General features: G+C 35.6%; 1 protein-coding gene across 1 annotated transcript; it reads right to left on the minus strand.

The window, feature by feature from the left end:
• Positions 1-2,024: 2,024 nt before the first annotated feature.
• Positions 2,025-38,483, minus strand: DSC1 (desmocollin 1). Its single transcript, XM_054461361.2, has 16 exons — positions 38,159-38,483; positions 35,083-35,167; positions 33,320-33,522; positions 31,994-32,113; positions 30,725-30,880; positions 23,511-23,655; positions 20,605-20,771; positions 18,663-18,797; positions 16,864-17,049; positions 14,934-15,193; positions 14,640-14,782; positions 9,283-9,495; positions 8,603-8,842; positions 7,280-7,401; positions 6,306-6,554; positions 2,025-5,422 (listed from the first exon to the last, which is right to left on the minus strand). Exons 1-16 carry the CDS (start codon positions 38,219-38,221, stop codon positions 5,225-5,227), a joined length of 2,685 nt encoding a protein of 894 aa, XP_054317336.1. The 5' UTR covers positions 38,222-38,483; the 3' UTR covers positions 2,025-5,224.
• Positions 38,484-72,089: the final 33,606 nt, after the last annotated feature.

Below are 72,089 nucleotides of genomic sequence, written 5' to 3' on the forward strand. Positions count from 1 at the left end.
GATAGTATCTTCAAATGACACATTATTGTACTTTTTTTTTTTTGAGACGTATTGTACCTTTTTTTTATTTCCATGAAGTGATACTCCCTTTTCTTCTGAGGCTTTTCAGAGAACACTGGAGTATCTTCAAGTCTCACCATATTTGAACTCTTTATTTATTTATTTATTTATTTATTTACTATTTTGAGACGGAGTCTCGCTCTGTTGCCAGGCTGCTAGAGTGAAGTGGTGAGATCTTGGCTCACTGCAACCTGCGCCTCCGGAGTTCAAACAATTCTCTTGCCTCAGCCTCCCAAGTAGCTGGGACTACAGGTGCACGTCACCACGTCCAGCTAATTTTTTTGTATTTTTAGTAGAGATGAGGTTTCACCATGTTGGCCAGGATGGTCTCGATCTCTTGACCTTGTGGTCTCCCTGCCTCAGCCTCCCAAAGTGCTGGGATTACAAGTGTGAGCCCCCACTCCTGGCCCATATTTGAACTCTTAACCAAAAGAAAGTGAGTTTTCAAAGTACAGAAGTTAACCTGCTACCTTCACTGATTGATGACTTGGGTAAAACAATTATTTACATCCAATCTTTTTTCTTTCCCCATATGAGATTACATTCAGCTACATATAACAGAAAACCTAAAGTTGTGTGGCTTAAACACAAAAAGGTTTATTCACACACATGATCAAGTTTAGAGGCAGGAAGTCTAAGGCAGATTGGAGGCTCTACAATTTATCAGGGATTCAACCTCTGTTAATATTTTTGCTCCACTATTCTGAAGCTCACAAAATGGCTGCCTGAGCACCAGGCATCACATCCATGTTCTAGATATTATCTAAATAATATCTAATTATCTAGACATTAACTAATATCATGGACCTGCTGCCTGAGGCTACCTGTATTGCTTACTCCACTAAACTAATCATGTTTTTCACCTATTCGTTTCTGCTGTCTTTCCCCTCACCTAATCACTTATGTAGTGCTTATCCAAGTTTTATGTGCTTACAGATCTCCTAGAGATCTCATCAAAATGCAGACTCTGATTCAAGAGGTCTGAGGTGGGGGCTGAGTATCTATTTGTCTAAGAAGCTCTCAGGAGATGCCAATGCTGCTGGTCCACAGACCACACTGAGTATCAGAGAGCTAGCGCTGAGGTGAGGAATAGAACGACAGACGTTCTCAACCTTGACAGTACCTCAGAAAGGCCTGGGGAGTCTGTTAACCTACTCTATAGCTGGGTCCCATTCTCAATGTTTCCTGTTCAGTAGATCTGGGCTAACGACCAAAGTATTTGCATTTCTAATAAGTTTCCAGGTGATGCTGAGCCTGCTAATCCAGGAATTACACTTCAAGAACCACTGACCTTGAATTTTAGTATGGATCTCAAAGAGGTGGGAAATATGGTGAGTGTAGGACAGTAGCACATCCCTCTTGCAGGATACCTACTACGGATGGAAGATCTTTAGAAACTTGGATTTTAAAAGAGATTTTGAACTATGTAAATTTCATCCACCACTCAGTACCAAATATTCTATATCTTTTAGGGGAGGCAAAGCCAAGTAAGGAAATCCTTTCATTTCCACTTTTGATTAGAGGCTTTCTTTTAGTTTTTCTTGAACTTTACCTGGTAGAAAATAACATTAATTTTAGGTAAATTACAACTTCAGATATCTCAAATGAAGCCTTGAGTTTTTTTAGTATTAATAATTCCACAGTATATCATTTAGAAGTCTCTAAACATAGACAAACAGAATTCCACAGTTACAGGTATCAAATTGTTGAACACTGACAACCAAGTTTTTAAAATGTTGAAATCCTATGTATTCTCAGGCAAATGCAGACCACAGGAAAACCACACTTGTCTTTCGTTGTTTTTTTTTTTTTTCTCTAAAGTTAGGGAATAAACAACTGCTAACTCTGTAGATTGATTTATGAAAGGATATTTTATTTCGGTCAATCAAAAAACTTACTTTAAGAAGTAAATATCTTAAAATAATAAAAGACAACTTCATAAAATATATATTATAAATGCACTTCACACATTTGTTTTTATAATCCTTCTAATGCACTTAAATTAGTCTATTTAAAATAACTATTTTCAAAAAGTTATTTTGGTTTTGGTAGTAAGGATTTGAGGTAATATATATGTGATTTTTATTTTTTATGTAAACATTATTTTTTTGAAGAGTTTTGAAAAATTATGCTAACTTAATTTTATTGGGCCCTGTAAAATATGCAAGAATCTATCCATTCTTAGTAATGTTTTCTCCTGCTATACTTCTTTATTTTCTTTTTTTCTACAAAAACAGAAAGACAAATGCAGTGTCTAGTCAAATGCAACACTCCTTCAGATTTATTAGAAAAGCAGATAAAAGAGAGTAGAAAAATGCAGCAATATACATTGTTTGTTTCATTACCCTAATTTTATTTAGGTTTTTCAACTAGTACAGAACTTTCATAACTAACATGCAATAAAAAGGAGTTAGCTTTTCTGTGATAATAAAAATCTTTGACTCTAAAACATCTATTTTGAGCTTTTTCTAAATAACACAGCACATGACATTTTCTGAAAGTAAATATATGCATAGATGTCAAGTTTTATGAAGTACTTTTAATAAACACAGGAGTAAGCAGAAGTTCAGTAAAATTAGGACATGTCTAATGAAGCTCACTTATAAAATTACATTGATTTTCATCTGCCTTGGTGTTCTCATGAAATTTTTTCACATGAAATATTTGAGATCTGAAATAACATAAGAAAATTTAACTGTATATCTTCCTCAATACTGATTTAATTCTAGAAAAACCAGTCATAACTATTAACTTATTAATTGACAATTGACAATTAAGTTATGTGAAATAAATCCATGAAATACAATCTTTTATTAAGAAATGAAATTTGTAAGCAGTCTGATAGAGTGTCACACATTTTATCAAACATAGAATTAACATTTAATTTTGGGAGTAAGCAGAGAATGATTTTGAATTGCCTAAGTAAACCAAAAGACAGTCAAAGTTTCTCTGAGATAAACTCTAATGGTATTTTGAAAATATTTTAAATAGCCAAAACTGTTTAATACAAATTTATTTCTCACACTTTCTAACAATTTTTCTACTGCTTTTAGAGTATCTTCTCTTGCTACTGAGCTATCTACCTCTGGACATTAATTATTACATTTTTTAATGTAGGTACAAATTGTTCTTGAAGTAATTAAAAATCGTTAGCTGAAATTTAACTTACATATGTTCGTTTGTCTTCATATTTCTTTTCATTTGCTTAATTATGGGAAAGAAAATGTATATCTGAACATAAAAGTACAATTAAAGTTAAGGTTCAGTTAATGATTTTTAATTGTTCCAAGAACATTTTGTACCTACATTCAAGAATGTAACTTTTTATGATAAATGTCCAAATTTATATTATATTTTAAAATTTTAGAACTGATATTATCAGAGCAACCTGTACATCAGAGAACAAAAATTGCATGATCGCAGAAATATTTTATAATGGTTATAAAAATTATATATTATGGATACCTTATAAAATCTGATTTATTAAAATCACTTTTTTCTTCTGATCCAATATCCAATTTCATATCAAGAAGCGCCTTTAATTTGGAACTGAGAATTAGAAGACTAGTCACAATATTTTTTTAAAAAGCCACTCATTTTTAAAAATAGTTAACTAGTTAGAAAATATCTAGTTAATAGATTTTTTTAAGTCTTTGTTTTTTCTGGATGAGAAATTTCCATACTGTTATTGTTTATAGATTTATAGAGTTTGCCACAAATGACTATGAAAATGCCATTTAAATATATAGTTTCTTTTTAGATTAATAAAATATACTATCCTATTAAAATGTTATACTTTCAAAATTATTTCTGAATGTGTGCGTTCATTTATTCATCATTCCACAAATGTTTGGTAAGTGTTGCTGTAATCGATTTCAATTTTTTTTTTTTTTTTTGGAGATGGAGTTTCGCTCTTGTTGCCCAGGCTGGAGTGCAATGGCAATCTCGGCTCACTGCAACCTCTGCCTCCTGGGTTCAAGCGATTCTCCTGCCTCAGTCTCCTGAGTAGCTGGGATTACAGTCATTCACCACCATGTCTGGCTAATTTCTTATATTTTTAGTAGAGACAGGGTTTCTCATATACATTCTAGTCCCTAATTCTGACTGCCCATTTTCTTAAAGTAACTCTCAATTTAGGCTGAGTCTTAAGTTTTAATACAGATGGTAATCCAATTTTTGGCATATTCAAGGTGCTAATCTCTGTATATCAGAGTTTCAGCCTAATGCCATCAGGGCTAGTTGTCCAAATACTTGGAGATGGCAGGTGGCAACCACAGATACGGCGGGCCTATGTCAAACTCAAGAGTGAATGTTTTTGCTAAAGTATTTATATTTTTAAAATGTTAGTAGTAAACCGTGTTGAGCAAACGAAACATATTTGTGAGCATAAGTCAACCCATGGACCTCAGGGTTGCAATTCTTTCATGGAAATCTTCTCCTGTAATCTTCGTAAAATCTCTGCCCCTCAAGTTTGCTATGAGCTTGTTCTGGTCCTTATCTTTCCAATAACCCTAGAAGTTGGAGTGACCTGATAACAAATCCACATGGGCAGAGGTCCAAGGACTGAGCTCTGAAGGATCCTGAAAGAAAACAATGCCGGGAGCACTGCTGTGAGGAGTACAAAAGTGTAAAAGAGAAATGAGCTTAATCACAAAACTGAAGACTGCACTGAAGAATACTTAAAAGTCCTTTTTAAAACCACTCAGGTGGAGAGAATGCAATTATCTGGCACCAAAGAAAATATTTCTAAGAACATAATTCTCCCCAGGATTTTGAAGAAAATATTTAATTCATACATCTACAACACAAATTCATCTTTCATTGGCCTCTATAATACCCAGCTTTCCTAAATGCTCTTCCATAGCAAAAAAGTAATATCAGTTTTCAAATAAAAGGTGCAAGAAAGTGTACAGTACAGTCATGAAAAGGGCAATATATACATGCATATAAAAGAGAATTAACAGAGAAAACCTTGATTTCTAGAGAACATGGAAGTTATACCAGACAAGGAGAATGTAGCGGAATCTCGTATTTATAGTACCCTTACCTATACATGACGAAGTTTACCTCCATAAACAAAAATATTAGCAGATGCTGCTAACATTCTGCATGTAATAAACTCCTACTTATGCATCTGTGGATATTACACTATTAAAAGGCGCATTTATTTTTTGACGCATGTCTTTGCTAATGTCCTAAATTTGGGTTCCAGGTGATCTAGAAACTCCAGTCCCTCTTCTTCCTGCCGATCGCTGCAGCAGCCTACTGAGCCGGCCAGAGAACCTTTGCCTTCATAGTTATACGAACGAACATAGTCTTCACAACGTTTATGCTCCTCATCTTGTCCACACAAATACACCTTCTGTATCAAAAAAGAACACATTTTATTATTTTTTTAAAAACACCTAAACATATTAGCAGAAAAATGATGTCTTTGATTTACCTTTTACTGTTTAATTTTTAATCAGAGTGTGTCCTCTAATGGATTCCTATATATAAAAAATGCACAGGATTGGTCTGTATTATAGTCACTCTTAAAATATAGCAAATAAATAAATGCTTCTAGTGAGCACATTTATAAAAATTAAGACTACACATATATCACACAACACATTTATAATTTCCCATTTGAACATAAAACATGTATATTTGAAATTTACCTTTGTAGCTTCTTCACATATTTGATGAAAACCAATATAGGCTATGATTCCTATGTTTATATACTACTATATAACTGTGATAGTGTAATATATTAAACTGGCTAATATCAAACCTATACTGATTAATCTGAACATAAAACAAAACAAGGAACTGAAACTCAAAATAAAAGCTCAACAATTTATCTGGTTGATTTTGATAGCCAGGACTTCATAACCACACAAAGAACTCCAGCACACTGAGAAATGTTTATAATTTATGATCCATTCATTCCTGTATAATAAATATTTCACTTCAGGTGGTTTTCCTGTTAATTTTTAGGGAAGAGGCTATCAACCTTTTATCCTTTGTAAACACATCTACATATGGCACTCCTAGATAAAGTTTTGTAAACTGTATTTTCAAAGGTGAATTTTCAAAGATCATTTTTCTCTTTGGGTTTAAACCAGACATCCACATCTATGATAATCCAACATTTAAAAGATGTTGAATTCCAGGTATATGAGGAGTAAAACTTTTGGGAAATTCTGATTTGTAACTAGCATTTAACTTCCATGTAATATGACCTCAAAGACAGTGGAACTTACTTCGCCAAGCCGAGGTTGGGTGAAACTCTGCCAGTCCGTGTACGCGTATCTGCCAGTATCTCCATGCCCCACTCCCTGGACGGACTCCAAGGTCTGATGTCCACCTCCTTTGTTGGAATCCAAAGTGTAGCCTCCTTTGACCATCTCAAAACTTTGCTGTGTTTTGATTCCCTGGCCACCAACAGTACCAACAGACATGCTTGTGTCACAAATGTTGGATGTCTGCATGGGGAGTCTAATATTTGCTTCCTAAAAGTAAAGTGAGAGTGATAAAGTGAATTTGAAAAATGGAAACTAACAATTAATTTTCATTTTTTTTTCACCATAGGCAAATCACTTGCCTGCTGTGCCTCTCTGTTCCTCATACATAAAATCAGAATAATAGTATCATAGGTGTGATGGGTTGAATTGGGTCCCCTAAAAATTCATATGTCCTAACTCTCACTAACTCAGAATGTGAACTTATTTGGAAATAGGGTCATTGTAGATGTAATTAGCTAAGATAAGGTTATATGGGATTAGAGTGGGTCCCTAAGCTAATATAATCAGTATCCTTATAAAAAGGGGAAATTTGGACACAGACATGCACACACGGAGAACGCCATATGAAGATTTGATTTACACTGCCGTAAGCCAGGGAATTGGCAGAAGCTAGAAGAGAGTCCTGGAACAGATCCCTCCACAGTTCCTTCAGAGGGAGCATGGACCTGCCAACACCTTGATCTCTGATTTCTAGTCTCCAGATCTGTGAAACAACACTTGTCTATTGTTTAAGTCACTCAGTTTGTTGTGACAGCCCTAGCCCTGCAGAACTGGGAGGTTTAAATGATTTAAAACATTGAGGGCACTTGAAACTATGCTTAGCATAGTAAGTGCTCAATAAACATTAGTGATATTATCATTGACATTGTTGTGTAATAATCTGTCATCATTTGTTCACCATACAATTCAAAGGGATGTGAAATCTGATTTACCGTTACTTCTTCTCCAGGTCCTTCAGTATTTGATACAATTAAATTTTGCTGGGCTATGTCTTCTGGAAAACATTTCTTGACTGTTCTCCTAGCAGTGACACAGAAACATGTAAACAGAATACCTAAAAAGCAAAAAAGATCAAAGTAAAACACAGACATTAAATCATTTGATTACATGATTTTTTAAAGTCTTCTTGCATATGTCTCAAAAAATTCATTCCACAAATTGAGCTCTTTAGGTCACAAGATTTAAAAACAGAATATTTTAAAAATGTATTTATACTATTTGTAGCTTAGAGAGATTAATAATAGCTCTCATCCCAGGTCCAGAATTAACTTATATGTGTCTTTTATTTCTTCTACATTGAAATGGTAACTTTATCTAACTGATATTTAAGATAGCATCATTAGTAGTTAAAATCATACAGAACACACTTAAAGGGCTTAGGATAACAAGACTAAGAACATTAGGCATAAATACAAACAAGAAAGGCAATTACATAAAATTGGTGACCGGTTTCAAAAGTGTACATCAACTAATAAAGTGCTAAGAGGAATATCCAATTTAATCTGAAACTCAATGAATTAGGACACAGTAAAGATTACAGGAAAAGTTTGTAAATGCAAATGGGTTCTTTGGGGTCAGAGGGAGAGAGAAAGAAAAAGAAAAGGAAAGGAAGAGAGAAACAGAAAGAAAGAGAGAGAAAAAAGCAGGCTTAATTAAGCGTGGGCAATATTTCTATTACTTTTGTACCTCCAAATAACAGTTTGCAGAATGCAAAATCTTAGCATCCTTTGCCTGTATTGCTTTTCCTCAGTGGCTCATATGACCATTTTTCACTCATGGAAGTCTTACGATGATGCTAAATCACTTCATTAATAAGGTGGAACATAAATATCTGAGTAAATTTTGGAATAGCTCTGTTTTCACAAATTCTTTTTGTATATATGTATTCCCTACATAAACATGGCTGGTTGAAAGACTATACTATTTTATATGGAGAGAATCTTAACAGTTTTACCCAGCCTCTTCATTTTACACATGGAAAAATGAGTTCAAAAAGGAGGAAATAATTTACCCCATGTCTCACAGATAATTATTGAAGAACTAAGGCTACCACCTCTGAAACTTACTTTAAATTTAATCTGCTGTTACTGATACATTTCTTTTATCACTCAGAGCCCCAAGACATAAAATAGATAGAATATTTTTAAAAGAACACACTTCCCAAAGGCTATTAATATAAAAAACTTCCATGTTTTAAAAATATTGGATAAAATTTTAGCTAACACATTCTAGATAATGATACTTAATATACTTACATAATAACATTACAGAACCCAACACCATAGCAAGAATAGCCCATCTTCCAAGTATTACATTTGGTCTAACGTCTCTTGTACTTTTATCCTTCATTCTACACTCAGATGGAGTTGAACAGTCACATACTCTCACTGTTAACACGTGTGTTGCAACTAAACCATGCCTGTCTTTTATTTGAATAGGCACAGAATAATAGTTATAATCAAGATTTTGTCGTTGACGAAGAATGGCAGTTTTACCTAGGGAAAAAAAAAGACAGAATATATACAGATTGGCTGTTTAGATAGCAATATTATTCCTACTTGATATTCTCAGTGGATGGGAATCAATTTAGAATAAAAACTCGAATTTTTCTTTTTTTTTGAATTTTTGATTTCCCAGAAGAGCCAGAAAAGTAATTGATGTTGCTTTATGCTGATAGTAAACTAATCTATACTTAGCATGTTGCTCAAATGTTAATTAAAAAGGGACTTATATGTTTTCTTAAAAGATATTCAGAACAAGAGTCTAAGCTCACCATAATGGCATTAATTTTTTTAAAAAATAAGGTATTGTTGTTTTTAGGGTTAATAAAATAATTTCCTAAAATAAATGTGTATTTATTATGATAAACTAAGGTGAAAGAACCATCACCAATCTGAAGTCCCTATTGACTATAAAATTTAGCATAATTACATACCATCCTTTTCTTCTAGATTCCAGTTTTTACTGGCAGAATTTTCCAGAAAGAATTGAAAAGGTGGTCCATTTTCAGGTCCATCTGGATCTACAGGTTTCAGAACAGCAAAATCCTCATTATTCTGACAAATGGTCACTTCTTTGTCAATTTGAGGTGCGTGATCATTGTAATCATCCAAATGAACTACTAATGTTCCAGTGCAAGATCGGCCAACTAAGATTAATTAAAAATAGGTTATTTCTTCACATGAAAATGCACTTATTTTCAGCAATTTATAAAATACACAGTTGACATCTGCTTTCTACTAGCTGCCTGAGCTTGAGTTCGCATACATGCTTCCCGGATTTCAGACACCAAGACTACAAAATAGGGACATGTCACTTTTCTTTGAAGACTAGGGCTGGATCAGATAATTTCTTCAGATGCTTTTCAAAACGAAAAGGTATGAGATTATGAGGAAGGTCACTACAGAATGACCTGTCGAAAATAAAACGGATGTCTTACATCCTTCTTTATGAAGCACATATATTCATCCTTAGAATACAAACACTTTACATTTGGTTATCAATCACTTTCTCAGCTTCTCCATTGCATCATATACTTTTTGCCCAAACCTTGAAAACTTCTCTAGAAACACACTAGGTGTTCCCCTTCCTGTCTGCTTTGTAGCATTCGGTTGCCACTCCTAGGAATACTTTTCTCCTCTTTGCCAGGTAGCACACTATTATCTTCAAGAATTTACTCAAATGTCACCTCCTCATGAAACTTGTGACTTCCACAGACAATGGTAGCCATATTCCAGTGCTTTCTCAAAACTCTTTGTTAATACGTTGGCTCACACACTGAACTGCAAAAGTAGCATAGTAAGTTGTATTCACCTTGAGAGCCTAGTGATTTGCCCAGTATTTTCCAGCTAACTATAACTTTATACTAACACATTGAACATAATGCAGTTCCTATTTTTATACTTGAAAACATTTACTTGAATAAGCCAGAAAAATAAGTTTTCATCTCTACCCTAATGCAATTCATATGTTCTTGACAACAGGAACTGTCGCGTACTCATCTGTTGATTGCCACTATTATTGGCCTAAGACTTCACACATAGTATTTTTAGTTAAAATAGTGCCCATTATTTGTGTTTAAGAGATAATGAAGTTCAGAAACATGTCAAATCCCACCATTTGTAAAAGTATAATAAACTACAATAAATGATAAGATATCAAAATTGAAATAAACAGAAAGGTAATTGATGCAGTTTTTCATGTTTTTGCTTTAAATACTGGTCCACGTTTTGAAACATGTATGTTGAATTTATCATAAAGACTACTATAACTCCCATGCAAATATAATTTCTTTTTCTTTTTAATTTGAAACAACCCTAAGTCATATCATTTAGTATATTTCAAAAAAAATTTTTCTGTTGAATAACTACAAAATTAATTTATTCAGTGACTTTTAAACTAATTGTTTATATAAATTAACTACTATTTATGCCTATTTTAAAACTATCTGAACAAGTTTAAAAATATCCAGAAATAAAAGAGAGATATAGCTATTTGGAGAAGAAATGTGCAATAGCATATAAATACTTTGAGACTGCCAGAAAATAGCAAATAAAGTTGAATATAAGTAACAACTTTAAAATCAGCAAACTAACAAAGAAATGAATAATGTGAAAAAGAGGCCTTTATAAAGTAAAAAATTTAGTTGCATACACTACACGAGTTGATATATATACCATAATTTCACCTTTTAAAATTTAAGCAGAAAGGCTTTCTCTTTATAGAAAAACGGTGAGAAAACACACTTTAAAAATCCAAAAAAATGTGGTAATTGTAGGAATGCAAATCAAGATTTATTTAATCACATATTCAACCAACATTTATCCCATAACTTACTATTTTCTATTACAGTCTCTGCTTTAAGCATGTTGATAAAAACAGATGAAAGATGCTTGAAATTATTTACATGGAAGGCAATCAAAGACAAAGCTGAGAAGGTGTTAGAACAGGGGTATCAAATCTTTTGGCTTCCTTGGGCCACACTGAAAACAGAAGAATTGTCTTGGGCCACACATAAAATACACTAACACCAATGATAGCTGATGAGCTAAAAAATATATGTTGCAAACGAATCTTATAATGTTTCAAGAAAGTTTATGAATTTTTGTTGGGCCACATTCAAAGCCGTGCTGGGCTGCATGCTGCCTGCAGGCCACAGGTTGGACAAGCTTGTCTTAGAAGATATCAAAAATTACAAGAGGTTGATGGTAAGTTTTTATTTTATCCCTGGGAAGAGGTAAACAGCCAAAAATAAGTAATTACTGACAATAGCTGAGCATGGCGAAAGGTCATTGGGTGTGTTTATTTACTTCTAAAACTTATTTTAAATTAAACACATAAGCAAATGTCAAGTATAAATGAGTAAGAAACACCACAATCACAGAGCTAGAAAGTACATCTTGGGTTAACTAAAAATCTTCATAACACTTCAACAGTAGTTCTGGAAAGCAGTAGTTTTTTATTGCTACTCAAATGTTTCAGTAACTAGATTCACTGCATTATAAATCAGCCTACTCTATAAATTTTAAAATTAATTGTTAAAAGATTTAAATTTTTACTTATTAAGCTACAATATGCCTCCTAATGATTTCCTGTAATTTGTTCATGTTCTTTTTGGACTATACATGCAAAATGTTTGCCACTTGTACATGACCCTTAAATATTTGTTCTCTTAAGAAAATCCTTTTTACAGAAGGGAAAAATAAAGAAGCACTTAATAAATGTTTAATCTCAATTTTCTACATTAAAATCAGTTTTTCCAAGTGCTAATTATGTCCCTAGAATTGTAAAGCTTTTTGTAGTGAAATTTATAACCTGGAGATTCATAGGACTCTCAAACAACAAAGGAATGACAAATATCAGCACCTGCACTGTGCATATGTATACCGCATTTTCTGCCAGATACTTGGAAAGGGACATTTTACAAAGAAAAAGGGTCTTTATACAAAATTGAACTCATAATTAATCTTGTTAGGGGAACAGAATATACATGAGAAACAATGAAAGCAGCCTTTTCTACAGAAGCCACACCATATATGATAATTGTTATTCCCAGTTCAAAAGGTATTTTGAAAAGAACTGAATCCAGACTAATGGAAACAATCACAAACCTTGTCATTGCCATTTATTTGAAGAAGTTAAGGGGCCTGAATTTCAGACAGGAGGAGCAATGCTACTCTAGGTGGAAGGTATGTAAAACAGAGCTTTCTCGACTGACAGCAGGGACATCAGCCTGACTGACAGAGGATTGACACAAGAAAGAAAGCTGGATTCTAAGAAAGGCAATCTTATTTTTTTTAATTAAAGATCAGTAATAGGAAGTTATCTACAAAATCCCCAAATATTTGAAAATTAAACACAAATTTCCACATAATCCATGGGACAAAGAGGCTGTCAGAGGGAAATTAGAAAATGTTATAAACTGAATGAAAGTAAATAAAAATATAATAATCAAAACATCAAAAAAAAAAAAAAAAGAAAGGTAGAAGAATACCTAGATCATCATCCAGGAATATTCATGAGCATCAGAGCAAAATGTGTGTGTGTGTGTGTGTGTGTGGATTAAAGTTCAAAGAAACAAAATCCATTATATCACTATATGGTTTTTCACTAAAATTTGTAACATCCTTATCTTTACTTTTTTATTAAACACACTCAAGTTATCTACAGCCCTGGGATATAGATTTGTTAAAGTTTGCTTTTTATTTTCTTACACTATGATCACTGTGCTTACAGACATTGTCTTTTAGCACCAAAAAACAAAGTTAATTTTTAAATACTTTGTTCTCCATAATTTTCTCCTCTCCAGATAGTATTTTATTTTTAAAAAATTAGGCCTTTGCATTTCTGTAATCTCTTCTCTTTCATCCTTAATCTGAGCAGCTCTTAACTGATCTCCACTTCCGATAATATCCATACATTCTTTTTGAGGAAAGTTCTCACATCATAGAATCTCTTGTGAAACTATAATAATTCTATAGTTGATACTGTGTAAGAATTTGGCCTTATCTCAACAGTCTTAATTTCCATGTCAGCTTGTCTAATACTTAGAACTTAATAGACAAACCAACAGTTGGGGAATAAATGAGTAAACATTAAGTCTTCTTTGCCATCATAGAAAAAAGTAGGGGTATAATATCTGAGGACACATTGTTTGCATTTTGTTATTTAAAAAAGTCAAAAGGACAAATAAATAAGCATGAACATTTTCACTACTACCAACTTGTGTTAATTACCATGGAATTTGATATGTATTTATTAATACATTCAACCATTCCTTCTAAAGAAATGCAATAGACACAGGAAAAAAAACCTATAGTATTGTACCAGCTAGTTTGTTTTGAACATCCAGCATATGCATATAAAAAGAGTGGAAATCTTCTTGGATTAGGCAGGTAGTCAAAAGAATAGGCTATGTTGTAAAAGCCCAAGTTCATTTATCTTTATTATTTATGGCAATTTGCCAAAATTTATGGTAAATTTGTCATCAATATGATAAAATGAAGAGTGTAGCTTCTACTTATAGTTTTATCATCCTCTTTTAATATCTTTTGTGTATTTTTATGATGTCTACATTAGTATAATAGTACATGTATATAAAAATACATATGATAGCAAATATTTTAAAACATATTTATATATATATATTTAAACATACTAACAAGTGGTTTACTGATAGAAATTTGTATGTTCAAAAGAATTTCCAGATCACTACTTTACTATATTTGGAGGACATTCTTTACAGAATTGATTCTAAAATTGACCTTCGTAAAAGACTGCAAATCACCACAAAAGACTTAAGTCATTGTTTGACCATTGCTTTATAAAATAGGATAAATGATTTGTTCTCCATTAAGAGAAGCTCAGAACAAACTTACTTTGAACCCAACTGTTTTAGGTGTGTTGAACCCTTTCAGCAAGCTCAAATCATAATGTATCTAAACCTGTACTTCTGAAAAAAAACGGTGATCCTTGAGTATGCCACCATTTCCTCAGCAGAAATTAATAATATAGATCATCTTTGAAACCTTAGAACTTAATTTTAATTGTGATGTAATTACATTTAAATTTATTGTGATATAATTAAGCCTTAAGCTTTGGCCATTCACTACCTTATAGCTTTGCATTATAGATGCACTGAAGCCTAAATTGGGTGATCTCCAATAACATGAACAATAAAAATGCAAACATTGTTTGAATTACGTTTTGTCTAGAAATAAACGGATTTCACCCCAAGGTTTCCTTAAAAACGTATCGTATATTTATATTTTATTTGTAGAAAATGGCACTCACCTGCATCCACTGCAACAACTGAAATATTGTATTGGTTGTTTTTTACAAATTTGGATTCTCTATCTAGTACTTTTAGAGTTCTCAAGTCGCCAGTGTGTTGATTAATTTCAAACCAGTTATCTTCATCCCCTAACTTCTGATACCTAATTTTTAGAAATCAAATATAAATGGTCAAATCAAAGAAGGGACATGATCTTAAAATCTGTCATTTTGAAAAATACATAAAACATTCCTAACTTTAAAATCAATTTACATCACAATTAAAATTAAGGAGGTTTTTGAAAAGTACGTCACCTTAAGCCTTCACCACTGGATGTTTCCGGGTCCAGTGCTTTGTATCCAAGGAGTTCTTGGCCAGCTGGGAAGCCATCTTGACTCTGAATAACTTTCACTGGAGGGTGGCATTCAGGGCCCTCATCACTGTCTATAATTTTAACGGTGACAGTTGTAGTGCACATTGTAGGAGTTTGTGAGTTCGCTGCTTTAGAGAATTGTGCCTCGTTAACTACACCAACTTGCAAAATAACTTGGCGATTGACTTCATAGTTCAATGGCTGTTAAATAAGCATACTTTAATAAGTCAATATATAACATTATATATAAGACTTCTAATTTCAAATTTTCCTACAAAGGAATATCACTTTTACGTTTAAAATGTAACCTAAAGTTAGGGCTAATACAGTTAAAGACCAATAATTAGCTTCCTAAAGTGAGAAACATTGCCAAATGCAGAATTGTTGATTCTCAGATTCAACCCATTTTTCTTCTCATTTTTCTTTTGGAAGATCTTGCCTTCAGCCTTTTTCATTATAAGTTTAAATATTAATAGAAATGCAAGATAAGTGTATGAAAAAAATTCAAATTATTTTATTGCTTATTATATGGGATAACAGTGACAACTAAATTGCCTCCAAACTAAGTATATACAATAATTAGATAGAAATTTGGCTATAATACAGCAGTTACTCTATGCCTGAGTCAAAAGATAGAATGATATTTAACAGCACCTTTTCAAAGCACATTATATTTCAGGCTGTTTAGTTCCTGATGAAAGCGCTTGGTCCTTGATATGGTTGGCTATGTCCCCACCCATATCTCAACCTGATTTGTATCTCCCAGAATTCCCACCTGTTGTGGGAGGGACCCAGGGCAAGGTAATTGAATAATGAGGGCCAGTCTTTCCTGTGCTATTCTCGTGATAGTGAATAAGTCTCGCAGGAGCTGATGGGTTTATCAGGGGTTTCTGCTTTGCTTCTGCCTCATTTTTCTCTTGCTGCCGCCATGTGAGAAGTGCCTTTTGCCTCCCGCCATGATTCTGAGGCCTCCCCAGCCATGTGAAACTGTAAGTCCAATTAAACCTCTTTTTGTTCCCAGTTTCGGGTATGTCTTTATCAGCCATGTGAAAACAAACTAATACAATCCTAAACTGAATAGTTAGAGAGAATCCTAAAACAACATTTAAATGGTGAAAAAAAAATCAAGGGGAAAAAAACCTAGGAACCAGAAAAGAAAAAGAAAGAAAGAAAAAGTAGACAGTACAATAATTAAAGAATATTTTATGTCTGCCTGAACCTTCTGAGGACTTAAATTGTCTCTAAGAAATTAATGAAGGAAGCTATGCAAGAAGTTAATGAGAGCTATGGATAGATGGACTGAAAAATAATTAGGTCCAGTTAAAGTAATCATCCTAGAAACCAGTAATTACAATTAAATTTTAAAAATCCAAAGTAATGGCTACCTGGAATACAGGGGGATTAATGGAAAAAGTTGCTGAATATTTAATTCAATAGTCTCTCTTACAGAATACATCATAGAGAGGTAAAAATAAAATATAATATGAACATGAAAGGAGACGAAAATTTGAGGCTTGATTTCAAATAGTGATTCTTCCATTTTCTTCTTTTGTGTGTTCTTATAAAAAAGAAATTTGGACAAGTAAGTGTCTAAGACCCCTTCTAAAGCAAATATCTGGTTCAGTATTCAATATTTCTCTGTCTTGGTTTTCTTCATATAGAGAACAATGAGTTTTGTACCTGACATGACTTTCTTCTAAGAGAGAAAATTAGGGTAAGAGAATAAGAAAAAAAAAGTTTATATAAACCAATATAAATCATTTGGCCTTGCATTGCAGTAGTCTAGTCATATACATATAAGAATTATCTCTTAAAATCAGTGCATGAGTTAGGATATTTTAAAGCATAGCCTGATTATTTTATTTGTTTACCTTGACAACACACAACACTCCTTCATTTGTATTTGGATCTGTGCTAATTTTGAAGTTTCCATTTTCATTTCCTTGTAGGATTTTGTATACAGCCTTTGAGTGAGGAGTGTTTGGCAAATCCTGATCGTGTACCTTCATTCGTAAAATCTCCACATCAATTCTGTTTTCTTCTACTTCTGTAACATACTGAAAGAATTGCCGCTTATTATTATCAATTTACAACTTTGACAATGTGGCTTTATATTCTAAAACATGTATTTAAAGAAAAAATAAATAAAGTGATGTGAAAAGCTGCCCTTAATATATTGGGAAACATTTTACAAATCTAATGCGTAGCTTAGTTCTTTCCTCCTGAATTGCCTTTTCATATCTTTTCCATTCTTCAAAGGCTACCCCAAGTCTTACCTTCTGAACTTCTCTGAGATAATTTTCCTAATCATTCTAGACCTCAGATTTGTCTCTTCTCTGAACCTCTACAATATTTACAGTCTATCATCTCCCATTTTTACACAGTAAACACTTAATAAATGTCTTACATTAATATATTAAACACTCAGTACTTGTAGGTAATTATAAACACATGTTGGCTTCTTATTTCTGGAGAATTGTTTTCACACCAATCTTTCCAAATGTACTTTTGATTCACTTGCAAACCTTTAGCAGAAAAGTTTTCCCTTTTTCTGAGACATTAAACAATAGCCCTCCACAAAAATATTATTACAAAAGCGTAAGATATTAAAGACTAAAAGAAGTATTAAATTGAATCTGTTAGAGATAGAAGGTGAATTCATATAGGAGGATGATAGACACTGGAGCGTAATAGACCTAGATTTGAATCCTGGTTATTCCTTGTATATGGTTTATTAGTATGAGATCTTGACTTAACAGACTTTCTATTTCCTCATATGAAATATGGGGTAAAATATATCCTCATATATTGTAGGGATTCATGTAAGAAATTACATGAACATGTCTATCACTGTACTTGCAGGTTTTTCCTTCTTTGACTTGTGCTCTGGAATAAGTTAATGAAAAAATGAAAGGTTATTTATCAAAAGTTCAGAAAAAGAGAACCATTTCCTGAAACTGTTGTCATAAAAATATAAATACATATATATGTACACACGCACACACACCACACATATATATATTTATATATGTATATACATACATATGCATACATATTTATATATGTATATACATACATATACATACATATTTATATATGTATATACATACATATACATATATAAATATATATATAAATGTATATATTTATATATATAAATATTTATATATATATATATCTTATTGTTTACCGCCTGAGGAAAAGTTTACTCATGGTACATGAAGAGCTTGTTTGGAATTGTGAGCCAGCCTGTACTACTGTCTCCATAGGCTAGTTCCTTATTCATCTTAAGAAGTTGAAATGTAAAGGACACCAGAGAGAGAGCCTCTCCTCCTTCACCCTACATAAAGATTTAATGCCAAGGAATCTGGTAGCAGAGCTTAACACCAAAAAAATAAATAAATAAATAAAAAAGTTTAACACATGAGCTACATCTAGGGCTAAGAAGCTCTTCGGTAGCCAAGAGCATAGTTATTTCCCTAGCATCCAGAAATAACTAGTACTTCAATTATTTGTACAGAAATCATATTTTTCTCCCTATGTTATTTGTAAGTAGTAGTTATTTAAATCAAAGTGTCAAACTGTGTGATCTCACAGAGCTACCAAATTCTAGACATGTTTTTTGAAAAAGTAGATAAATCTAGATGAATGAATAGAGAGGTATACTCACAGAAGTTTCTGTGAAAGATGGTGGATTGTCATTTTCATCCTCAAGTGAAATAGTAATTGTTCCTGTATTAAATAAACCAAAAGGCTGACCACCCATGTCTCGCACTTCCATTATTAACTGGTAAGTATCACATTTCTGAAAAAAAGGAAAAAACTACATTAATGAACACTTTTATTTCCTATAACTTGCAATTCTCACAACCACTTGTTTAGGCAAGATTATTGTACAAATATTCTTTTTTATTTTTTCTTTTATATATTTATTTATTTGAGATGGAGTCTCACTGTCACCCAGGCTGGAGTGCAGTGGCATGATCTTGGCTCACTGCAACCTCTGCCTCCCAGGTTCAAGCAATTCTCCTGCCTCAGCCTCCAGAGTAGCTGGGAGTGCAGGCGCCTGCCACCACACCCAGCTAATCCTTGTATTTTTAGTAGAGACAGGGTTTTACTGTGTTGCCCAGGCTGGTCACGAACTCCTGAGCTTAGGCAATCTGCCTGCCTCGGCCTCCCAAAGTGCTGGGATTACAGGCGTGAGCCATTGTGCCTGGCCCAAATATTCTTTTTTACATATAATTTTGTTAAAAATATAAATAAAAGTACAGAACAAGATATTGGCTGATTGGTACAATGGAAAGGTGATGTGTCTAATATAACATTTTAAAATTTAAAGCTGCTTTATTTATAATTGCCAAAACTTGAAAGCAACCAAGATGTCCTTCAGTAGGTAAATGAGTAAATAAACTGATACATCCAGACAATGAAATATTATTCAGTGCTAAAAAGAAAAGAGCTATCAAGACTTAAAAAGACACGAGAGAAATTTAAAAGCATTTTACTAAATGAAAGAAGCCAATCTTAAAAGGCTACATACTATATGATTTCAACTATATGACATTCTAAAAAAGGGCAAAATATAGAGACAGTAAAAATATCAGTGGTTGCCAGGAATTAAGAGGGAAGAAGACATCAATAGGAGAAGCACTACAGAAGCACAATAATCCTCAATAGGAGGATTTTTAGGGCAGTGAAACCACTCTGAATGATACTATAATGATGGATGCATGTCTTTACACATTTGTTCAAACTCATAGAATATATAGCACCAAGAGTGAACCACAATGTGAGAACTATGGACTTTAGGTAATAATGATGTGTCAACGTAAGTGTATCAGTTGTATCAAATATAACACTGTGGGGCAGGATGTTGATAGCAGGGAAAGCTATGTGTGTTGTGGGGGATGGGGAGTATATGGGAACCGTCTGTATTTTCTTTTTTTTTTTTTTTTTTGAGATGGAGTCTCGCTCTGTCGCCCAGGCTGGAGTGCAGTGGCGCCATCTCGGCTCACTGCAAGCTCCGCCTCCCGGGTTCACGCCATTCTTCTGCCTCAGCCTCCCGAGTAGCTGGGACTACAGGCGCCTGCCACCACGCCCGGCTAATTTCTTTGGATTTTTTTAGTAGAGACGGCGTTTCATGGTGTTAGCCAGGATGGTCTCCATCTCCTGACCTCGTGATCCGCCCGCCTCAGCCTCCCAAAGTGCTGGGATTACAGGCATGAGCCACCGCGCCCGGCCCCTGTCTGTACTTTCTACTAAATTATGCTGTGAACCCAAAGCTGCTACAACAAAGTTTATGAATTTAAAAAGTTAAGCATTTTGGAGGCAGATGAAAGTATTTTTAAAAACAAAAATAAAATAAATGTAAAGCAATTTTATCATCAACAAATCAAATCAGGTTAGTGATTTCAAGTGAGGCCCTGTCTAATATATGGTACTTTCCCAACATCTCTGTAAGGACAGAGGACGTCCCCAGAGAAGCCCTAACCGCAGCCTACAGAAGCATGCTGAGAAAGGAGGCCAGACTGGCCATATTGCAATTTCTCTCTGGAGTTCATTCTCAGTTTAAATGTAGTTTAATGACTAGATAGTTAATTAATCATCATTACTTCTCTATCCAGAAAAGGTGTAGTTGTGGTGATGACACCGGTATCTGGGTGTATGGAGAAATGCTTTGGATGATCTGGGATTTGTTGTAAGATTTTATATTTCAGACGAGTATGGAGAGTGTCAGGTTCGTCGCGGTCTGTGGCGGTCACTTTTCCCACTGAAGTTCCTGTTTAGATAAATCCAAAAGTGTCAAAAATTTCTACTCATATAATTGAATTATAAACAAAATAAAATCAAAGCATTGCTGTAGCAAATTCTCCCCCAAACCACAAGTAGATTAGTTTTACTGTTAAGTTGAGGAATGTGAAACTGTTCTAAATGTCTCCAAGCCTCCCTTACTCGGGAACTTCAGTTAGGTGGCTCCTACGAATAACATGATTCGTATTCTACATATATGAGAACAGTTCCCACACTACCCTTAGAAACAGTAGTTCTGAAATTCTTTCTCTCTAAGTTCATGGGCTATTTTAAAATTTAACTTAATTTAATTTTAGATTTGGGGGTACACATGCAGGTTTGTTTCAGGGGTATATTGTGTGATACTGAGGTTTGGGCTTCTAATGATCCCATCACCCCCGTAGTGAATGTGGTACCAAATACATAGTTTTTCAGCCCCTTCCCTCCTCCTTCCCTCCAACCTTTTGGAATCCTCATTGTTTATTGTTCCCATTTTTGTGTCTATGTGTACCCAATGTTCAGCTCTCACTTATAAGTGATAACGTGGTATTTAGCTTTCTGTTTCTGTGTTAATTTGCTTAGGATAATGACCTCCAGCTGCATCTATGTTGCTGCAAAAGACACGATTTTATTCTTTTTTATGGCTGCATAGTATTCCATGGCATTTGTGTACTACATTTTCTTTATCCAATCTACCATTGAAGGGCACGTGGATTCATTTCATGTCTTTGCTATTGTGAACGGTGCGGCAATAAACATACAAGTGCAAGTGTCTTTTGGTAGAATGATTTGTTTTCCTTTGGGTATATACCTAGTAATGGCATTGCTGGCTCAAATAGTAGCTCTGTTTTTAGTTCTTTGAGTAATCTCCAAACTGCTTTCCACAGGGGCTGAACTAATTACATTCTCACCAATGGCATATAAGTGTTCATGGACCATTTTTGAATGGGACCTTCTCTGCCTACCTTGTCTCTTTTATAACCCAACTTGATAATGTGAATTGGAGGAATACCACATCTTTTCATGTAATAACAAATATTTTATCCTTTTGTACTTTAATAAATGTGATAAATTATTAATGTATACAAATAACTATTAATATATGCAAGACAAAATCATAGGGAGCAGTCTGTGTATCATTTAGACAAGCTTCATAGTCCAGACATGAGAGTATTAGACACATTGCCTTAGTATTGTGAAACAGCAATATTATTCACACATATGTACATGGAAACAGAATGCAGGAGGCCACAGGAAATAACAACTGTTCTTGCAACATTTTAAAACAAACTAGTCAGTCTTGTTATACCCCTTAGTAGTCTTGGGTCACAGTCTTGGCTGCACATAGCATCAAATCAGTTTAATTTTTTTTTTCATTTTGTTTGGAAGATATGCAAAAAAAGGCAATGTATATGTTTTATATATCAGATCGATATTTCCATGCCATTATATATTTCTGCTTCCTTGAAAATGTATTGAAACTTTATAAAGATTCAAATTATGTACTGTTTCATAAACACACCTGTGACACATATGTACAAGGTAAAAATATAAAATATCTTTATATTTAATATGAATGGCATTTGTCTGTTGCACATTCAGATCTGTTGTGTACTAATCTAACCAGTTAGTAACTTTATGTGTCAGTTAGCAACTTTATGTGTCAGTTAGCTGCCTTCTATATGTGGGTAGCAAGATGAGCACAGAAAGGTTTTCCTTTGAGAAGTATATGATCTCATAAAACTAGAACGTTTTACGTAGTATATCCTTGAAAGTCAAGCATTTCAAAATGTTCTACATAATTGTGTTTAAAATATTAATAAGGAATTCAATGGAAGCAAAAATCTAGTGTTTTCCTAAAATTGCCATCATCCTAAACACTGGTTACAAAGCTAGGCTAAAATGAAAGCTAATACCCAACAGTCATTTAATAAAGAGAATTCAGGAAAACAACACTGATATTATAAGATTTTAATATAAACTGGTACTACACATACATAGCCTACAAAGGTCAAATCCTTTGAATTTCAAATGTCTGTTAAAAAAAATATTGCTTGGCACCATAAAATAGACATTCCTGTATGTTTGGTTACATCACTTTTTTTGCAGTATTTTTCTTGCTTTGAAGGAAAAGTTGAATTTTTCCTACATTTAGGCGTCTATATATCCTTAAATGACACTCTTAAAAAAACCACTGAATGAATGAATGAATGAATGAAAAAATAACATCTTACTTTGTTGGAAGAAAAAATGATCCCTGGCCCACGTGTAAATCCCCTGTAATATTCTCTATGGATTTCTGGGTATAGTCCCTTTTATACCGAACAACGACTTTTCCTAATGGCAAAATTGAGCAACATTTCCTTCACTCCAGACTTTCTAAGCATGCATTGGTAAATCAAACACCAACTTCAGCAACAACCCCACCCTGGAGAGAATTTAGTCAAATAAATGCTGCCAGAATTATAAAATCATGATATAAAAGGGAAAATGTATACTATTTTATCATATGAATATGCTTAAATTTAAGAAAGTTTGCTCAGAGTCATTTACAACCCTTAATAGCAATGTCATTTAACATCAATTCCTAATGGGAAAAAAAGTAGATGTAATCAGAAATACCAGAAAAAGCATAAAATGCAATGATAAAACGTAAACATCTTTAATTATAATACTTATAAAATGTCAAATAGTCTTCTTGTCATGCTACAATAAAATGTGAACTTACCGGATCGGCAATTTTCAGGCACAGTAAAGATAGTCACTGTGTGTTCAAAATATGGGGCGTTATCATTATCATCTTCAATTTTGATGATCAAGGGGAGTGGATATTCTGGTGCATAGCCATCTGCGGTTGTTGCATAGCCATATAACTGAAAGAAGGGAAAATATCATCAATGTATTCTCAAATGACAAGTTATGCACAAAAGTAAGCCTAGCAGTGGGGGAAAATGTAACATTAAAAAAAAAAATCATTCCCAAAGACCCGTAACTAAGAAATGATGCAATAGAGAGATAACCCACAGATGCAGTCTCTGCCGGCCATGTGGTTTCAATCCCCTCTCAGCATTATTGCTCATTATTCTCCCACTCTTAAGCTCCATGCACTCCAGTTGTTCTCTGAATTAACTGTACGCTGTTTGACATGTTAGAATGCATGTAGATTTTCCCCAATTATGTTATTAACACGTGTTTTTAAAGTTTATAAAAATACAATTCTATTTATGTACAGATGTATATATACATACAAATAAATGGACATCACAACTATTTCAGGATAACTCAATTATATGTTTTTTACCTATATTTTCTCATTTTTCTATGGTAAGCATGTATTTCTTTGCAATAAAAATGTTAATAAAAGCATATACATATCAGAAATTCCATTTCAAAATGAATGCCTTGTCCCCAACAGCCAGTATGTGTTTAATGTCCTTTCCCTTTAAACTCCAAATTATTCCTACACCCTCCTTATGTGGTTTGTGCATAGTAAGTGTTCAGCAGATAGTTGTTGAATGGATTTTCATCACTCATGGGAAAAACTAAACCTACCCAAAGTGAATTCTGCGTTAACTCAGCTTTTTACCACAACTAGCTCTTCTAATTTTCCCTACTGTAATCATTTCTAAGTGAACTAGGATTAAAATTCCAGGCATTAAAGTCCTCCCTCTCTCTCATAAGCCTTAGTAGTCAGTTGCCAAGTTCTAGAGATTATGGCGTTTTTGTGTCTCTCAGGCATGTTCTCTTTTCTATTCCCATCATTTTCATATGACTCCAAATACATTCTACATGTTGACACACTAACTTTGTTGCAGTTGTTCTGACATTCCCTGCTCCAATCGATGTAGCATCAGAAGTCAGATTTTATTTTGCTTTACAATTTTAACCATGATACTCACTAATCAGACTCGTCGGTGATTTACCCACTAATTGCTAAAGTAACCACAAAATCCTCATTATTGCGTTAAAAGGCAACATTTTATGTTCACCATTCATGCTGACCTGGAAAGGAAAGAATTTACACTCCAAACTCTGGAATGGAATGTATTAAAATAACCGTTCATGTTCTCTCTGCCTTCCTACTCACTTTTCTCCAAGTAACTTCCAGGTGGTATTTTTCAGTAATAAAACTTATATTATGGCTTCCATCAGTCTGATCTCCATATCTTATTTATCAATAAATTCTAAATTCAGGAGCGGAATACAGTAGTATATCATTACCACTTCACCATACCACCACCACCATCATCATCACCACTTACCATCATCATCACCACCACCACCACCACTACCACCATCATCACCACCACCATCAGCAGCAGCACCAACATCATCATGACACTACCATCACCACCATCTCCACCATTATCACCATTATCATCACAATCACCACCACCACCACCACCACCATCACCACCACCACTATTATCATCACCACCACCACCACTACAATCATCACCACCACCACTATTACCATCACTATCATCATCACCACCACCACTATTACCATCACCACCACCACCACTACCATCATCATCACTACCACCATCAGCAGCAGCTCCATCATCATCACCACACTACCATCACTACCATCTCCACCATTATCACCATTATCATCACAATCACCACCACCACCACCACCATCATCACTACCACCATTATCATCACCACCACCACCACCATCATCACCACTACCACTATTACCATCACCACCACCACCACTACCACCATCATCACCACCACCACCACCATCATCACCACTACCACTATTATCATCATCACCACCACCACCATCATCACCACCACCACCACCATCATCATCACCACTTACCATCATCATCACCACCATCACCACCACTACCACCATCATCACCACCACCACCACTATCACCACCACCATCATCACCACCACCACCACCATCATCATCACCACTTACCATCATCATCACCACCACCACCACCACTACCACCATCATCACCACCACCATCAGCAGCAGCACCAACATCATCATGACACTACCATCACCACCATCTCCACCATTATCACCATTATCATCACAATCACCACCACCACCACCACCATCACCACTACCACTATTATCATCACCACCACCACCACCATCATCACCACTACCACTATTACCATCACCACCACCACCACTACCACCACCACCATCATCACCACCACCATCATCACCACCACTACCATCATCACCACCACTACCACCACCACCATCATCACCACCACCATCATCACCACCACTACCATCATCACCACCACTACCACCACCACCATCATCACCACCACCATCATCACCACCACTACCATCATCACCACCACTACCACCACCACCATCACCATCACCACCATCACCACCATCATCATCACCATCACCGCCATCACCACCATCATCACCACTACCACTATTACCATCACCACTACTACCACCACTACCACCATCATCACCACCACCATCATCAGCAGCACCATCATCATCAATGCACTATCATCACCACCTTCACCACCGTTATCATCACCATCACCACCACCACATCATCACTGCTACCACTATTACCATCACCACTACTATCACCACCACCACCACCACCACCATCATCATCACCAGCATCATCATCAGCACCATCATCACCACACTACCATCATCACCATTATCATTCTCATCACCACTACCACTACCACCACCAACACCACCACCACCGTCATCATCATCGCCACCGTCACCACCACCACTATCATCAGCACCACTACCACTGTCACATCGTCATTATCATCATCATTACCAGCACATCCAGGTGTCAACATTAGTCACCCTTCCTAACAATCCTTCCCTTTCTCTTCGTATAGATGATGTGGATTTTTATTCCTTAAAATGCTGTCATTTTGATATGTTAGCTGGATAAAACTATAAAATGGTTTTATATCTCTATTAGATTACAGTTGCTCTTAGGCTTGAAGACTGAAACTTACTGATATGTGTATCCTAGAAGTACCTGACACAGTAACACAGTGCCTTACCTTGGGTAAGTCTTCAATAAATAGCTTTATGCCTTCAATTCTACTCATCTTTCCTTTTAGGAAGACAAACTACCCCTCAAGTTATCCTTCTGTAAAAACTGTCATAAAGATTCTATTGCATCTCTTGTAATGAATTTTTCTACCTCATTAAAATGGTATTAACAAGTCTCCTTATCCAACCTACTAAGTCCACACTGCTATAATTTAGACTAATTTGTCTTAGTTTTTCTCTTCAGTGGAAATGAAGATCATCTGCTTCCCACCATATGCTCATTTGTAATTTGAAATAATATTTTTGTTATTTGACTACAAGTAAATATTATTTCACATTCCACTGATTCAGAGTTGGTGATTTTGTTTCAGGTAGTATCCTGGTTTTGTTTTATTGTGCTAATAATGAACCAAGTATCTCCAAAATAAATCAAAATTGGAATCATCATTAAAACAGAGGCTAACTCTCTAGGAGAATTGACTTATGTTTATATGATAGAGTAACTCATTATAAATATGTTATTTAGTCAACAAAGCAACAATTTCAAAAAACTCAATTGAGGTAATGGTTTTATTTCTATTTCCATCATTCTGTATTAAAAGCAATAATAATATACTTAAGTGTTGTTATAATAAAAAATAATTTAGAATATTATTAGTTGTATTTTTAGCTAGGTTATAAGTGTGTTATTTAGTGTCATGTGCATGTTATTGTGATATAGTTTCCTCTGAATTATTCTGTAGCTTGAAGAATCTCATCTCTTTTAGCCCTTTCACACTACATATTGCTGAAATTGCTGTCATCTTTGGAAAAACGCAAACAGCTGCTGACAGAAATAGGGACTTGAGTTTGGCCTTACAGTGGCAGGCATTCAGTAGATGGGGCAGAGAAAGGAGACAGCAGTAACACCAAAGCTGAGTGGGTACAGAATGTGAATTAACAGCACATATATGAAGAGAATGAATCCACTTGTGTGCCCAGAAGAGAAAATAAACATTACACCTGTAATTCCAGCACTTTGGGAGGCCGAGGTGAGTGAATCACCTGAGGCCAGGAGTTTGAGACCAGCCTGGCGAACATTGTGGAACCCTGTCTCTACTAAAAATACAAAGATTAGCTGGGCATGGTGGTGGGCGCCTGTAATCCCAGCTACTCGGGAGGTTGAGGCAGGAGAATTGCTTGAACTTGGAAGGCAGAGGTTGCAGTGAACCGAGATCGGATTACTGCACTCCAGCCTGGGAGACAGAGTGACACCCTATATCAAAAAAAGAAAACAAACAAACAAAAAAAAACAAGATAGTAAAAGATAGTAAGGTTCTGGTTGAATAGGAATAGATAAGAAAGGAGCAGATTGAAACTAACTTTTCCAAAGGTACAGATTATCCCCAACACTCAGAGAGAAAGGAAGTTTGCAGCTGCTTTCACAGTATCACTTGGAATTGTTGAAGAAAGTTCCCTTCTTATATAACTATTCTTTGAATATGTATTGAATTAGACCTATGGCTACTACTCCCAAATCTATGAAATCAAATTATTTCAAATAAAAATAATCTATTATTAATACTTAACATGAATATGGCTTATATAAAACCAAAGAATTAGGAAATTCCATGAAAATTCCCAGGTTTAAGGACAAAATTCTAGAGCATGTGTATTGTTGAATCTACCATTAGAATATCTTCAACAACTTTTACGGTTTACATAGTGGTATCACTGATACTATGGCATTTAATGATCAGAATACTACTGAGGTTGGGAACACAGCTACTAGCAGCCCATAAACAAAGAAGAAAGCGAACTCTAGGAGGTTGTGATTTATTTGAGGCTACGAGGAAAGGAACAGATACTTAGGATCTACTAATTCCCAGAAACATACATTATTCAATATTTTAAAAATTAAGTGAAACTAGATTTGATAGAAAACTATTATTAAAGTATATTACATTAAAAACATATTATCTTAATTTTAACCTCTGCATTGACAGGGAAGCCTTCTATCCTGCTTCAAGTGATTTTATAATCGCATCAGGTTTACATCTTGTTGCTATACCTCACTTAATTAATTTTACTAATTTGCAAGTGGTGTTTCTTAAGGCCAATTCAAACTTAACTGTGTTAATGGGACCTACAGAAACATGAGTAATTCTGAGGGAAAATTATTTAAAAGTTTAACTTTGAGGATAAATTTCAACCTATTTTATTCATTTACATTTTTTTAAATGTTAAAAATAGCAAAGTAACTTATTTTTAATTATAAACTATTCTCTCCTTTTCCCTCTGGCAATGATCACAGTAAGAAGCAAAGATAGAAAGCAGGTGGGCAAACAGAACCCTATCAAACAATTCCTCAGCAAAATTGAAAATGAAGTGGATATTGCAACATACAGAGCAGGCAGCTTTTTATATCTCCTCAAGAGTGACTTCTAGTGTTAGATATTTTGTCTAGTAAAGAAACTGTAAAAGCAGCAGAGAACTTACTTTCTATCAGTTATTTATTTGTTTATGAGTAGAAAGATTAAAGTGATTACAATGGTGCTTAGCTTACTTCTCCTGTAAGAACTTGCATACACTATTTTTTAAAGTAAAAGAGTGTTATATTACTAGAAGTAAGATATGTTTATTCTAGAGAATTTGGAAAGGAACATAAAATTATAAAGAAAATATGCCACTACAATCCCACCATGAATTTTGTATTTAATTATGAAACATCTAAAGTGGAAAATTTATACAGTTTCAAATTTTTCACTACCTTATAGACTGCTTTGGAGGATATCCTTAGGATAGAATCTAATCTCCTTAGGATGAATTATAAGGTCTTTACCTCTCTATTTTTTACTTACTAGCTTCATATTTCACACTCTTCCTTAGCTCCAAACTACTTCAGCCAGGGTTTTTTGTTGTTTTTGATTTCTTTTTAACAGGTAAATATTTCCATTTCTGATGCATCTTCCTGGAACACTTGTCTACCACTTCCCTTCCCCACAACTGTTAACTTCTTTCATTACTGCCTTGAGGTGGCCACCAACTACTACTCATTCTCCAGATGTCTGCTAAGATATTGCTCTCTGAACTGCCCAAGTATGAGATGTTTCATTTTTATATGCTCCTTTAGCAAAGAACTTTATTATACTCTTTTATCATTCAAGATAATAAATGCTTAATCAGTTTTATTCACCACCATTCCAAAAACCTACTATGAATATCTCATTTCATCAGATGAGACATCAGTCCACCAAAGATTATATAAAATTAACAGAAACAAAAGGATTTAATCATCAGAAGAGTTAGAATTGTCTTGTCTTTGGGTAAGATAAGATAGAATCAAATGAATTGATAAACTTGTTCTGGGTTACTAAGGAAGTAAGATGTTACTAAGGGATCTCATTGCTGAAGAATAGTGAGAGAAAGGAATGAAAAAAAAAAAAAGCTATGTAAGGGGCTAAGGCAGTGGATCCAACATTAACACATTTAGAATCACGTTGGATGACTGGATCTCATCCCAGAACAATTAAATCAGAATACCTGGGCATGGGTCCAAGCATCAGTATTTTTTTTCAAGTTCTCACATGACTTATAATGTACAGCCATGGTTGAGAATAATTGAGTCATTTTATTATAGATAACTTTAAATTCAGTAAAACTCTTTGTTATTTCTCCAGGATTACAAACCAAAAAATATCCTTTAAAATTCTATCGTTATATTTTCTTTACCTCCCCCCCCCCACTTCTCTTATTATATCCACTGTTTTTCCTCATCAATGGTAAATAGAAATTTAAAGCTTATATTGCATATTAATATCTTGAATATTAAATCAAATAATTGATTCTTATAATATGTAAACAAGCATAGTTGAAAATATTAGTAAGCCAGTAATAAAGATATAATTATGAATAAATATTTCAATAATCCTACCGCAAACTGTTCATATTTCTCACGGTCAATGCTCCTCGTACAAAAGATATCCCCAGTGTCTTTCTCTATGTAAAACAAATTGAAGGGTTCTTTGTCCACGCCTGGTCCACTTATGGAATAAAAGATGGTGTAATTCTGTGCAGCATCAGATTGGATCTGCAGTAATAATTTAGGAATAGAACAAATATGTCATGATGAATATTTTCAACCTAACCTCTTGTGATGGTTTATTTTTTTACCATTACCCCTCTTTCCTACTCTCCTATTCTTTCTTTCTTCTGCTTAGGTGCCCATTATCTGCCATGTTTTCCGAATTTTTATTTCCATTTTGCATTGTGCAAAGCCACAAATTCTGTCACTTATTTGATCTCAACTTTTTTGTCATTTGTATATCTATAAAATTTGCAGAGTAATACACTTTTCAAGTCTTATCTACTTATTCTTATCTTCATATAAATAATAGTAACAGTTTCCGTGATTTTGAATTCTTTGGAATTGAAAATTATGTGATAATATAACTAGAAGTAATGCAACTTTTCTTCCACAATTAATTCCTCAAGAATTAGAAAATTTTGGCCAGGTGCAGTGGCTCACACCTGTAATCCCAGCACTTTGGGAGGCCTAGGCAGGTGAATCACCTGAGATCAGGAGTTCGAGACCAAACTGGCCAACATGGCAAAACCTTGTCTCTACTAAAAATACAAAAATTTGCTGGGCGTGGTGGTGGGTGTCTGTAATCCCAGCAACTCGGGAGGTTGAGGCAGGAGAATCGCTTGAACCCAGGAGGCAGAGGTTGCAGTGAGCTGAGTTGATGCCACTATACTCCAAAATTTCAAAACTGTTCTATGTTTGCAATCCAGCTATGTGGCAGTGAGGCAATCTTACTTGGTAAGCAGAAATACAGGTCATTTTTATAAAAGATGAGTGTTAGTTTAAGCAAGAGTTGAACTATGCAAAACATGTAGGTGTGCCTTCTGTACATTAGTGTTAACAAGTCTAGCATAGTATTTGGGTGAATTTAGACATAGACCTAAGAGCACCAGAAATTCCAAATATAAAACTTGTTTCTAAATTTCTAAATATGATATCTGTAAGAAAGTAATAAGATATACTGGTTCACTTCTATGGGACCCTAGTTTTGGTGAATAGATGATCATTATTTGTACCATTAGTTTAAAGCTCTGATTCAATATGCTGTGCAATTCAAATGAAAAGTTTAAGAACAAAAAAAAATTTGGACACGTATAAAATCAAATAAGTGAAATGCACCTGCTGAACGTGTTGTGGAAATGGACCCAATGAGTTCTCCATCAGTGAAGCTGGAATAGGAGCCCATCGTCTCTTGCTGCGCTTGAGGGCTGTGTCTTTGATATGTCTCTTCTTAGTAGCCTACATTTGACAAGAAACAAAGAAATGTAGCATTGCTTATCATTTTTTGGAACTGTGATTTTTTTACACATATATCAACAAGCAGATGTAAGGGTTATACATTACAGTATCATGGCTAGTCAGCAAAGCATTTCTATTGATAAGACACACACACACCTCAGACTACATTATGTTCCCCCGTTCTACCTATTTCTCTATTTACTCGGTTAACCACCAGGAAATGTATAGGGCATTTGGAAAGATGTCACTTTGAGAAAGTATAACCCCCCCCAAAATAGATAATTCATTAATAAATATTTAAGGATCAACTTTATTCCACTAGGAGTGATACAACCAAAATCTGTTAAAACCCTCGCTCCACAATACAATCATTTATACATCTATATGGACACAGGTCAGCATTTGCTCAAGTATACTTGATTTTATATAATGTGGGGATTTTTACAATATGGATATAAAATAACATCTTTAAAGTCTTAAGCATGTTAAGAGGAGTTCATATAATCAAAAAGAATTTAGTTGGGAAATCCTCTCATAAATAGAATCATTTATTAAGAAATGGTTTTATAAGACAAAATTCATTGTGGTGAATTTGCTGAAAATGAGATGCGAATTCCAGCAACTTTTTCCTCCCTGCTTTCTGATCTAATCTCTACCACTCAGTGCAAGAAAATGAGCCTAGAGTCAAACATTCAAACCAATCCTGTGGATTGGCAACACCTCCACTCTCTGAAGAGAGGGGCTCCCCTATAGAATTTTCTAGTAAGATGGGAGTAAGCTTTAGACAGTCTCTTCTCCTCTTTAAAGAGAGACTCAAACCCGCAATCAGTGGGAAGAGAGCCGCACAGGGTGGAGCCCACATCTCCAGCCTGAATCACATTTCGCTGAGTTTTAGACCCGCCCCTGTCTTGTCCTTGCTCCTCAGGTTGGTTTGTTCTTATTACCAAACTTGAAATCACTATTAGAAAACTTTGATATTCTTACTTTGCTCCTGGTCTACAGAGTCATTCATCTTTATAAAAGTTTGTAAATAGCTCTGCCACTCCTTAAAAGTCTAGTCTTTATTTACACTAATTGTAAGTGGAAAAGACAAATTTGTCATTCAATAGCATGGATTTTAACGTGAAACACGTTAAAACACATGAAACACGAAGGACTCCCGTAAGCAGATTACTGTGCTAGGCTGCTTAAGCCCTTGCCTTATACCTTGTTTTCTCTTGCTGACAGTACAACTTTTATCTCTTGTTGTTCCTGTCTGTGACCATCTGAAAGGAAAATGGAAAAACTTTTCCTTTCAGAAGACAAAATGAGGTCATGTGTTGTGTAAATTGAGCCATCTTCTAGAATTCTGAAGGCAGGGTCACTGGACCGGATTAGGCTGGCCGACTTGAGACACTCCTCCAGATTCACTGCAGGGAAGAAATATCACAGCAGTTTGTCAGATGAAACAGGAGTGGAACAAGTTTTACAGGAATGACAGCTGTGAGTTAATGCATGAGAAGCAGAAAAAGGGAGATTACATTTGTAATGTGCTCAGCACCTGCTATTCTAAAATGTGGGGGCCATGAAAATTAAATAATTATATCAATGGAGTCACATTTTCCACTACCTTCATCATACATTAATTTAAGAGATAAAATATTTTCCTAGTGTCACTGATTTTATTCTCTTTCCTTTGAACTCTTAATTATTGTGTGTGTGTATAAATTTATATATGTGTATACAAACTTGATTTTTTATGTCATAAGTGGTATAACTGTATGATGTCAGTAGATTTTGAACTTTTTGCAATAGTTTGATAGTTAAAACTATCTTGCCAAAAATAAGAAAACTAGGTGGCTCACACCTGTAATCCCAGCACTTTAGGAGGCCGAGGTGGGAGGATCATGAGGTCGGGAGTTCTAGATCAGCCTGGCCAATATGGTGAAACTCCGTCTCTACTAAAACTACAAAAATTAGCCAAGCATGGTGGCATGCACCTGTAATTCCAGCTACTCAGGAGGCTTAGTCAGGAGAATTGCTTGAACCTGGGAGGTGAAGGTTGCAGTGAGCAGAGATAGTGCCACTGCACTTCAGCCTGGGCAACAGAGCAAGACTTTGTCTCTAAATAAATAAATAAGAAGAAAACTAGTCTATTCTTAAGCAGTATTTCCTAGTAATATTGCAAATAATCTTTCTGTAATACCTTTGAAGGTTTAGTAAACCCAATGGATTGTGGTTATTATCAAATTACCTCCTTTACAGACTCATATTTAACACATTTAGTATATTTACTATGTGTCTTTAGAGTGTGGACTGTTTATTAATTTCAAACCTTAAAGCACTGGGAAAAACAACATCTGGCTTGGAAAGGATACCATTTCTGTATTCAGTTTGTAATTTTTTACATGTGAACTCAAAGCCAGTGAAAAACCTTGATGAAAAAAATCTTACGTTTGGACTCAGAACAACCAACTTATACCTCAGAGATGGCTATGGTACTAAGACCCACCAAAACTTTATTTGATTTTCACAAGCTATTCTGTGAAATATGTCACATTTATTCTTGGTGGATACTTGTTCATTGTAATCAACCTCAAGTACAAATTTTATTGGGGGCATTTAGATTTTGAGACATCCATTTCATGTCTAATCAATTAAAGAATCTTGGCTTTGAAATTTTGGCAGCAGATTAGTTTATACAAATTAGAATATGCTCCTGGTTTTGGTGCCTTGCTTTGTTTGATGTAATCCAAGATAATTCAGCCTTCTGATGTTTGCTAATTTTTTTGGCAAGAGAAGTATACAACTAACTTTGGTATTTTAATTATTTCTAACCACTACCAAAAAACAAGTAGCCTGTCTTTTATTGTACATCCGATTTTAACTTCAAGCAGCTACTATGTGGCTTTTATCCCAAACTTTACAAGAGCAGCCTGAAGCTAAATGTGGCAAGTTACAACTATGAAACTGTTAATAGTGTTTCTCACCTTTGCCTACAAGTGTTTCAGCCTTAAGATGAGAAGGAACACGAAGATAAATTTTCTGACAAGCATCGCTAAGTAATATTAAAACCTCAAAAAAAAAAAAAGAAAAAATATCAGGAATTAAATTTGACCACAAATTTTCACACTGTAGCTTTTTCTTATCGATAAAAATATTGCCAATTTTGGAAACAAATTAATCATTTAATTCTTTACATTTTTAATACTCACTTTAAAAGGAACCAGCAAAGAGAATAGCTTTAGGAATAACACTGTCATTTGTTTATCAATGAAAAAAATTAAGTGAATAGTAGTTCTTAGAACCTAAATCATATTTAATATTTCACAAACCATTGACTTTATATAGAATTTATACATCTCTAAGACCATTCATAAATGCCATTCTGATTTTTAGCATGAAGAAAATACTTAACTTTGAAATGTATAATTACATATATGTCCTAATTCTCTAATCATCATTTTTACTATTTGAAGTTATAGTTGATGAAGTCTAGAAAATAGTTAAGGGTTTTTTAACCTCACAAAAAAATAATGCCCCCAAAAAATCATTGTTCTCAAATCAATTTTCAGACTGACTTGGCCAAAACTTCAAAATCTAAATGATCTCAAATCACATGACTAATCCAAAAAGAAATATATGTCAAAATATAGAGAGTATCCCTCAAATGGGTAAAGATTTTTAGTTAAATTCAAGGCCCAGCTATTGTTTTTAAAACCTAGGTAGTTCAAAGACATAGACACTATCTGAAAAAAAAAAAAAAAAAGAAACGCTATCATTTCAAAAATGTCTATAGGTTCAAAATGTATTTTACTTCTTTTTCTTGGCATTTTCTGTTTGTCCCTCTTTATGAAAATAACTGCTTTTTTATTATTTAAATATAAGATAGAGTAGAGCTAGGTTTTCCAGAAACATGTAGGTCAATTTTATGATCAGCTTTCAGCTTTTCTCTGAATTCTAGAGTTAAGGGACCCATTATTTGCGAGGAGGAAAGAGAATGGATTAACATCCATATTAAGGATGTGCACTTCTTTTCCAGCTCAACTCAAGTCTATCAGATATACTGTAGCAGTCTAATTAAATAGTTTGTAATTTTACAAATCTATGTTAGGCAGAAATCTGGAATTAAAAGACCACATTTTTATTTAGTTCTAATTTAAAAACCACTTTTTAAAACATGAGACATTCGTATTTACTTAACTTTTTAAATATGTTCATCCCTAATGCCAAGGAACATACTAAATTGGACTTAAAGAACTTTCTAAGCATAGATCATACTGTTAATAGTTGTCTAAGTATATAATGTGGAAAGAGCATTTTGTAATTAGGATATACATACACACATATGTACATATATATATGCATATACCTGTACATATACCTATACCTATATATGTATGTGTGTGTATGTGTGTGTATATACACACAGTCATATATTGCTTACATTCTAAGAAATGCAACATTAGGTGATTTCATCATTGTGCAGTCATCATAGAGTGTACTTACATACACTTAGAGGATATAGTCTACTACACACCTGGGTTATATCTACATGGTATACACCATGGTATATATATGTATACCCCATGGTATGCACCATGGCACAGCCTAGGTGTATAGTATATAGTATAGCTTATTGTTCCTAAGCTACAAACCTGTACAGCATGTTCCTCTACTGAATACTGTAGGCAATTGTAAGTATTTGTGTAACTAAACATTTTTAGATATAGAAAAAGTACATTAAAATACAATATAAAAGATAAAAAATGGTTCACCTATACAGACCAGCTCCATTATAATCTATGGGACCACTCATATGTGTAGTCCATCATTGACAGAGGCATTGTTATGCAGAGCATGACTGTATATGTGTGTGTGTGTATATATATATATAAATGTACATATATATATATAAATATATGAGACATTCTTATAGGTTATATCCACACTTCCACTCCCACCCCCATCTTCTTTCCTTCTTGTCCTAGGATTCCATGTTGATGGTCCTCCCTCTGCAGGCAGAGCCACTGAAGGTTTCCATTCATTAAATACTATACCCGTCTTCAGGTTAAATCACTGATTAAGTGGCTTAGTGACACCCTTTTAGTCAGTTTCAGAGTCAGAAATAAATGAACAAGAGATGAATTGTCCAAGAGATATTAGACAGTACAGGGATCAGAAGCAAAGGAAATGTGGGTAGGATCCTTTGGAACATTTTTACCACATTTTACCAAACTTGTACTAACTCAAGATGGTATCTGAGTTATCGTCTCCCTAAGCAGTTACAGGATGAGAAGGTAACCATCAACCCAGCATTGTATATTATTTACATGGAGAAAATGTTTGTCCCCATACCTGCCACTTCTAAAAATATATTTTGAAACTAAAATATTTTGCTAAAATGAAAAAAAAAGGAAATTCACACCTCAGAAATGATGGATGGATGTGTGAAATAACCCCCCTCTCTTCCCTCACCACCAAAGAAAAAATAGCACCTTACACGGTTACAAAGCTATTAAAAACCCAAGTGGAAGCCAAGTTAAGGATATTTTCAATGACAGTCACATTTTTGTTGTTTTTCTTAAACTATTCTTTGTTTAAACTGCTTCATGGGTAAAATTCAAAAAGTCCTGGATAATTTGCATGTTCACCCAGAATCCTTTCTCTTTTTTTGCAGTTTAGTAGAACTCAGTATGTTAAATAACATGAGTTTATGTAATCACTGGTAGCAGAAGTAAACCTCAGAAACTTCTGGGCCAAATGCCTAAGGAATGAATTCATTTCTCTACTCTTAGAAAAACACCACAGCAGGATGGAAGAGGGATTCCCCTGAAAAATTTTAACACTCTGGCAGTGGGTGCTTGAGAAGTAAGCTGAACACTTTCCATCCTGAATCCCAAGCCTCTCAATTCTTCCCTGAATCTTCCTCAGATCTGTTTTTGTTTTCCCCAATCTCTCTTCTCTGCCTCCCATCCTCACTCCTAGTCTCTTTCAAGCCCAAACTGCAGAGAGGAAGCAGGTAGTAACATGCTTGAATTCCCTAATCCTTTGGTTGTTACTCACCAGGAGAGAGAAAAGGAGCTGCTTACAGAAGATGCTCCCTGGGGCAGCGGAGGCCACAGCCATCAGAAGCGGTCCCAATGGCCAGGGACGGTGGCCAGATAACAAGGCAGCCTGGGATGCACAGAGCGGCTAAGAAGACGCTGGCACTTGCACAGGATATTCTGCTGCCACCTTGATGCAGCTGAGCTTGGTTTGGAAGACAGTCAGGAGGCAAGTGATAAACAGTAGGAGGAGCAAGGGGAGAGTTTCTTTCCCCCTATTCCCTGGCCAGTCTCCTTCCTTCCAGTTCAACTACGTCTAAATGCAAAGAGGCTTTCCTACAAGTGAGGAGGGTGGGGTACAAAACACCCCAAAACCCAGTCAGTAGCTCCTCCTCACAGCAGCTTTCAAAATTTATCTTGCCATTTAACACATAGGGAGAAGGAGAAGGGAACACCCTTCATCCTCAGCCCTCCTCCCTTTCCCCCAGGTTGATGCTGTGAAGTCCTCCCCAGTTATTAACCACTCCCACAGCCTCCCCTCCTTCTTGGCCTTATTAACCTGTCTTGCCCCCAGGTACAAACATAAATTGTGCACAAACGCCATGCAAGGAAGTGATGCCTCCTCAACTGCCACTGGCAAATCAGAGAACCTAAGCGTGTGTAATCACACTCATCAGAAGTTATCTCCCATCTAAGCATTTAGGTGTCGTCGGTCCTGTAGAACACTGTAGTTCTGCTAGAGAGCTGGCAGTTTAAAGCAGCAACTTCATAAAGGCATTGTATCTTCTTCCTGTTATTGACTATTCACTGTGTTTGGTTCTCTAGATGTCACAAAGAACTTATCAGAGTGTAAAGACTTCGTAAAAGAAAGAGAATAAAGAAATAGCTAGCATATAATCTTTCTTGTGGCTTTCCTTTTGTTATACATGATGCCATTGTTTTTACCCTTATATTTTTTCAAGGACAACTACAATCTTTGAGACCAAGTCTCTCTAAAATCACTCCATTCACCCTAATTACTTGTACATTACACATAGGATATCCTAGCTTAATGGTACAATAAGGCCATCAAGTGTAGATTTTTTTAGACCCTAATGATTCTTCTAATAAGAGCTTTAGCATCATTATTCCTGTCCCAAATTAGTGAGCTCAGTGATATCAATTGCACTCAATGGCAGTGATGGAAGTTAGGAGAGGAGGATAAATATTTTCAAATGTTAAGGTGGAGCCCAACACCCATGCTGCTGAGAAGGGAGGAATGAAAGATTTTCTTCAGCTTATTTGACAATGGGAACAATTTCTCCTTGTATGTAGAGACAGAAATAAATGTAACTGCTTCATTAGAATTAGAAGCTAGGAAGATTTGGAAAAGGAATGACCCAGAAGAAAAAAAACTAAAAGATATCTTGTAGTATTTTATTGCTAGTGGTATACTCACTAATAAGCATATTTTGTTACTGCATCGGAATTTGATTTCTCAATCAGAAAATACAGTCACTTTAATGGAATATTTTTATATCTGGCATTTTGGGAGAAAAGAATGGGAATACAGAAATAGAAAAATTACTCAGATGTATATGTGTAGAGCCAAGTGTAATTCTGTGCATATTTAAGCATCATCTAAGTATATATTTAGATAGATAGATAGACAGATAAATAGATAGTCATATAGCTTAAATAATTCAAAGACAAATTCTCCAACCCTAGAAAACAGAAACACATTTTTTTCAGCTAATGAAGTTATCATTACCTCTTTCTATGACGATATTCTCCACTGAACTAGGAAGATACAGAAGAGCAAAATTGAATTGGTGTTACCGAAAAAATGGCATATATTGGTTGGATGAAGAGATTCCAGGCACTGCTCAATTCAGATGAATCCAGAATACTCTCCACAGTTCTGGGAAATTGATATTCTCATCCTACTTCTTTTGGCCTACTTTCTGCTTGCTCTCTTTTCCCGTTATCTATCTTTCTCAAACGTAATAGAAAAACTTGTGTAAAAGCTAACCCCAAATTATTGGTTTGCAAATCTGTTACATTACTATTTCTCCCATATTTTGTATTTGCACACAAAGGTTTCCCAAAAATAAAATATAGGCACTTTATAGGAAAAAATAATTTATTATTACAAATTATTGACTCTTCCTTAAACGTGAATCTACCTTAAAATTAAATGAAAACAAGACTTATTTCTTCCAATTTTCTGCCATTAGATTATTCAGTAAGAGCTCTGTCTTAGTCTGTTTTCTGTTGCTATAAAGAAATACCATAGACTGGGTAAGTTATTAAAAAACAAAACAAAACAAAAACAGAAGTTTGTTTGTTTCATGGTTCAGGAGCCTGGAAAGTCCAAGAGCATGGCATGGGCATCTGATGAGGGTCATCCCATGATGGAAGGCAGAAGACAGAAGCCAGTGCACAAGACAGACAGGGAAGTGGCCTAACTTATCCAGTTATCAGAAGTCCACTCTCATGATAACCAACCCACTCCCGAGGGTGGAGACTTCATGGCATAATAAACTTTTAAAGGTCCCACCTCCTAACACCATTACAATGGCAACAAAATTTCAACATGACTTTTGGCAGGGACATTCAAACCACTGCAAGCTCTATTTTATTTTTATTTCTATCTGTATGTTTGTTTGTTTTAATCTATGTCTAAATTAATAAGCTTAAGCAAAAGATTGATAGTGGTTAACAACTTGGACTTAGAAGCTAGACTGCCTGGGTGCAAATCCTCTCTTTACTACTTATTCGCAATATAACCCCTAGGCAAGTTAGTTAACTCTTCTGTGCCTCGGTCTCTTTATACCATGGGGACAATAATAGTGGCTAATTCATAGGTTGTTATGAAGATTAAATGTGATATTATAAAGAAAATACTTCCAACAGTGTCTGGCTCAGAGCAAGCACTAATATTTTATACCATATAATTGCCTGGGCATGCAACAAAAAGTTGAAGAGACCGAACTTCAAATGAAACAAACACAAAGTTATTGCAAATCCAAGGTCTGTTATGTAGAGGCTACCTAAAGATACATGAATAGGTTTATTCATTGAACAAATAGTTAAGGGGTTACATACTGGGCTCTGGCCTTTGCTAGGAGAAAAGCGTCATATAGGGAGGAAAAAAGAAGACAGAAATCTTATGACATTAAAATAAAGGCACACTTTATGGTGAAGAACATGTGCTTATCTTTCCAGTTCAAAAGATAAGATAAAAAGAGGCACTGTAGCAAATATTAAATATATTAGCCATTTAAAGAGAAATTAAGAACAATGACTAAATGTTGAGAAACCCCTATAGAAGAAAATATTTTATTTTAAATACATAAGTATTTCATAATCTGTTTTCTACCACACATTTATGGTCATACAGAGAAAGATTAAAATGTAAAGATCCACATGACTCTTGTATTTCTTTAGTTTTTTTTTTTTTTTAACCTTAAGGCACATCAAGGAAAAACACCTTTTTATAAATTTAAATAATATATTTTATGGAAATACAGTGACAAATTTCATTAGAGATTTTTTTTATAACCAACTTACAGAAAGGGTTCATTATGAATGAATTCAGGGCCTCAAAAAAGCCATTTACAGATAGAACCATTATCTCTGTAAGACGACCTAATTTATTCTAAAAGACTCCTAGACTGGTAGGAATGCTGTACACATTGATGAAGCCATTACAAGGCACTTTGGGTTAAATATGAATGACTAAATATACCAGAAACCACAGGTGTAAAAAAAGGGTTTGTGAGTTTAGTATGGGTGAAGTGTATGAACAAAGAAAAAGAACTGTTAGCTATTTAAAAAAAAAAAAAAAAAAAAAAAAAAGCTTGGCTCCCATGAGTTCAACGTACTGCAGTGGAAACTCAATCTCACTAGACTCACAGTCTTTTCCCTGGGTAAAGGGCTATTAAAAATTAGAAGTAACTCATGTGCACTAATAATTACTAACAATGATTTCCTAAGGCTGTTTGCATAGAATAGTGATTAATTTTATATGAAATAATCACTCCCCATTATTATCAAAACTGTTGACAAACCTATGAAAAGAAATGTTAGCACACATCTCTGGGTAGTTCAGAACTCTTTCTATTCAGCCCACATACCTAACTCAAACTGGCTTAAGAGAAAACAAACAAAATTGTTGAGGACAAAAGGATTTGCTAGGTCATGTAACTGGAAGGCTGGGGATAGCCTAACTAAGATTTAAGCATAAATTCTCTCCATCTCTTAGCTCCTCCTTTTTTGTATTGGTTTCATTATTTCAGTTTTGCCCAGTGTGGAGGCAAAGATGACCACCAGAACCTCCAGGATTTCAACAATGAATGGTTTAGCAAGTCATTGTTGAAAGAATATGTCTTGTTCCCAATGGTTTGAGCAAAACATAATCCTTCTGGCCTGAATCTTTTACGTAAACCTAAAGTCAAGTGGTGGGCCTGACCACATGGGCAAAAAATGGTGAACAAGTAATTGCCCAAAGATAACACTAGGCTAGACAGAAAAAAAGGATAAAAAGTAACTAGACAAGCAGATCAACAGATGTCCACTAAACTTACTGTTTCAAATTGTTATTTCAATAATACTAGTTAGTTATTCATCACTTATGTATTAGCACCTCCTGTATGCTGAGTATTACCAGTGGTGCTGATTATACAGAGTTGAAGAAGACATGATATCTCCCTTCATGGAGCTTACACTTTACTATATGTTTTGAAAATTAGTTAAAGTAGTTTCTATGATGTTCAGGATTAAAATCCTGGTGAAATGAATATAACAAATACTTTAGATTTTTATTTATTTATTGCTATTTTCTCCAATTATTATTTCCTTTGGTGGTCTTCAAAGTTTCACGTTTGAAAAGTATTTTTGAATGTGGATGGAATCTTACTATCAATTACTTATACATTAAGAATCACATTATTAAATGTTGATTTTAAGCATGGTAATATATACTTACTAAAGATAATCTTTTTATGTACATGTTTCCAGTCCAGTTTCTGTGTATAGAATTTTTAACATTATTATACTTGCACTATGAATGTAATTTTGTAGCATGCTTTCTCCTAGTTATAAAATCTGTCCTATGTCATGACAACTCTATATAGCTACCATGTTAATGACTGTAATCAATTCCTTCAAATAACTATATCACGACTGATTTAACCAGTTCCTAATATTGAACATTTAAGTGGTTTTCAATTTTTCATTATTATAAAGACCACCCTAATACATAAATCTTTTTTCTGAACTCAGGATTATTTCTTGAGATGTAGACCCACAAACAGAAGTTCTAGGTCAAAATATAAGAAACGTAACGGTTTTTGGTATATAAAGTTTACTTGCATCTCCAAAGCAGAGTACCAATATACCTTCTTACTGTCAATGATTATAACAGTAAATATCCTAGTAAGAATTGAATATAGTCATTTCATTTTTTAAAATCTTGCTGTGTTGATGAGAAAGAAATTATAGACATGATTTGAATTTGAATTATTTGCCTATTCATGATGTTGAGTACTTTTTCATGACTTCCAAGCAGTCACATTTTCTCTTACGATGCATATGCACTTTTTTTTTTTTTTTTTTTGAGAGAGAGTTTCACTCTTTGGCCCAGGCTGGAGCGAAGTGGCAGGATCTTGGCTCACTGCAACCTCTGACCCCACCCCCACCCGAGTTCAAGCGATTCTCCTGCCTCAGCCTCCCCAGTAGCTGGGATTATAGGCGTCCACCACCACGCCCAGCTAATTTTTGTATTTTTAGTAGAGATGGAGTTTCACCATGTTGGCCAGGCTGGTCTCAAGCTCTTGACCTCAGGTAATCCAGGCTTCGGCCTCCCAAAGTGCTGGGATTACAGGTGTGAGCCACAGCACCTGGCCTTTATTCACTTTTAATATCTCAGCAGGTATTTGGAACAATGAGAAAATTATAACAAGTAAAATAAACCAAAGAAGTTAGCAAGTAAATCTCTCTCTTAAATGGGGCTTCCTTTGAGATCAGAAAGTTGTTACTCCTTTAATACCTAGCCTTTTATTATACGTTTGTGATTGAATCCGATGACAGTGAAATCGAATTTTTTTTTATAAGTTGGTTGAAAACCTAATCTTCCCTGAGAAACTACTGGCATTTTTGGAACTAACAACCACAAAACTCACGCAGAGCATTATAAATTGATTTGTTGGCTAGGTTGAAATGCAGGTGTTGTTACTTCTATAGCAAATGTGATGCATACTCAAAGACACCATTTCTATTTCTTTGCTATTGAACTAAATATAAAACCAAATCCTCAAGGTTTCTGCACCTTGTTTTGGACGTAACAAAAATGAATCTCTGTTGATTGGTTTCTGAATAGTGTTTCATAAAATGCCCTTAAGAATTTATCTTACCTAAGGTTAATGGAACAAACAAACCATAAACTCAATGGCTCAGATGCTGCTTTGTGGGTCTAAGGGCAAAGGTGAAGGATTAAATTGCTGATCTTTCCAGTGGTCACTATAAACTGCTGCTATTTCTATGTACTGAAAAATTAGAAAGATGAAAATGGAAGACTGAAACTATTTTACATGATCAAATAAAGCACTTTCTCCTGTAGGGATGTGGTTAGAGAAGATGACAGATTGTGCTGTCTTTTGGTAAAAGTTTCCTTTTCCCCAGAGAAATTTAAACTAGAATATTTCTGAGAATTATTTCCTGTACCTTGGAGATGTTTGTGAGTGCCTGCAAGCTTGTCTTTCACCTAAGACAAATCAAAGGTCTCAGGTACAACGAAAAACTGAGCTTTATCTCAGTTTACCTTAAGCTACTATGTTGAATCTCTTGCTATTTTGCTCTGGTGGTGTTATCTTAGATGAAATAATTTAATTTTTAAAGAATGTATTGCTTTACCACTATATCCTACAGATTTTTCTAGTGGAAGGGAAGGAGGGTGGAGATTAGGTTGTCCTCATTACTTGTAATTAGGATATAAAGTTTTCCTAATGAGGCAGAAGCATGTACAGATTCACACCATGAACAACTTAAGACAGGATATTGGCCAAAGCTAGAAAGTAGGCTGGGCGTGGTAGCTCACACCTGTAATCCCAACACTTTAGGAGGCCAGGGTGGGCAGATCACTAGAGCTCAGGAGTTTGACACTAGTCTGGACAACGTAGGGAAACCCTGTGTCACCAAAAAAATATAAATGTTAGCCAGGCATGGTGGTGCACGCCTGTAATCCCGGCTACCCAGGAGGCTGAGATAAGAGGATCGACTGGGAGCTGCGGTGGCTCTGGCCGGTTGCCCTGGCGCGCAAGAAGGAGAGGCTATGCGTTCGAGGCCAACCTGGGCAAAATTGAATAAATAAATAAATAAATAAATAAATAAATAAATAAATAATTGCCAGGCTCAGTGGTTCACGCCTGTAATCCCAGCACTTTGGGAGGCAGAGGCGGGCAGATCATGAGTTCAGGAGATCGAGACCATCCTGGCTAATACGGTGGAACCCCATCTCTACTAAAAACACAAAAAATTAGCTGGGCATGGTGAAGGGCGCCTATAGTCCCAGCTACTCGGGAGGCTGAGGCAGGAGAATGGCGTGAACCGGGAAGGCGGAGGTTGCAGTTAGTGGAGATGGCGCCACTGCACTCCAGCCTGGGCGACAGAGCAAGACTCCGTCTCAAAAAAAAAAAAGAAAAGGATCAATTGAACCCAGGAGGTCAAGGCTGCAGTGAGCAGTGATTATGCCCTCCACTCCAGCCTGGGCAAAAGAACGAGACCCTGTGTTAAAAGAAAAAAGAAAGTAGAAAGGATCTATAAGGTGTTTCTTATGACATTTTATTTTCTTTTATTTTATTGTGCTTGGACTTGAGAGTAATTTTCCTGTAAATTTCAGTATTTGTTTTGTTTTTATTTTTCCCTATGTTGCAAAAAAAAGTATTTTTGTGTGTGTGTACACAGAGAGAAAGAGAGACAGAGAGAGAGAGAGAGAGAGAGAGAGGAAGGAGACCGCCAACCCAAGGCTAGTGAGAGAATTACAGGGGGAAGGAACCAAGTCACAGAAATGAGGCGTCTACAACTTACGTTGGTTCTTGAGTAGGCTAGAAAATACTCTGTTTACTAGGGTGTACTAGAAAATGGAGATATCTGATATAGTTTGAAGGAATAGTTGGCTTGTACCACTAAAAACAAATAAAATGTAAAGCATTTTATAATTCTATTTTTTAAGATAAATAGTTGTACCCATGTCACTGAACAAATAGAACAGTTAAAATCACAACACTGAAGATTTTTTAATGTTGTGACACAAAATTAGAGAATGTAGTGGTAATAAACTAGTTAATGGAAAACACCCGAGGTTATACATTTTAAATAATATGCTTGATTAAAATATAACAAACGAATAAAAGAGAAGAAAAGACTGGGGTAAGAAAAAGAGAGAGAAGGCATGAAAAAAATGGAGAAGATGAAGGAGGATGGAAGAACGAATTAATTCAACTGGTTTTATTGAGTGGCTATTATGTGTTATACACTGCATCAGGATATGCTCAAATAAAGGTGAAAAGTGACATTATCACAGTAAGTTCAGGGTATGATGGCAGCAAATTGGAGTGACAATTAGACAACTCAGAGGAGATAGGGCAGGGAGATCTTTTCAGAAATTTGACATATGAAGTGATGTGCAGGAATTTGTCAAGTAAGAAGGAGAAAAAGGCATCCCATGTTGACAGAGCAACAAACACTGCACAAAGAAGGCAGAGAGCAAGATTTACATGATTAAAGCAGTTCTGTGTGGCTAGAAAAAGGAACACACAATGAAAATGATGTTAGTTTTAGAGCTGATTAAGAAAAACACCATAAATCAACTTCAAGTCATCTGTCTGAGCCATGAAACTTAACAGGTGTCTTGACCTACATGAGAAAGCCTAAACAAACACAACATTTCCTTTAATTAGAAGTACCACAAACTGTGTTAAATTGATTTTCTAGGTTCCTGAAGCAAAAGACCCTAAAGAGTGGTGTTTCTAAGGTTATTAGTTATTCCAGTTTTACTCCTTTTTTTTCAAGTTTTAAAATTTGAAATAAATTTGATCTTAAAAATAATAAAATAATGTACTATAGTTTCATATGTATATCTCATTTAATCCTCCATTTTCCAAATGAGAAAACTCAGAAACAAAAAGGATTTGCCCCAGGTCACACCATTAATCTTGCATAGAGCCTGGATTTAGGTCTTTGATGGCAATTCTGTGGATCTGGGTTACTGGTTTGAGTAGATAATTGGAGAAAAATAAGAAGTCAAAGCTATAAGATAAGAGTTAGAATTGGATGCTGGGGCATCTGTGAATTTTAGTTAAAAGAAATGGCAAACACTGGGAAAAATCTTTAATATTGTCAGTTATGCCATACAACAAATAGACAAAACACACATTAAGAAGAAATATTTTCTCAGGTATCTATATTTCTATTTCATTAATAAAGTATATAAGAACTTTTAATTTTCAGTTATAGTGTATAATAGACACAATGGATATAGGATGGAAAAAGAAAGAGAAGATAGTAGCCCATGCATGAATATTTTTAGATTAAACTACATTAAACTACTTAATCCACTTTACATTTGTGTTAACTGTGGTTCTGTTTATGTAAATGGATTAGGAGCAATTAACATTAAACAAAAGAAACTACACCCTTTAAAGCATACTCCCTTTATGAAATGGCCTCAATTAGCCACTGGGCTCAAATTATCATTGCGTTATAGTGCTTCTGCAATCAACTGGTAACAGACAATACCCCTACAGTGGGATAATTCAAAGAAAATGAGTCTAGAAAATGCTGAGTTTAGGAAATTCCTAATTTCACCCTTAGAGTCTGGATTCAGATTGAGATGGGCCCAATATTTTGCCAGACCTCCAGATAGTGCTAGTCCAGAATAAGTTCACTATTTATTAATAAATACCTTTTATGTGTCTAGTACACTGCTGGCAGTATTAGAAAAATAAAATGAATAGGGGAGAACAATTGTGCCCTAAAAATGCATCACATCACATCAAGGGTACATGCTCTCAAGGGTACATTACACTTGTTTTGAAACATGTTAAAAAGAAGAAAACCATTCAAAGGAAGATAACTAGAGAGAAATATTTAAATGCACTATTAAGAAAGAGTCAGGATTAAAGGGATGAAATTACTTGGCTGAATTCACATGGCTTATAAGTAGACAGGCCAAGACTCAAATCCAATTGTTCTGAATTCAAATTTATTATTTCTTTTTCCATTTCATTGGGTTATAATGGATATTAAATGAGGAACTATCTTAATGGTCCCACCAGTGGAGTGCTGAAACTTCTTGTCCTGGTTCACTAGAGTTGACTGTGCATGTCTTTCAAAATCTGTAGCTTGAAATCAGCTACGGTGGGAGTATTTATAATCACAAAAATCATCATATGTCATAAGTTAGTGTTTTCTCTAATTTTTTTTTCTGGAAAAATGCTGGTTGTTAAACATTGACCAAAATAACATTGGTTGTCTGTTCTGTTTGTTTTGTTTTGTTTTAGACCTGAATAATTTTGTTCTATCTCCTATGTGAACTTAAATACACACACACACCCCCACACGTTGTGTGTGTGTGTGTATATATATTGTATATAATGTTTCATGTTCTCGTAGAAGAATTAAAACAAAGTAAACTTGTTAAGCTTAAGAAGTAAAACTCTATCTGAAGAAGGTTTGGCGATCTGAGTAAAAACTACCTATAGTAAAAATGGAAGAATATAGTGAAGAAGGAAAATAAGGAACAAGAACCCCATGAGTTATTGTCACAAAATATGTTATTTTGTTGTTGTTATTGTTGTTGATGATGCTGATGATGTTTTATTCATTTTTGTTTGTTTTGTTTGCTTGTTAAATGTGAAAAGTCCACTATGTCTGGAGCAGCAACTAGATATTTACCTTCTTAATATAGGTTGCAAAAAGAAATGTGCATTTCTAGAACCTCATGCCGATTTGTGAAGTACAAATGTAACAGCTACTGTAAATTTGAATGCTACGTGTAATCTTTATTGTGCTTTTTTTTTTCACTTTTTGTTTTTTTAAACATGGAGTCTTGCTCTGCTGCCCAGGCTGGAGTACAGTTGCACAATCTAGTTCACTGCAGCCTCAAACTCCTGGGATTAAGCAATCCTTCCACTTTAGCCTCCCAAGTAGCTAAAGTTCCAAGTAGGGACTACAGGCATGCACCACCAGACCAGGTAGGCTTTTTAAAATTTATTTATTGTAGACATGGGGTTACATGTAATACTTAAACTATGAAAATATAGAAGGAGTTCCTTTCTCCCTATCCCACCCATTAGTTAGAGTTAGGGTTCGGGTATGAAAGGGAGGAAGGAACTCCATCTATATTTTGATCTCTTGTTGGACGATACCTGTGTCAAAAGAAGCAGTTTTGTGTGGAGTCTCACTGGGTGACCTCACTTGAAAAGGTCAAGCAAAATGGAACACTCTTTCCACCCTAATTAACTCCCACATGAGGATGAGGATGAGGTGTTCTGGCAGCAAAGACTTGAAGGAAACAAGAAAATGTGCTTGATTATCTGGCATTCTGTACCCAGTAGTGTCAGACTCTAAGAATGTCCATTATGAATTCCAAATTCATTTGAATAGAAGATGGTAATTTCAAGTTTAGTGAGGAAAGAAGCATCTAATTATAAAGAAAGAGCTGCTTCCCTAAAGAAAAATATCATTTGAAAAGGACTTTTTAGTGTTTACAGTGATTAAATATACACGGGTATTTTACCACTATTTAGTTTATTGTTTTTATATTTGTGTATGTATTTTACACACACATACACACACACACATATACACATGTATGTGTATATATAAAAGTATACATATAATCTCAAATTGGTTCTTAAATGCTGTGAAAGGGGTTAATGGAAAAACCAAATACATAAACAATATAAACAATCACAGGAAAAGTAAATGTCACCTTTTTTACAGTAAAAGTAAATGTTAAAAGGAAATTTTTTTTCAACAACAGGTAGCACTAAGGTGAGTTTGAGGAAATTTTGTCAAGAAGCACAAAGCAGACCGGTCTAGCTTGTCTTGCATTTTTAGTAGACGTCCTGAACTAGTGTTTCCTAACCTTGGCTAATTATCAGAATACTGCCTAGGTCAGGGGTTCTCAGTCTTGGCTGCACATTTTAATTGGTTGTAGATTTTTTTTTAAATATTCATGTCTGGGCCCCACCCTAGACCAATTAAGTCAGAAGCTTTGGGATTGGAGCTCAGGCACATGTGTTTAAAAAATGATTACAGGTGATTTTAATGTGCTACCAGGAATGAGATCTACTGGTTTAGATCAATAATGTACTAAAAGAATACCACTCCAAAACAAGAACCAATAAAATCATAATGAGTGCATCTTCAATTTGTTAATCACTATAGAAATTTAGAAGAAAAAGTAGAGAATTAGAGACATTTCTAGCTGTTTTCATGACTACAAATGGGTGAATCTATTCCTTCTGCTTGTCATTTCATGTATTTATTTTGGAATAGGTAGAGAAGTAGAAGGAACGGAAGAAACAAAGTGGAAGAAGTCCCAAGCATATTCTGAGTATTTAAAATCTCCAAAGGCATTTCACCCATTCCCCTAACAATTAAACTTGAGCTTATTCTATGTGTATAAATATATATTTGTTATTTAAGACTTTCCTTTAAAACCTTTTATTGATACATAATTGTATATGTTTATGAAGTATATGTGATATTTTAATACCTGCATACAAGGTTTAGTGACCAAATCAGAGTATCCATTACCTCTAACATTTATTATTTCTTTGTGTTGAGAATATTCCAAATATTCTCTTTAACAACTTCCTTATTTTCATTATCCAGTCTTTGTAGAGAAAATGTACTTCTTACATTTGAATAAATTAAAAGTGGTAGATAAATAAAAGATGACTAGGATTATGATTGTCTGAAAAATATTATGTTTTAAATGTTGTATTTTGTTTTCAGTTTAGATTAAGTGTAAATACCATTATTATTTATTCAAGAAAATATAGAATTAATGTAACTATCAAGTACAATTTACAAAGTTAGCATATTTATCTGTATTTTTTTTCGTTTTTTGAACAGACAGGTGAAATGCTTTACTTTGCACTTACTGAATTAGAAAGATTTATTTTGCTTTCATGCACTCTGTGGTATATTCTAATTTACAGGCCCCAAGAAAGAAAGTGTATCCATTTTGTTTGAGTTTTTTGTTTGTTTTTAGGATGCATTGCAAAGTTATAGGCAAATTGTGTATATTCATTTCATTTAATACATATTATAGGTATTTCCGAGTCTATGTTTGTATCCTTTTGTTAGGTCTCCCATATAAAATACCACAAACTGGGTCACTTAAACAACAAAAATTTATTGTCTCACAAATCTGGAGACCAGAAGTCTAAAATCAGGGTGTTGATAGGCTTCATCTACAAGTCAAAGCCCTTCAAAGCCCTTCTAAGGGCTATGAGGGAATGATCTGTTCCAGGCATCTCTCTTTGACTTGTAGATGGCCGTCTTCTCACTGTGTCTCATCATATCTTCTTCACTCTGTGTGTCTCTATCTCTGTGTCCAAATTTCCCCTTTATATAAGGACATTAGTCCTGTGAGATTGGGGCTCACCCTTAAAGACTCCATCTTAACTAATTACTTCTACAATGACCTTGTTTCCAAAAGAGGTCATATTTTGAGATCTTAAGGGTTAGGGCTTCAACTTACAAACTTGGTGGGGCATGCGATTCAACCCATATCACTGTTGAAGTCATCTACTCAACTCCTTCTATCCAACTCAAGAAGACAATAATAAGCCCCTGTATTTTCTTGCTGTGTGGGTTACATCTACTTAGGCACTGTCTGTTTAAGTAAACCTTTCCTGATTCTGTCACTCCCACCCAAATTGGGATTAGGTACTCTTCTTACATAAAGCCTCTCCACTCCGACTGGTTATCTCCAGTTGACTTGCAAGTTTTCTTTCCTGGACCATAAACTCTTTGTGTTCAAAGAGTGTATTTCCTAGTGGCTGGAATTATGCCTCCCACACACAAGAAACCAAATAAATATTTGAAAATAAAAAATAATAGGATTAGTTATTGAGAGGTATTTGTCCAGACCAGACTAGACATTTTGGTAGTCATTCTTGCCTACCAAAGAACGACTGGGCCACTTTGAGTCTCTCTGTCTGGAATGCTCTCCCCCAGCTAGCATGTGATGAGCTCATTCTCATCTACCATGAATCAACCTCAACCTTGTCTCTTCAAAGAGGTTCTCCTGACCACCCAATTTAAAGTAGTCCCCATGGTTCCCATTCTTTTTTCTGCCAGTCCCTTTTTTTCTTCTTAAAAGTTATTAGAAGCTAATAGTTTATTTTTGGTTTTTGTCTCTTTGTCTCTCTTCCCCATTGGAATGGACCCTTCATTAGGACAGTGCCATATCCATTTTAACACATTGTATCTCCATCCAGCAGCACTCAGCAGACAGATTTTGTTTCTTTTGTTGCTGTTGTGGTTTCACTGCAAAATAATAATAATAACAGATTATTTCTCTTCTTTTCTTTTTAGGAAAGATTAATAAACTTTTGTATTCTGAGTTTGGAAGTTCTTGCCCAAGAATAGTTACAGAATTTTTTTTCAGAATAAAGAGAAATAAACATCAAGAGAGGAAAAAGGAGGAAAAGAGGACATTGCCAAGCTCCTGGAATAATGCTCCCACCTGGCATAATGACTAAAGTCAAACACACCTGAGTTTAAATGCTGAGTCTGCCTGATATGGTTTGGCTGTGTTCCCACCCAAATCACATCTTGAATTGTAACTCCCACAATTCTCACATGTTGTGGAAGGAACCTGGTGGGAGACGATTGAATTATAGGGGCAGGTCTTTTCTGCACTGTTCTCGTGATAGTGAATGAATCTCACAAGATCTGATGGTTTTTAAAAAACAGGAGTTTCCCTGCACAAGCTCTCTCTTTGCCTTCTGCCATCCACGTAAGACTTGACTTGCTCCTCCTTGCCTCCACCATGATTGTGAGGCCTCCCCAGCCATGTGGAACTGTAAGTCCGTTAAACCTCTTTTTCTTCCCATTCTCGGGTATGTCTTTATCAGCAGTGTGAAAACGGGCTAATACACTTCCTCTTACCATTATGTACTTTGAGTATATTTTAAAAATTTCTCAGGCCCAGCAGAGTGGCTCAGCCCTACAATCCCAGTACTTTGGGAGGCTGAGGCATAGCTGAAGCCCGGGAATTTGAGACTAGCCTCGGCAACAAAGTGAGATCCTGGTGTGTGCCTGTAGTCCCAACTACTTGGGAGGTGGAGGCAGGAGGATCGTTTGAGCCCAGGAGTTGGAAGCTGCAGTGAGCTGGGAATACACCACTGCACTCCAGCCTGGGTGACAGGGCAAGACCCCACTTCTAAAAAAAAAAACTTATCTGTCTTCTCTGCAAATCAGTTACATAATCTGTGAAATTTGCTGTCAATTCTGTTAAATACAAAAATACATTTTTTTGTTTCAAAGTAGATACATGGATAATATTTTGTAAACTTGAAAATATTTGAAATTGAATTTATATTGACTTCATACAAAGTAGACAATTTTTAGGGTATAATATGCTTGGAACATAGCTCATTGATTTTTTTCCTCAAAATCGTTTTGTTTTAGTTTGTTTTATTATTTATTTTTTTCTAAACTCTTTTAAGATTTTTTTCATCCTGGAGTAGAAAAATTTTGCCAGTATATCTCTACATGTATTTATTTTGTATTTATTTTGCTTGGAAGAGAGGCAGCTTAATCATTCTTTATCGTAACTTTTGCAGCTGTGTTCTTTATCCCTTTTTAAATTTAATTTTTACCTATCTAAAAGTAGTGTGTAAATATCAAATACACTGATTTAAAAAAATATATCAGTGTGTTGTCTCTGCTCCCAAATCCCAATTCTCTCATCTTAGAAGCAACTACATTCAACTCCTTTAACTATTTATTCTACTATTTGCCACCATATTACTAAATAATGTATTGTAAATAAATTGTTATTTTCTAAATTTAAACAATTATTTATTGACTTTGTACTATAAAAAATATCTAGGTCTCTTACAACTCCTCCCCCACCCTAATCAATAGTTATCTCTCACTCAACTTTCTTCACAAATTTTTGGTCAAATCAGCATTTGCCTTCTCCATTATCATGGCTATCAATGAGGTCAGATATATCAACTAATTGCTCAACTCCATTTATATATTGCAGACATTTATTTATTTATTTATTTATTTATTGAGTGGAGTTTCGCTCTTGTCACCCAGGCTGGAGTACAATGGTGCAATCTCGGCTCTCTGCAACCTCTACCTCCCAAGTTAAAGCAATTCTCCTGCCGCAGCCTCTCGAGTAGCTAGGATTACAGGTGCCCGCCACCACGCCCAGCTAATTTGTGTGTGTGTGTGTGTGTGTGTGTGTGTGTATTTTTTGTAGAGACAGGGTGTCACCATGTTGGCCAGGCTGGTCTCGAACTCCTGACCTCAAGTGATCCACCCGCCTCATCTTCCCGCAGCAGGCATTCTTTCTGAGTATCTCCTCCCTCCTCCCCAAGCTGGACCTGTGGAGCTCTAGACCTTCAGCACAGCTGATATCCTGAGACTTCTCTTTGACCTTATCTTGGGAATTTCCTTTGTCACTTTTGTTTGTCTCTCTTTTTGTTTTGTTTTATTCTTTCTGTAACCTCTGATGCCCTGGTAGCAATGACCATATCTAGAAACCAGGTCTTCTTTTCTAAATAAAATTCTTCATAAAAGATTCCAAAAATCCTTGGGAAATGATTCATTATATGTCTGGTACAGGAGAAAATACATGATAAGCCTAAGTCATGTCATCATATCAAAAATAAGGAAATGGTTATTTCCTTATTTCTTTTCCTTATCCTTATTCTGTTATTTATTTTCCTTATTCTTGTCCTGTCACTTGTCTCCTCCACAACATAGCAGTTTCTTAGTCTTTCTTCTTCATGGCTTTGACACTTTGAAAATGAAAGGAAAGGAAGAATAGGGAAAAAGAAAAGAAATAGCAGCATACCAAAGGTCACAAGAATCAACTGGAAAGAGCTCCTAATGGCCATAGCTAGAACTTGAGCCGCAAAATAATTACATGTTCTTGGACTATAACATAAAGAACAAAATAAGCATTAAAGACCCATGCTGATATAAACAAACAGATAAATACATGAGAGTAAGTAGGAAATTCCTCTTTACAGGTGGACTCCAATTAAATAAATGTAAAAGGAATTAGGAAAATAGGCAATCACCTTTAGAATGCCAAAATAGTAATTGCCCCAAACAAGACCCAACGATGGATGATAAAATGTGTGAACAAAAGTTTAAGCATAAATAATATATTTGAATTGCCTCAAAGTATCTCCTCCAAAATATTATTAATAATTATAAGAGGAAGAAACATGACTTTATAGTGGAGAATTCTTTCAGAGACCACCTTAATCACATAATCAAGGTGACCAATAAGAATCACATGATCAATAATGCACACCAACATCTTGTACCCTTCGATGTGGTATACTGAGAAGGAAATATCACTGCTGTGATATCTTCCCCAAGTGCAGAAGCTAAATCTAATCATAAAAAACATCAGACAAACCCAAATTGAGAAGCATTCTACAAAATAATTGGGCAGCACTCTTTCTTTTTAAATTTTTAGTCAGAGGGATTACATGTGCAGGTTTTTTTACATAGATATATTGTGTAATGCTGGGATTTAGGCTTCTATTAAACCCATCACCCAAATAGTGAACCTAACAACCAGTACTCTTCAAAATGTCAAATCCACGAAAAAGGAAGACTAAGAAACTGCTATGGTGTGGAGGAGATGAGTGACAGGAAAATTAAATGCAGCAGAGTGTCTTGGATTGGAAACTGGAACAAGAAAATTGGTGGAAAAATTGGTGAATCCCCCCCCCCCTCCAATTCTATAGTTTAGTTAATCTTACCATACCAAGATAAATTTCTTAAATATATTATAGGTCTATAGTTATACAGTTATTAATGTTAGAGGAAGTTGGATGCAAGGTGTATGGGAACTCTACTCTGCACAATTCATCTGTAAGTCTAAATTTATCTCACAATAAAAAATTTCAAAAATCAAAGATAAAGCTTACAAATATAGATACTAATGTCTTGCAGCTTTTGAATTGTTAATACGCAAGCCAAATAGTCGAGAAATGTTGATGTCTTCAGCAAATATTCATAGATGATCCTTAAAAAGTAAGTACACTTCACAGCAAATGCCTTCCTGATGTAAGTTTAGAAGGGTTTGTTTCATTTTTGCCTCTTCCTTTGTGAGTGAGAGAATATTTTATTAAAAATCATTTGCCTTCCTGTCATTTTATTGAGGGTATTAAATGTAAACTCTAGCTTTAACTTGATGACCTAGTAAAATCATCAGTAGAGTTAAACAACATTCTTGGGATGCTTATTTATGTTACGTAATCGATTCAATGAAGTAGCCTCTGGGTTTGTTGGGAGAATTTTCTTTTAAAATATGCTTCTTACTCTCCTAAAATATGCTTCTTACTCTTATAAGCTAGAAGTCTATTAAAGATGAAATAAATAATATAAGCTATAAATCTCCAATTATTCTCCAATGCACAATACGATGTTCTTATTTACGTTCTCTTTATAATTGATGCTGGAATATTTAAAATACTGTAATATCAAAATTGCATTTTATGAATAACCATTTATTGAGAACCTGTTGTCACTTCAATCCTGTGTGGTTACTGGTGTATGAAAAGAAAGTGGCAAAAGGCCCTCTGTGTGAGCAGAGGCAAGATGTACTCTTGGTACCTCTGTGAAGTCTGTCAGAAACCTTGCAGATCTGGGAGAGGGGTGGGAGAAGGCAAGGTTGAGAGACCTGAAATCTCTTAAGAACATAAGCCGTGTCTGATGCATTGTGATTTTCTTTCCCAGAAGACTTTGAGCTCTCTAAGAGTAAGAAGTCATGTGTGTGTGTGTATATATATTATATATATATATATTCACAATTATATATATATTCATATTATATATATATTCACAATTCTAGCACTTCATAATTCATAGTAAGACTTCAAAAAAGATCCTTCGGTTGACTAGTTTTTAACTGAAATAATTCGATGAGAATTACTTTGTGTGATATGAAGGAAATATAGAACCATCCAAAACTGCTAAGCAGGGAATCAATATCAGATTTGCATGTTTAAAAGTTTAGAAGGCCTTGCAGTAGTTCAGTTTAGAAGTTTAGTAGGTCTTGCAGTTGCTCAGCCTAAAGAAGAGGGATCATAAATAAAGCAGTATCAACAGGAGAAGGGAACAGGAGGAAAGGAAGAGTCAAGGATGACTCCTGCATAATTTTGGCTTAACTATTACTTCCGGAGACAGTACAGTGACATGAGTGCGTTCAGTTATGGAAGATGACATGGTCAGTTCACCCAAGTCACATAACACATAAGAAGTCAAAACTGCATATGGAATTTAGGACTGAAGGCTTACATAGAAATACAGATGTGGAACCACTTACATTAAAGTTGAAGTGGTTGAAGACAGTTACATAGATGAACTCAATCACAGAGACTGTTTGGAATGAGAGAAAAGTACCACAAGGGAACAGAAAAAGAATATAGAGGTTAAAGAGTTTGACAGAGAAAGCAGAGACATATGAATCTGAGAAGCTTTTGGGTAGGAGTAAAGGAATAATGTCTCCCAAAGGGAGAACGAGCTTCAAGAAGCGGTAGTGGCCACTGTAGTCATTAGGATTCCTGGATCAGATAAGAGGAATGGACATCAGCTCATATGACAGAAAAGAAACTTACTGAAATAATCCTAGGTACATCACAGAATCAACAGAAAGCTGATGAACCAGGCACAGAACACTGAGAGGAGCCAGGGAGACATTGCAATAAGAAAGCACAGTGAAGGACCTGTCACAGGGTCCCTCTATCTAGGATGCGACCATTGGCCACACCACTACAGACGCTTGGCATTACCTCTTGTAGGTCCTCGAAGCCCAGGCCTGGTACAGCCTTGAATATCATCTCACCTGACCCTTAGGCTTTGTTTCCCCTGTTCAAGTGATATGGTTTGGATGTTTTGTCCCCTCTAAATCTAATGTTGAAATGTGATTTCCAATGTTGGAGGTGGAACTAGTGCAAGGTGTTTGGGTCATGAGAGTGTGGATTCCCCATGAATGGCTTGGTGTCCTGGTGGTGATAAGTGAGTTCTCATTCTATGAGTTTATGTGAGATCTCGTTGTTTAAAAGAGTGTAACCCTCTCTGGCTATCTTCACCTCTTGCTCCCTCTCTCTTAATTCCTCTTTCACTATGAGGTACACTAGCTCCCTGCTTTTGCCTTCTGCCTTGATTAGGAGCTTCCTGGTACCTGCGGATGCTGGTACCATGCTTTTCATACAGCCTGCAGAGCTGTGAGCCCAAATGAACCTCTTTCCTTTATAAATTACCCAGACTCAGGCATTCCTTTATAGCAATGCAAATGAACTAACACATCAAGTATCAAATCTAATAGAAATTACACAGTTTAACACAGTGATGCAAATTAATGGCAACCATGTACAAAAAGAAAATACTTTTTGAATTTTTCTAATTTTTGGCTATAGTTTTTAGTTTTATTTATTTATATATTTTAACTTTTCTTTTAGATTCAAGGTATATGTGCGGGTTTGTTACTTGGGTATATTGCATGATGCTGAGGTTTGAGGTACAAATATTCCCATCTCCCAGATACTGAGTATAGCATCCAATGGTTAGTTTTTCAACCCTTGCCCCTCTTCCTTCCTACCCCTCTACTAGTTCTCAGTTTCTGTTGTTGCCATCTTTATGTCCATGAGTACCCAAAGTTTAGCTCCCACTTATATGTGGGAACATGTGGTATTTGATGTATTTGGTTTTCTGTTCCTGCATTCATTCACTTAGGATAATGGCTTCCAGCTGCATCCTTGTTGCTCCAAAGAACACGATTCCATTCTTTTTTATGGCTGTATAGTATTCCATGGTGTATATGTACCATATTTGCTTTATCTAATCCACTTTTGATGGGCACCTAGGTTAATTCCATATATTTGCTATTACGAATAGTGCCGCAGTGAACATGTGAGTACATATGTCTTTTTGATAGAATCTTTTTTTCCTTTGGATATATACCCAGTAATATGAATTTTGGGACAAATTGTAGTTGTGGAGCTCTCGCTTTTGCTCAGCTTCCCACTACGCACCTTCATGGATATGTTTTCTACATTAAGAATAATAATAGCAGCAATTTCTTACAGAATCATGATTATATTCTAGGCCCTATTCTAAACACTTTACAGATATTAATTTATTTAATTATCACATACACTCTATGTGGGTAAGAATTATTATTTTCCATTTGAATCGAGGTTATGCTGAGAGAGGAGGAGCTAATCTTGCCAAATTGTCACACTGCTAAAAAGTAGCAAAGCAAAGATTCACACCCAGGTGGCCAGGTTTCAGAGCTCTTCTAAATCAGGTCATGATGACTAGCCCATCTAGGTAACAACAGGTATGCTGATCTGATGAAGCAAGGTGAAGAGATGCCGAGGGCGGGGGTCAGATACTAAAGGGGCCTCCAGAACACATGCTAAATTCCTAGACTAGGATAACAGTACAAAGTATGTTCTGAGATACAGGAAAGAAGCCAAGGATGAATGGAGATGCCAAAGTAGGTGTAGATAAGCAATAAAAGAAGAGTGGCTTTGAGATAGTCCAGTTCTTGATTTCAATTTTTGCTCAGAATAAGCAAGAACAGCAAATCAAAGAAGGAAGATAAGACCAGAGGCCAGCAGCAAACGACGTCTTTGCAATAAACACAGTTTGGAAAACAGCAGAGTTACTTTAGCTAAAGCTAGGGACTATGAATGGACATAAGCCCTAGTCTTCTCTTTTATGGTAATTATGTCCAATTTCAGTCCCATTGAAGGGAAGAGATGATAAATTCTGTTTTGAAGTTTACTAGTCAGGTTCAATACAAACCCAAGGGTCAAAAGGTAAGAGAGTAGATGATGTTATGGACTGTAGCACTAGATCTGACAAATACCATCATCATTATCATAATCGCTATTGTAATTGTAATAGCAATCATTTATTGACTTGTTTCTATGCATCAGATCCACTGTTAAATGTTTTACATGCATTATCTCAAATCATGCTCATAACAACCCCATAAAGTTGGTGCTGTTATTATCCCATTTTATAGACAAGAAAACAGACCTAGAGAGTTAAACTTCCCCAAGATCAGAGAGTCAGGGAGGGGTAAGATAGGATTTGAACCTGCCTGATGCCAGCCAGGATAGGATAGGATAAAATGTAGGAATAAAAGATTAAGAGTTAGAAAGCAATTAAAGTAAAAGAGCGAGATGACTGAATTACACAAGATTAGCCATGGTCAGAGAACAGAACATTTGAGTTTACTATATATTATGCTTCAAATAGTTTTCGGTAACAAGTGTCAAGGTTCATCATGTGAGCAGTAAGTCCATTTGGTGCCTATGTACGTGCAACACAGAGCACTATTTTGAATATGGATATATGATTCTTCTTTTTATCTTCTGGCCAGAGAGATCTGGGAGACATTTCCTAAGACTCCTCAGAAGTTCACATGGAGTTAAGCATCAGTCACTGTAGTGGTGACCAACTGAGCAACACAGCTGTGTGTTGTCTTTTCCTTCTCACATGTTTCTTTCCTCTGCCCTTTCCTCCTGCTTTCTGGGACTGCTTCCCAAATAAACCTACATGCAAGGCTCTACCTTGTCTCAAGCTCTGCTTGTGGGAGAACCTAGACTAAGAAAATGGGAAATACCCTGGAAAACAGACTTTTATGATGAAATGCTTCTTTTTGGAAATGAGCAGCTGAAAGAGAGAGAGAGAGAGAGAGAGAGACCAAGGAATTGGCTCCTTCATTTGTGCAAACTGGTGAGGCTGAAAATTCAGTAAGAGTTGATGTTATAGCCTTGTAGTTGTTGTTGTACTCTTGAATCTGAATTCCCCAGGGCAGCATGCCAGAAACTCAGGCAGAATTTATATGAGAATTCCTTCTACTTATTAAGGGAAGCGCAGTCTTTGTCCTTAAGGCCTTGAACTCATCGGATGAGGCCCACTTACATTATGGCGAGTAATTTCTTTACTCAAAGTTTACTGACTAATACCATCTAAAAAATACCTTTAGAGTAACATCTAGACTGGTGTTTGACCTGTCACCACAGCTGACACCATAGCCTAGCCAAGTTAACACATCAGATTAACCATCACAGGTCTCAAGCCAGACTTATGGAGATTGCAATCTCTGTACTGGAGAGAACTAGCTTAAACACAAAGAGATTACAAGTGTTAGTCCATTTGTACTGGCAGGAATTATTGGATCACATGTGGGAATTGGCGTTGGACTAGAGCGAGTAGAATATAAAACCGGGTAAGGGAGAATTTCTTTATATGAGCTCACTCTAGTGTAACTCAAAATTGAATGTCATAGCAAGAACACTTGGAGCCAGTCCTAATACGCTGATGAGAGTGTTTCTCAAAATTTAGACATGGAAATGGTCTACAGTAAGTGAATTGGAGATGTTGGGGGATCTGAGATGTTCCAAGAAGGTTTGGGAAGTGGGAATATTTAAATGATTTATTATGTGACATGGTAGAACCCACGATCTGATTATGTTCCTTGAGAGGGCCTAGAGAGCAATATTTAAACTAAGGAAATGAAGAGTGCCCTCGTGCAGGGACACTGCATCTTTGAGGAGACTGAGTGGTTGTCATCTATAGACTGGAGTTGACAGTGCCACTCTCTCTACTGACAATGGGGATAATGAGATTCTAGAATGGCAAGGGCCATACATGTTTGGCATAGTTGTTATAATGAGTATCAAGGCTACAGTAGTCATTAAGGTGTCTGGACCTATCTGTATCTGTGGTGATGGTTAACAAATTACGGTGTTCTGAGGGTTGAGATGGATGATCACCCATCAGGGTATGACCTTATCAAGAAGTGGTGAGCAGAGGGCTTATAGTCATCACAGTTCTTCATCCAGTTCCCAGATGTCAGGGAGCTTACAGACCCAGAGGCCGTTGATTGAAGGGTAAATTGGGTCTCCTTGAGGAAAGACCCTGTAATGTAACTCAGACCTTTCATCATGATTTGGCCTCATAAAATCCACCAGGACAAAGGGTCAAGTGGAACAAGAAAAATTTATTAGATGATAGAAACTATACATATGGGATTAAGCCCAAGAAGTTCCACAAGGTTATCTGGTCAGATAACCCAGACACCCATGACACCTATTTCTTTTGTATTCGGGTCTCTTCTTTAACTAACATACATAACCTCATGGGGATTAATTCTGATCAACTGATCAACAAGTAGGGGGAAAAACACCTTCCCACGGCTCATTAGTGGGTTGGTTCACTATGTTGAGGTAGCTGTAAATGGACTGCTGCCATATTATTGCCCCACTTAAGGGCAGCCCTTGATATAGTGGAAATGGGAAATTCTCCCAATGGGTAAAGCCAAGAGCAGTACACTGGTTTGCCACTTTGTATGGTGGAAGAAGTGGGCCGAATTACAGATATTTATGAACTCCGGGATAGTGATGAATGGCTAGGCTGGTTGGTTAGGGTCCTGAAAGAAACAAGATTAGAAGATTTGGGAAATCAGAGATGAAGAGTGCTGGTGGTGGTAATAGCAGTGGTGAAAACAAACAATGACATTTAAACCCATCTGCTAATATTAGTTCCATCTCATCATCTAAACCGTGATAAACAGCCTTTCACCTTTCTTCCTCCTTTCCTTATTGTCTATAAGCTTTCTCCATCTGGAAAGCAGTATTGCTTATACAACCTTAAAGGGTTAAAGAGGACATATAATTCTGTAGGGTTGTGTCGTAGTCAATAAAGGGTCAATAAATGAGTTTTCTGATCTAAGAAACATACTTTGAATCCCTCCATCCTCTGCTGCAGAACATAGTAGTTTACTTGGTAGTTTCTAAGTCTGTTAATAAATATTTTCATGAATAGTTGGTGGGTTTAAAATATTTAATTATCCAATTCAGGCGCAAGCTATGACGTTCAATTTATTATTTTGTATTTATCAGAAAATGTTTGCAATTTTCTTCACATAGATTCTGCAAGCATTTTATTTGTGTTATTCCTAATTTTATTGTATTTTATTGTTGTTGCCAATAAGATCTCTTTAAGCAAATTTACTGCATTTATTTATTTGGATTGTGCCTTGAATAAGGAAGGTACATGGGGAGTGGTGAGTAAGAGATGAAATTCGGCTATGGTCCTCTCACACCGAGCTCTGTGTCCTGACATGAAGCTGTGTCTACAGATGAAAGCACTTCCCTTTCTATTTCCCACAAAGGCACTTCCTGGATACAATGTTCTCTGTGTGTGTGTGGGCAGGGGTCTTGGTGGTGTTTTAATCTGGTAATGTTTATATTTTAAAATATGTTGATTTATATGTATTTCTCTTCCTTTTCATCTATTTTAACCATATTTTAAATTATTCTTTCTCCACTAAAACCTAGCACACTTGCTTGGGACAAAGGTCCACTTGGAGACCGAAATACTAGCTAGTGCTGCTTAGTTTCTAAGTATCAACATTTTGATCCATTCAGACCTTGTACTTATGCTTAACAATATCTTAAGGGTTATATGCAAAACATTATAAAGAAGGCAAAAGGATTTATTAGGAATGACTAAACTTGCATCCTGTAATTGGAACTGTAGTCATGAAGGGTGGCGGTGGTGGTAATAGCAGTGGTAAATACAAACAAAAATATATTATATAAATATTTCTATGAAATAAATTATAAAGCTTTTTCACAAAGGTTTCTGGGAAACACTGATAAACAGCCCTCTAATTGTCTATTAATTGTCTAATTGTCTATGAATTTCATACCCTGTAGTGTGTTGATTAAAATGTTATGTGCAGACAACAACAATTTTTCTCTACTCCTTTTCCAATCCTTTTATATCGTCTATCTCTTTTTCTGTTTTAGGTCTTACTTCACTTGTCAGAATAATGTTAAGTAACAGTGAAATTAAGCATTTTTCTTTCCTTTCTGTTTCCCCAGAACATTCATGTTTCACCTGTAAGTACTTTCTGCTCTACTCTGGCATGCTGTACCTGGAACTGGTCTTCACGCACATCATGCCCCAGTGAGCAGCAAAATCCCAGAAGTGAGCAAAGGTTCTGTCTCTGGCATTGCCAGGGACTGATGTCTCTGCCATTTACCATCATCACTGGCTCTACGTGCCCAGCTCAGGACTCCTATTGTACTTCTATCATTTAGGTTACAACTCTCAAGCCATCCCCTGAACTCTTGACTTTGCTGCTGTCACGCATCACACAAGCTGTCATCCTCCTCCCGTCTCTGAGGTCAACCAAGGCCTGAGAGTGGTTAAGAGTGCTACACTGTGCTCTAGATCTGGTGGTCTTTCTTTACATCCTGGTTCTGCCATCATGGTTCTACTTAACTGTGTAAACTTAGGCAAGTAAATCAAGAAGACTGGGCCTTGGTTTTCTTGTCTATATAAGGACATGATAATTGTCCCTATCTAATAGATTCTTGTGAGGCTTAAATAATAATAGGTAAATAATTATGCAAAAGACTATACACAGTTAGTGTGTGACATGTAGTATATTCCCAATATATATTATTTACCAAACTGGAATAAGAGAAACTGGTCCTATCCATTCCAAAATTATTACAACCTGTAGCTGGCTTTCCATGAGGTTGATAGTTTTGCCAGAACCTGTCACAGGGTTTCCTGAAACTCACCACCTGGAATTCCCGGGCCTTTCTTTCCCTGTGTGTCAGTGTGCAGTGTTTTACAGTCCTAACAATTTATTGACCAAAATACCGCCTTACAGAAATATATAGGCCTATCAGGCCTCACTGGACTTTTAAAGAGGTGAGAGTGGATGGTAGGGACTAGAAAGTCAAAACAGCAAAACAAAGCCTTATAATATTAAAAATACTTCTTAAAACCTCAGAATTTGCCCAACCACATGCCAGGGATTTCCTAGTGACTTTTGTTGTTCTCAGGCTCTGGCCCATGCACTAAATTTTGAATTTTTTCTCTTTTTTTGTTCTTTCCTATTTAGGCTCTGCCCTTTTGTCTATTCTCCTCTAAATTCAGTAGGTATTTCTAATATAAAGTGGTTAGTGGTTTGCTTCCTTATCTCCCTACAGGCCTTGCTTCTTAAGTCTTTACCTTATGTCACAGGCTTAGCAAGTTATTTTCCTAGAAAATGGTATTGCCCTACTAATGCAAATCTCTGGTGCTGAATGCAAAGACAACCTCACTACGGCTGTCAATCAACTGTAGGGTCCCTGATCAGAAAAATCATACAAGGATGAGGTTGCCTGTTAGGCTGGGAAAACTTTGTTAGTGTTAAGATAATGTACTCTCTTCCTAGATGTAAAAAATAACAATAATTTTACTAGGAATAGCTGCTAAATTGTGTTAAATGAAGATCTTCTGAAATCATATTTTTATATATTTTTATCATATTTGTATATGATTTTATATATGATTTTATATGATTTTTATGTTTTTTAATATGATTTTTTTATTTTTTTGTGTTTTAAATTTTAAATTTTTTATATTTTTATATGATTTTTTATGAGTTTTATGATTTTATAATATAAATCATAAATTTTATATTTTAGACATTTTACACATGTCTAAAAGAGATTCAGCTTTTTTTTTTTTTACAAAAATCCAACTTCTTGTTTTCACAGTTCTCTCAAGCCTTCTTTCAGTTGATTACTATGCCTACGTGTCTTTTTATCTATGTTTGGGTAGAAAAGCCAATGGTTCCTAAAGCTTGTGAAAATAATATTCTTTATTGCCCTAAATCCATGACAAAAAAACGTACTCAAGTGTCACACCAAGTTTTTAGGTAGGTCCACATAACTGGTCCATTGGCTTAAACACAACAAATAAGAAGTCACATTTATACAAATTTAACGTGTTCTTCGTACTGTTCTAAGTGTTTCATATATGTTAATTATTTGCTTCTCACAACAATCCTATGACATAGATGCTATTATTATTCTTTTTTAAAGATAACAAACCTAAGGCATAAAGTGACTGTCTAAAGGTGTGTAGCTAAGAAATGATAGAGGCAGAATTTGAATCCTGGTAGTCTGTCTTTACTCACTGAACTAAACTTCCTCTCTATCAAAAAGAGGAACAGTTGATGGAGAACATATTTCTAGAGCACTCTATTAAAGTTAAAATACCCCGGCAAAGGGACTTATTGTAAAGTGATATAGTTATCCTCTAGAAGGATGAGAATAAATAGGGTCTAACCTGAAGGGCATATTGGGTGGAGAGTGGGTCCGGGGGAGGAGCTGGTAAGAAAAGAAGTGAAATGGCAAGAAAATAAAGAGTTTTAGTGTTTTGGTTCTACCCATATATTTCTACCACCCTTGACAAGTTACAATAAACATTCTATTTCTGCCTTTACTACACTTGTCTTACATTTTCCTTTTTCTACTCCCTGATAATTTGGACAAGCGTTTCTCAGAACAGCAAGTGGTTACAAGCATTGGGAAACATGAGGTGCTTGATAAACCTGAAATTCCTGATCTCATTCCAGACCAGAAGAATCTGTCCTGGGATATGGGGGAAGGGGAGAGATGAAGGAAACTGCATGTTTAGCAAACACCACAGGTAGCATTTATGCTCACTAAAGTTTGCAAACTTTTCTGCAAGTGAATCTTCTGATAGTGGTTTATAGTCATGAAATAATTGCAAAGTGATTCTCTTTACCTAGATTCTAAAGGCCTGGGTACGAAGACACAAACATAAATAATGAGCCTGTTTACCTTAGAGCTCCATTTTTCCTCTGACGTGACAAACAAGTAGGTTGGAAAACAAAAATCAGTCTCTTTTCCTACTAAGGAAAACCAAAGTTATACCTCAAAAAGATTGGTAACGAACTCAACTCTAATAAATCTATATGCAGAGAACTTTACAAAATAAAAAATCCATTAAGCCACTCTCTTAATATATTTCGCTAGCTAAATATCTAGGTGCGCTAAAGTATCTTTCTTTATTTATATAAGAAATATTCTTGTAAGCATGTCACTATTCACCCTTATAATCAAGTATTTTGTTTCGAAGTAGGCATTATGGGTTAAATACATTTTAATGCACATTATGAAAATGTTCATTGCATAATATCAGTTGTTAGGTTAAGTGATATGTTATAACTCTACTGCTTATCATAGCAACAGGAACCTTCAGATCGTTCAAAATATAATGGAGCCAGAAAAATGATGCCCTAATTCTGTAAGTTGATGGGAATTAAGGAAAAGAGACAAATTGAATAGTAAAAGTATTTTTTCACAATGAATTTTATAATTTCATACCTTTTTATATTTTGTAAAGTAAACTTCAACTTCCCTGTTCTTTAGTTTAACATAAAAAGATAACTAGAATTCCTTTTAAGCTTTGCAAGTTTTAAGATGATAAAGTAAAACTAGACAGATTGTATTCATTTGGCATTATAAAATCTGGAATCATTTTGGATAAATTTGCTGACAAACTTAGAGTCTTCTTCTGTTTGGTAGTTGGCTCTTAGAAGGCATATAATTGAACAAGCTTCTACCTGTATTATTAGTGCTTATCCCAACTCAGAATATGATTCAGTCTATCTGTGCATGCAGAACAAGTTTTAGTTCCTTGTTAAGTAATCATCACACAGAGTGGTTCTCCCTATGGATTGACAAAACATTTGCTGATCCACAATAATGAAAGTAATTAGAAGATACCAGGAAGTGGATGTTTCAAGCTCATCTCCTCATATGGTGTTGAGAGCATTGTTTAGGACCCCAAGGACACAATCCCACAGTCTGTTTTGTACAATAATAATTTATGCCATCAAATCACCTTTCATCAGAGATCTCAAAGGGATTCTGCAAACACTAATTTCACCTTTTCCTGAGGTATGTAGAAACAGTAATTCCAGAGGACAAGGCAAAGGGCTAGAGAATAGTCTTGACTTGTTCAACTCCTGAGTGAACGGGAGGCTGAAAGTGAACCAGCCTTAGGAATGGCATGTATGACACTGTCCAGGACTGAACTTCATCTCAACTATTGTCCTGAGAGAGTTACAGAAGGCCTTTTTTGTTTGGAATTTTCTCAGGAACCCAAGTGAATTTGGGTGGAAATGTGTCCCTTATGAAAAGGAGAACATTTCTTGAGTGGAAGTCGATATAAGATGATACTTTCTCATACTATACATAGAGACAGGGGCCATGAGAGTTACAAAGAAAGGATGAAGTGACTTGATCATGTCCTTAAGTTACAGTGCTCCTAGCTAGAACCACCCAGGGGCCTTTAGTTATGAAGATGAGAGGTCCAAGTATTCCCAGTCTCAAGTTACACCTTTTGTTGGAACAAAATTACAACATTGGTCTCTGTCACTCTCAAAAGTGTTCTGGACTGGGTGAGAATATATAAGATCACCTTAACTGAAGAGCATAGTTCTACACTTAGAGACTTCTTTAAAAGGAAGAAAATAACCACAGTGGGTGAAGAGGAAATGCTCCACTTATCCTCAGGTTTCTCATAACGAATACAGACAATGACATTCACCTCTCAGTGTTGTTATGAGGATTAGATGCAGGGATGCATGGAGTGTCTCCAACTCCCACTCCTCAAAAAGTGCCTGGAATGTGGTAAACTCTCAAGAAGTTCAAATCTCTATCCATTCATTTTCCCTCTCCCTTTATCACAGTGAAAGAAGATTCTAACATGAGTTGCACCAAAGAAATGTAAGAGAGTTAAAGATTCTTCTTAAACCTAGCATCATCAGTGACACAGCGATTTTCAAGAAATTCCAGGAAGCCTCAAGGACACTAGAATTCCTTTTTTGGAAGGATGTAAGATCAGAAAATGGAAGCTTGGCTACTCCTGACAAGATGTCAGGTTGCATGACCATCCTATGGTTTGCAGGTGGTAGAAGCCCAGCTACCAGATGGGGCTAAAACTTTTGGTGCAGATTAATCTTAATTAAACACAAAAAGAACCTTCTGATTAAACTACCTAAGAGAGCATGAGGGGCCTCACCAGGTACTAAGTTTCTTGCCATTGGTCAGGTCAAATACGAGTGAGTTAATCGCTGGTTATAGGAAGTTTCCATTTCGGATGGATGGTTAGTCTAGTACCAGGCCTTTTTTCTGCCTAGATATGTCCCTCATTCTGGTATTGTAGAGTTCTGATATTTTTCAGGAAAACAGATCTAGCTTATTTTTTTCCTTTTCTGGACTTCTAATGAAAACAAATAAAAAGTATACTTTAGTTTTTGTGTTTTCTGATGGTGTTATGTATGTTTATTCAAGGGGACCGTGCCCTATACTCATTTTGACTATTCCACAATTCTTATTCAAATGCTGAGCATACAGTGGGTGCCTAATAAGTACTTAGTAACTAGAAATGCAGACATGTTCCTGTAGATTTTCCCATGCCTATCATTAATACAAACTTGGCACTATAGTCAGCATCACCTGTGGCCATACAATGTATATTATTCAGGTCGCCACATGATGTCAAAAACATGACATTCCGCAAACACTAAAATGCATAGGTTCTTAGATTGCGACTCAAACTTCTGACTACAGAGACTAAAATTACAAAAGGCTACGTCAACTTGACTGGTATTAATAAAAACACAATGTACTTAAAAATTATAGTAAATAATGCAAATGAAGCCTGATCAACCACTAAAACATACAGATACATTAAAAACAACTATAATTGTTGTTCAGAACATAAGACATCCTGCGGTATTCTTGGTGTCTGAATGTTTGAAAATGTTTAACATGGTTAGATCAAATATAAACCAAAATTAAGACTATAGATAACATGGAATGAAAGTGACAGAATCTGGCAAGAGGATTGTTCATTTTAAATCAGCTGGAAGTACTTGTTAAAATACTGTAATTAACCAATATGATAAAAATCTTTTTAAATTGAAGAAAAACTTATCTAACGTATTATTAGAACTTAGAAATATACTAATAGACTATTTAGGAAGTTTTTCCAGAATTATTGGTATTTTGAACTTAAAATACAGTATTTAGTCCATAAGAAATTGAAGTATGCAAGTGTCTATATTTGTACAAAACCACAAATGCAAAATATAGTAATAACTATTGAGATTTACTCTCTTCCCTATTGCCCTTCTCTTGACTTAATCCTACATTTTCTAAAAGGTATTTGTTGCTGTTGTCTTCGCTTCTTATTTATCCAGAGAATAGCCAGATAAAATTGCTTCTGCCACCCTCCTCTTCCTAACATGTCCACTATGTAAGAAAGGCAAATAATGTGGATTTTCCATAAAGAATATGTGAAACCACGTCATCTTGAATCTTTGTTGATTTAAAACTTTTGGTTCCAAGTTACAGAAACTCAGTCTAAACTAACTGCAACCAAAAAGAAAAACTTACTGATTTACAGAAACAAAGAATTGCAGAGAGCAGACAGGAGGCTCAATGGACGCTGTGGAAGGGACACCAACACTGTCAGGGACTTATCTGGCCCTCTTTCTGTCCCTCTATTCACCTTCACTATCTTCTACAGCAGATTAAGTTGTGCCTTCATCAGCAGAGAAGTGAAGCTTTTTTCTTTTTAATGGCCATCTTAATTAATCTCAAGAAAACTTTGTGCAGCCATTCTTGAGTCATGAGTATACCCCTGTGGCTCGATGAGATTATTATGATTAAGATCTCCCTCTAAAAATATGAGGTTAAAAGGAAAGGAGGATGGATTCTTAGAGGAAGGTCTGTGCTGCCTCCAGGAGAACAGAAGAGCATTAAGGAGAGAACACTCTAGTTGTCTACTATGACTAATAAATGTCCTTGGGAACCAAGGTTTTGGGCTCTGGCCTAATAGGGATATAAAAAAGTAACATGATCAGAAATATCTTTTCTTGGTCTTTTAATTATGTTGCACAATGAAGTGATGAGCAGGGACACAATTAGGAGGAGAAAGGAAAGTCTTGGTATACTGGTGTTTATAAAATCCTACATGAAATGTACCCCCTATACATCAAACTTAGCCTGTGATTTTGTGTTATACCCATGAGGCAACAGTTGCCATTTGATCATTAACATGGCCCAAGTAAAGGTGCTGTGGTCTCTGTCTTATTATGTTATTCATGGACACCAAGCAACTACAGAGATCTTCATCCTATTACTTTTAAAAATGTAGCTTCCATTAATTCTTATTGGGCATTTATTCAGGGTTTAATCAAAACACTAAGTTCTTATTTTCAAATATTTCAACAGTTATTTTGGTCATAGAGTCAGCTGTAAATTCCTATGTGAAAAGTAAATGAGTGGCTGGGCGTGGTGGCTCACACCTAAAATTTCAGCATTTGGGGAGGCTAAAGTGGGTGGATTGCTTGAGCTCAGGAGTACAGGACCAGCCTGAGCAACATGGCGAAACCCCATCTCTACAAAAAAATACAAAAATTAGCCAAGTATGGTGGCACACTCCTGTAGTCCCCGCCACTCGGGAGGCTGAGGTGGGAAGATCACTTGAGCTGGAGAGGTGGAGGTTGCAGTGAGCCAAGATAGCCCCACTGCACTCCAGTCTGGGTGACAGAGTGAAATCCTGTCTTAAAAAGGAAGAAAAGGCCGGGCGCGGTGGCTCACGCCTGTAATCCCAGCACTTTAGGAGGCCGAGGCGAGCGGATCACGAGGTCAGGAGATCGAGATCACGGTGAAACCCCGTCTCTACTAAAAATACAAAAAATTAGCCGGGCGGAGTGGCGGGCACCTGTAGTCCCAGCTACTCGGGAGGCTGAGGCAGGAGAATGGCGTGAATTCAGG

This window comes from Pongo pygmaeus, chromosome 17 (assembly GCF_028885625.2).
Source record: "Pongo pygmaeus isolate AG05252 chromosome 17, NHGRI_mPonPyg2-v2.0_pri, whole genome shotgun sequence".
Classification (NCBI taxonomy): domain Eukaryota; kingdom Metazoa; phylum Chordata; class Mammalia; order Primates; family Hominidae; genus Pongo; species Pongo pygmaeus.

Coding starts and splice junctions, on each gene's coding strand:
- DSC1 (XM_054461361.2), bottom strand. CDS start 38,221: ATGGCTGTGGCCTCCGCTGCCCCAGGGAGCATCTTCTGTAAGCAGCTC. Junction 14,783..14,933: donor TCCAGTGGTGAAGGCTTAAG/GTGACGTACTTT, acceptor TCTAAAAATTAG/GTATCAGAAGTTAGGGGATG. Junction 6,555..7,279: donor GACCTGGAGAAGAAGTAACG/GTAAATCAGATT, acceptor CTTTACTTTTAG/GAAGCAAATATTAGACTCCC.